Source organism: Haemaphysalis longicornis, unplaced genomic scaffold (assembly GCF_048455015.1).
Source record: "Haemaphysalis longicornis isolate Haplotype H1 unplaced genomic scaffold, Haemaphysalis longicornis Haplotype H1 scaffold_12, whole genome shotgun sequence".
Lineage (NCBI taxonomy): Eukaryota > Metazoa > Arthropoda > Arachnida > Ixodida > Ixodidae > Haemaphysalis > Haemaphysalis longicornis.
Window position 1 is genome coordinate 89882594 of NW_027526225.1, and position 60948 is coordinate 89943541.

Sequence of the window (60948 nt, forward strand, 5' to 3'; positions counted from 1 at the left end):
TCCTAAGAATATTTTGGGGAATGCGTTGTCAACGAACGTCGGGTAGGGATGAAGTGAGGGAGCGAAAAGCCAAAAGAAACGAAGGTGCCGACACTGTGTACATTCTCTTGTCCGCATAAATGAGCAGCTATAGCTTGGACTAGAAAGAAAACCCGCACTCAGTAGTTTATTCCTGGTTTAGCTGAAACAAGCACACCATGGCTGCAATTGGAACCATCTGCATGTATGTGATGGTTCTATCCTACATGTCATTTGTGTGTTTATGGCAGATAGCCCATATGTACCCAATCATCCCGTATTTATTAGACTATAAGGTGGTCACGATTATAAAGCGAAGGTGCAGTGCAGAGAAAAAAATCGCCACATATATATATATATATATATATATATATATATATATATATATATATATATATATATATATATATATATATATATATATATATATATATATATATATATACAGAAAGAAATGCCGGCAGTCTACAACGCCAAAGAACGCATAGGGGAATGATTAGACTCTTTTTTACCGTTAGTGACGTTACATTATTAGAAAGAAAGAAAAACACGCGCCCAGACTGGGGACGGAACCCACGCCTTTCGATTAGATCTTGAATGCCTTGCAGCCTTGATGCCAAGATAGCATAAGAGGGCTTCCTGCCAGTTACCCGCTTCTGACAGGCTGTAGACGTTCGCGTCACGCCCCGGGGGTTGAATAGAAGGTCACCTTCTCCCCGTGTAGTCTGAGTGGCGCTGGCTACCACCCTCAAGCATCAGATACAGTTGTAGTAAATATGAAGGAGAAAGTGAAGAAAGTGAAGGAGAACACAGTCGCCCAGATAGCCGAATTGGTAAGGCATTCGAGATCTAATCGAAAGGCGTGGGTTCGGTCCCCACTCTGGGTGCGTGATTTTCTTTCTTTCTAATAATGTAACGTCACTAACGGTAAAAAAGAGTCTAACCATTCCCCTATGCCTTCTTTGGCGTTGTAGACTGCCGGCATTTCTTTCTGTATTTCTTAACGAGCCCCCCATTTCCAAACCCTATATATATATATATATATATATATATATATATATATATATATATATATATATATATATATATATATATATATATATCTGTGTGTGTGTGTGTGACGTCCCGTAGATGGATGGTGCAGGAGAGTTGGCCGGAAATGGGAGATCAGCCACCAAGAGACGGTGCGGTGCGATAGCGGTGGACGAGGAAGAAGTTGCCAATAAAGGTGTTTGTTCGACGGACGCCATGTCTCCTGCGTTACACTAGCCGACAGGATTTACCGTGCAACCCCGCATCACTACAACATCCAAGAAAGCCATCATCATCCCCAAGTACTCGGGAGCAAGCGACGATGTTCCCTTGACAAGTGGCTCCGACTCTTCGAGGTGAAGACTGCGGCCGCTGCATGGACCGAGCGAGACAAGTTGTGCCATTTCTCCGATTACTTTGAAGGTGAGACCTTCCGCTGGTACCTTACCGAGGTGTTTGACACTGGCGCAGCTTGGGACGACCTCGTTCCATGCATGATCCAACGGTTCGCAAGCGCCATCGCGGATCTATTCCGTCAGTTCATTCATTGCCGCCTGAAATCAGGCCAGCGCCTCAAAGAGTATTATGATGAAAAAAATGTGTCTGGGACGCCTTGCTGACCTAAAGGACGCGCACCTTATATCAGGGCTCATCGACAGCCCCCCTGCTGAAATGAAAATGGCTCTTGGTGGGCTTACTTCATCCATCCCAGCAGCGTGGCTTTCAGCTGCGCTTAGAGTAGAGGCTTCTATGAACCGAGCTAAGCTGCACCGCGTTCCACCAGGTCGACACGCACAGATCGATGCACTAAGCGGAAATTCCTAACAGCGTCCGCCTAATACGCCGATACGAGCACCCATGTCCGAATGCAGGCATTGCGCCATGGCCGGCTTGCCACGACAGATGCATTCGCACAATGAATGCCCACGACGTGCAAGCATTTCCGCCCTCGCTACCAACCAGGGAAACGAGAAGGGCGACCCAAAGCTATGTTAATTCACTTGGATGCACTCATTAACGGGCACCCAGTCAGCGCTATTCTTGATACCGGAGCCACAATTACCTGTATCAGCGAAGCAGTGCTGACAACCCTTCGCCTGCAAATAAGGAGAGATTCATACATCACTGTAAAACAAGTAACATCATCTACGAAAACTATGGGTCGCGTCAATCTAAAGATAGAAATCGGAAAAATCACCAAGGAAATTCAAGTGCATGTTCTACAAGGAATGCAGAGCAATCTACTTCTTGGGTTGGACAGTGCCTGCCTATTAAACTTGTTTCTAGACCTCGACACCCTGACCCTACGCCAAGGAAATGATGACCTCCACTCTCAACGCCCACAAGTTCGTTACGCGGCTGAAAAAACGCTTGTTTACAGGAACCTTAAGCTTCCGATTTGGGCAACCTAAATGAAACTCACAGGTCAGCCCTTAAGCAACTTCTCCACAAGTATGAGAACATTTTCTCCAAATCCCAAACTGGGATTGGGTGTATCAATAGCAAGATGCATCGCATTCCCGTCACCAACGACGTCCCCATCCGCAGGGCTCCCTATCGATGCTCAGAAGCCGATAGCGTCGAAATGGACAGACAAGTCAGCGACCTTCTCACGCAAGGCGTAATACGGCTGTCTACGTCTCCGTACGCTGCCCCGGCACTTCCGGCAGAGGAAAAGGGAGACGGGCGCACGCGTTTCTGCATAGATTACCGCAAGCTGAACGTAGTGACGGTGCCTCACTACCAACCCATCCGTCGCATTGACGACGTTCTTGACTCTCTTGGGAAATCGACGTTCTTCTCAACGTTAGACATCACTTCGGGTTACTGGCACGTCAAGATGCACCCAAAAGACATCCCTAAAACAGCCTTTGTCACATGGACCGGTCACTACGAATGGCTTGTCATGCCGTTTGGTCTGCGGAACGCTCCAGCCACTTTCGAGCGGGCTGTCAAGTCCATCTGGGCAAAACAACGATTAACGCACGTCACGAACTATTTCGATGATATTGTGGTGTATTGGGACACGTTTTCTGACCATCTGAAGCATCTCGACGCTGTACTTAACGCTTTCAAAAGCGAATGCGTTAGGCTGAAGCTGAAGAAATGTCAGTTCGTCCAGACATCCATTGAATACCTGGGACACAGGGTCTCAAATGGCACAGTAAGCCCAAAACAGAGCGTCTACCGTCGGTACATCGCCCAGTTAAGGGAAATTGCTCACCCGTTGGCACGCCTTCCCAGCAAAGATGCTAGTTGGAAATGGCACCCTGACTGCGAGCTGGCCTTCACAAAGCTTAAAAAAATGTGTAACAGAAGAGCCGATTCTCGCTATTTATGATGCCTCCAGACCTTGTGTGCTCTACTGCGATGCGTCCAGCAAAGGTATCGGTGCCGTCTTGAAGCAAGTAGATGATGAAGGCCGGGAGCGCCCAGTTGCGTACCACTCACGCAAGCTGCTCAAGCTTGAAGTCAATTACGCCATCACAGAGCTTGAATGCTTGGCAATTATTGACGCTATCGACAAATGGCACTGCTATCTACATGGAAAACCTTTTACGGTGGTCACCAATCACGCTGCGCTACAGTGGCTTAAAAACATCAAGAATCCTCGAGGCCGTCTGTTTCGATGGTCCTTGAAACTCTCCATGTACGATGTAAACATCAAGCACCAAAAGGGCACTGACAACATCGACGCTGATGCACTATCGCGAAACCCGATTATTCAGCTTCTATCAGCTGACCAATTGCAAGAGCATCCCAACGACAAACCGCCTTGCAAGCACATCGTTGAGAACAGAATGGCCATAGTGACGCGCAGAGGGATTCGAAAGTCTACGTTCCTGCTGCTCTGCGATCTTCTCTTCTTCAGAAGGCTCATGACGCTTTTGGTCACGTTGGAGTCAACAAGACATTGCGAATTCTGTCTCCACAATATTATTGGCCTGACACCATCACCGGCGTCTCAAAATACATTCGCCACAGTGACACTTGCCAGCGCTGCAAGAAGACGAAGACCAAGCGTTTCGGTTCCTTGGAGTCACTACCACCACCGGAACAACCATTCGATCTGCTTGTCATGGGCACCATCGGAGGTTTTGCGAACTACGGTTCTCCAAAAAGATTCATCCACTTGGTCGTCGATCATTCCACTCGTTATGTGTGGGATGTGTGGGCTTTTGCGCACCGAAATGAGACCTGCGACGCGTACATTTCCTGCCTGAAGAGCATTTTCATCGCTGGAAAGCCTCGGAAGTTCCTCTCCGACCGCGGCACAGAATTCACCGCAGGAAAATTCAATCAGTTCCTCAAGCACAGAATTCACTAGCTTTTCACAAGTTCACAACGTCCGAAGTGTAATGGCCTAAACGAGCGCACTAATCAGTCCATAGTTACTCGCCTCCGCTGCAAAATCAACGACGAACCGCAAAACCCATGGACACGCCTCCTTCCAGAGGTTATCGATGAATGCAACAAGACACCTCATGAGGTCACAGGCTACCCACCATGTTTTCTCATGTACGGCACACCATCATACCCCTGCCTCCTCTCCAACACTGCCGAAACCCTGCAAGAAGCTCGCGCAAACGCAGTCCGCAATTCCCTGGCGTATCACGAGAAGAATAAGCTAATCTGCGACAAGAAGTTTCTTCCGTCAGAGCTCCAGGTGGGAGACTGTGTCTGATATGGGACACCCCGGCATCCCAACCGTGGCAAACTCTGTGCGATAATGGAAGGGCCGTATACTGTCCTACACAAGATCTCTGCTGTAAACTATGAGATCGACCGCAGCGTGGCTCCACTCGGTCGTCAGACTGACACTGTCCATGTGGGGAGGCTAAGACGATATTATCCACCCCTACACCGACGACCCTCGAGGGGGAAGCGTGTGATGTCCCGCAGAGGGATGGTGCAGTGGACTGTGCCGGTATGGGAGATTATCCACCAAGAGACGGTGTGGTGCGATAGTGGTGGACGAGGAAGAGGAGGTTGCCAATAAAAGGTGTTGGTTTGACGGACGCCATGTCGCCTGCGTTACATCTATCTATCTATCTATCTATCTATCTATCTATCTATCTATCTATCTATCTATATATATATATATATATATATATATATATTGTAAAGGGGAATAGCAGGCACGACGGTAGTTTATCGGGGGGGTTTATTCAAGGCGTAGCGTAAGGCAACGGGCCGAGCGCAGGTCCAGCCGGTACGAGCTCGGCGCTTCGGTATCTACTACTGTTGTGCGCGTTAACTCTTCTTGTTGCATATATATATATATATATATATATATATATATATATATATATATATATATATATATATATATATATATATATATATATATATATATATATATATATATATATATATATATATATATATATATATACAGAAAGAAATGCCAGCAGTCCACAACACCAAAGAAGGCATAGGGGAATGGTTGGACTATTTTTTACCGTTAGTGACGTTACATTATTATTATTTTTTTTTATTTATTACGTGAGAAAGAAAGAAAGAAAAACACGCGCCCAGAGTTGGGACCGAACCCACGCCTTTCGAAACGCTCTCTCTCTCTCTCGACAGTCCCAAAATTAACCATCAGCTCTAAAGCTAATGATCCCTGGTTCACACGTGATGTAAAAAGATGTTTAAACAGGAAAAAACGTGCATTCAAAAAGGCTACGCGAACAAATTCACCGGTGGACTGGCTTAGTTATAAAAATATATCAAAGCAATCCGAAACTTCCATAAAAGAGGCCAAAGACAAATATTTCAACTGCACTCTTCCCAACCTTCTTAAATCCGATCCCAAAAAATTCTGGCGTGTGGTCAATCCTAGAGAAAGTCCTACTGATTCAGCAATAGTTAACAATAAAGGCGACATCTTATCAATGGAGGAAAGCGCTGAACACTTCAATAATCATTTTTCATCAGTATTTGCGGACGAACTTCCACTAAATTTCCCGATGCCGGCCCAACCTGACATTCTCCACCCTTTTCTTGCAATTACCGTAACCGAAAATGGTGTTGCGCGTGCAATAGAACGTCTTCCTTGCAAAACAAGCCCGGGGCCTGATGGGATTAGCGCCAAACTTCTCAAATTAACCTGCCACAAATCAGCATACCTATTGACACTCATCTTTCAGCAATCGCTTGATACGGGCTGTGTACCGGAGGAGTGGAAGTATGCTCATGTAAAACCTCTATTCAAATCTGGCGAAAAGTCCTCTCCTAACAATTACCGGCCTATCTCGTTAACGTGTATTTCTTGCAAGCTACTAGAGCATATTCTTCACTCACACATTATAGCGCACGCAAACAGAAACAATTTACTCATCGAGAACCAACATGGTTTTCGCAACAAGCACTCCTGCAATACCCAACTATTTGAACTGTTAACTGACCTCCATAAATCCATGCACGACTCTGTTCCTACTGATGCAATCTTTATAGATCTTTCTAAGGCATTCGATCGCGTACAACACAAACGTTTATTAGCCAAAGTCCGCAACCTTCAACTTGACGAAAAAACGACACAATGGATTTCTGAGTTCCTATACAACCGACACCAATCAGTAAAATTAAACAATATAATTTCCAGCAAAAGCCCGATCAAATCAGGTGTTCCTCAGGGATCTGTACTTGGCCCTTTATTATTCTTGGTTTATATTAACGACATCGGATCTAACATTGCCTCTTCAATACGTCTATTCGCGGACGACTGTGTCGTATATAGGGAAATAACCGTACCAACCGACGTTTCTACCCTACAGTCAGACCTAATGAAACTCGCGGAGTGGTGCCGATTGTGGCAAATGGAAATTAACATAGGAAAAACCAAACACATCAGATTTTCTTCCGGTACAGCCAACCCTCCTCCCACATATGCAATTAATGACAGCATAGTTGAGACGGCGTCATCAATAAAATATCTTGGCATTTTTCTAAGCTATGATTTAACATGGAACACTCATCTTGAGTACATTACTAATAAATCCTTTAAAAAACTCGGTCTCCTGAAGCGTCGTCTTAAGTGCGCAAACGCAGACACTAAGCTTCAGGCATATAAAGCTTTGATCAGGCCCTCCTTGGAGTACGCGTCAACTATCTGGCACCCTCATACGGCAATATTGACTGACATGCTGGAATCAGTACAAAATAAAGCAGCCAGGTTCATCTGTTCTTGTTATTCTAGTTACGAAAGCGTCTCATTACTAAAGCATAATTTGAACCTTCCTTCTCTTGCCATGCGCAGAAAGTTGTCTCGCCTTTCCTTTTTTCACTCTTTGTATAATAGTGACACAACGTTTTCCCGAAGTTTCATTCACCCTGCTCCTTACGTATCTGCTCGAATCGACCATGCGTATAAGATTAAACCAATATTTTCGCGCACTAACAAATACCAGTTGTCACCCCTTTCTTTGTGTATAAACGAATGGAATTCCCTACCCTCAGCCATAGTCTCCCTCACTGATCCATCGCGTTTCAAATCTGCTTTATTGTCTTATTTAGAATCCGGTGAAGATATGTAGCGATTCTTTTCGTGTATTACGCGTGTTGACAATGCGCTCACTTCTTTTCAAGTTTGTTACATGCTGTTTTGACTCACCACTTTGTCCCAGTTCCCTCACCAAATGTATAGTTGACAATGTTGTACCCGGTTTTTGTATCCCCCCTTATGTAATGCCCCCTGGGCTTTTAAGGTATTTAAATAAATAAATAAATAAATAAATATATATATATATATATATATATATATATATATATATATATATATAGAGAGAGAGAGAGAGAGAGAGAGAGAGAGAGAGAGAGTAGAGAGAGAGAGAGAGAGAGAGAGAGAGAGAGAGAGAGAGAGAGAGAGAGAGAGAGAGAGCGTTGAATATAAGGCGGGGTACGAATTCGAGACTACGTATTGTGGAAAAAATCCCTGCCCTTATATTCGAATATGTACGGTATGTGTCCAACCATCCTATACTTGTGTATGGTATATAGGAACAGCTTAGCCATTGCGCCACCGTAGAAAATGCGTATGCAGCAGGTAAACAAAAGTTTATGAGTGTGATTAAAACACGCGCAGAGCCACATTTGCGGAAAATTGCGCGCAAAAAATGGGACGACTGAACGAATCCCACACGCCTAGCCAAGAACATCATACTTTTGCTTGTCGCATGTTATTTGTAACTTAACCTTTAAGTTTTGCATATTGCAGTGACGCTGTTAGTTTCACCTCGGACGGAGTCTTTCGTGACACCGTTGTCATCGCCGCCGCCAGCGCATTCAGTATGCATACACGCATACAGAATATTGAAGTTCGTTTCACTTGTGCACTGGAACTACTAGCGACGATGTTAAAGAGCGGGTGATTGCGTCTCCTTCGCTTAAGAAAGAGAGTGCGACTCCTCTCCTCGACGGAAGACAAGAACTAGCGGTAGAAACTTTCCCATTGAAGTTTCGTGGTTCTGCGATCAAATTACGATGAGATTTGCTGGACCTTCGATCTCATCACGCACACTTGAAGAATACTCTTGTAATAACGACATGTTCTACTTTTCTTTCTTCGCCACGCCATTAGAGATTGGAATTTATTAGATTACACCATTACTGAACAAACAACAGTAGACAAATTCACTGTTCTTGCTGAAACTGCTGTGCTTTCTTGAAAACAGGGTTGCCATGTTACGCTATTTATGAGCGTTGATGTGTGTGATTTGGGTACCTTTCTGGGCAAGAGCTATCTTTTCTTCGCCGTTTATCGTTTTGTAGCGTGAGCTACACTGGCCGAGGTTCAGCAGTTTCGCGTGGCTCCTGGAGAGCAGTGCTACTATTCCGCTACGAGCAGTGACGTCACACGGCGCACAGAACGTTGCTCGCTGCCCGGTGTCTCTCACACACCCCACGCGCCCAGCGTCGTCGCCGACCTACGTTTCGCACGTGGCGGCCCGGTCCACTTGATGATCATGCGAGAGGCGGCCGGGTGTGGAACCGAGGGCTCGTGCGTCGCAGCAACACAGGCGTGCGCCTGTGGAACCAGCTTAGCTCTGGGATGATCGGTGACGCTGCGCCGGAGCCGCTTGATAAATACACATGTGTCACATAATGCGTATACCGTGTATGTGTCATTGAAGCAGCAGTAAGCCTGATAACCAAGCTAATCCTAGACAACCAGGAAAGCTAAGAATAACCAGTTGAACCTTAGCTCACGCTACGTATATCCTGGCATAGCCGAGCTAAGCCATCGCTAATTTTTTTTTGCCCTTTATTTATTGTATAATTTCTATGTTGCTGCAAACTCTGTATTTCGTGTCAACCTTCGTTATATGCTTCGTTAACTATTGTGAAAAAAAATGTTTGGCTTGTGTTCTTTGACGGTGCCTGCTCCTGTAAAAATCCCAGTAGGGATGGGCAGTATGCAAAAATATGGTTTTTGGGCTACCTGTACTCCGTGCTATCTGACACAAACGCTCTACCCTGGATCTGTTCTCGGAACCAGAATTTCTTGCGCGAGATTCGTGCACAAATTACAGAAGCCACCACATGGCCCTCTGAGCTGCAAGCTCTCATCACCCGCTTTTGGAAAGAGTAAATAGGACATTGAGAAGACAGTAAAGCTAAATGAGTTTTTTTAACAATCTTTTATTACGATAGGCTTGTTGCTCGAAATTTCTGTAGTACCACTTGGGGGACACAGGTGGAACGATGGCTCAACCGTGTCGCTGGAACAAAAAAGAAAAATTGTCTTCTTTGAGTTTCTTTGCAATGCTACGTCTGCAACTAGAACAATCCGAGGGACAGCCACACAGGATTGCTGCGTATTTCACAGTTGCAGTCTTCAAAAAAAGTCTTACTAACAAAACACTAACCAATACCTGTCACAGTATACACTAGGTACTTAGTGCTTTTGATTGATTGACTGTGGGGTTTAACGCGCCGACGCAACGCAGGCGATGAGGCGCGCCGTAGTGGAGGGCTCTGGATTAATATTGACCACCTGGGGATCTTTATCGTGCGCCGAAATCTCGTTCACACGGGCGTTTTTGCTTTTCGCCTCCATCAGAAAAGCGGCCGCCGCGGCCGGGAATCGAACCCGCGACCTCGTGCTCAGCAGCGCAACGCCTTAGCCACTGAGCCACCACGGCGGGTTACTTAGTACTTTTCCTAACTGACCATGCATAACGTAGTAAAAAAATTTACGCGCGACAGTGTGGATCCGCTGAGCGCGCAGTTCGACATACACACATTCAATACGAACTTATCACATCTAGACAACCAACAAATAAATTGAGCAAGAAAACCAACAGAATGTACGAGGACGGCGAGTATAACTTAGTAACCTCAGAAATACATCTGCTCTTTTCGCTTTTATAGCAAGCAGCGGAAAATCCTCTCATGGAGTCAGTGGGCTTATAGCAAGAATCAAATATTTTAGCGATAATTTTAAAATCGTGCATTTCAATGTGAGCGACAACTCAGCATGTGGATTTGCAGAAAACTTTTAATCGTGATTTGGAGTGGAAAAGGGGCTGTAGTTATGGTGTTCAATAAATTCATAGAATTTCGTTACCATCAGTGAATGTTAGTATCAAACAAGCAGCATCGACCAAGCGCACGGTCTATACTGGTAACGATAGTATTTAGGTTTTATACTTAGTGGAAGGATCTGTTCTGAAGTTCGTAAGGAGTTGGTAAATACAGCCCGTTACTAGCTTTTTACTAGCATTTTTGTTAGGAGTGCAGACGCAGCTTTTATTGGTTTAAAATATTGGCTGATGGTTGAGGGAGTCAAGTAATCGATTCAGGGAGTCAAGTAATTCATCGACTCCAATAAAAGAGGGGTAGCTAAATCTCGTACGGTGTCCATGTCATTCGTCCATGGCAGTCCCGCATCTAGCACTGTTTTGTTTGTTTCAGATGGACAAACGACTAACATTTTGCAAAGTCAGCGGACTTATTTTTCTTCTGTCCACGAAGCTTAGGATCCTTAAAAATAATTCCGCATTTTATGTAAAACTTTCCCAATCGTATAAGACCCATTGAAATTTTATTAGCCTTCCAAGAAAACATGACACGAGGCAGCAGGACAAGACGAACCATGGTTGACGGTGAATTCACCTGTTTTCTAGGCGGCCACGACAGACAGAGCAAGTCTACGTGCACCGCAATGCTTCGTCTTCGTCTGCGGGGTCGATGCACAGCATGGTCCGATTCGTCGTTTACGCCCGTTCTACATGGGGCGAATTTCGCTTGCGAATTCGCAGCTGCGGCGGCGCTCGTGAACCAAAACGATCTATTCTCGTTGCTGTGGCGAATTTCCAAGGGTTTGGAAGAGTCGAACTTCTCTTGTGAACGCCGCTGAGCATTTGGCAATATGTCGCAGCAGTGAAAACAGGAAAATACATAGTTTTGCCGCACGGGCGGCGCCGCAACTGCGAATTCGCAGGCGGAATTCGCCCCATGTAGAACGGGCTTTGCGATACGCACGAAGCAGCGCGCCGCTGTTCCTTCCCTTAACGTACAAAATAAACCAAAAATAGTGCAATGACCACCCTTACATATTTTGAAGCGTCGATGTAATTAAAGCTTCCCCAGTACTGCGAAGGACGACGTGATGAAGGCTTGTCAGAAGAGAGTGGTCGAGACAGAGAGAGAGGGGGAGCTCTTTGTTAAAAGGATTGATTGATTGTAGGGTTTAACACGCCGACGCAACGCAGACGCCGTACTGGAGGGCTCCGGATTAATTTTGACCACCTGGGGATCTTTAACGTGTACCGAAATCTCGTACAGACGGGCGGTTTTGCTTTTCGCCTCCATCAGAAGAGCGGCCGCAGCGGCCGGAAATCGAACCCGCGACCTCGTGCTCAGCAGCGCAACACCTTAGCCACTGAGCCACCGCGGCGGGTCATTGTTAAAAGGAGAAAGCCGAGATGTTTGTGGGAATTTCGACAACGACATGTTTTTGTTTTTACTCCTGTATAAGGGTGCAGATTTGTTTTATAAATACATTAGGGGACACGGACACCGTCAAGCTGCTTCTGTTGGTTTTTTTTTTTTTTTGTCTGAGCTGCTGACATCTGTATTATGGTCCCTATAAATATCTGTATTTTGATGTCGAGTAAACTTGACTTGACCTGACTTGACTTGACCTGACCTGACATGCTACTCGGCGGGGAAAGGGGGAAGGGCGGAAAGAAAATGCCCGCACGATAACAGGTCAGAAGAAAGGGGACGAAATTTTTAAATGAAATGCTAAAAAATCAGGACGTTCAGTTTGTGTCAGTATGTTGATGAAGCAGTCTGAAGACTCCGCTATTCCAAATTCGAAATAATTTCGGTGACGCCATTCTTGTAAACAATAATCAAACCAGGCCGCCAGTGCTCTGCGTTGCCAGGCACGGTGATGCTTTGGAAAGGACCAGAGACGGTTCCGTTAAAGCAAAAGCCTTCGTTATAGTTGTGGCATCGTGCCTGATAAAGGAAATCTTCCTCCAATTACACAGTTTCAGGCTCCTGCTATACTCGGTTACAACTCAAGAACGGCACCACCTCATGTAGTGTATCACTCCGCCAAAGCGCCGGACCTGTGACGTCAGTGCGCGCGCGTTTTGAAAGGGGTTTGCTATGAATGCGTGATATCGTCTGCCTTGTCTCACGCAGTTTGTTTGTCGTCACTGGAGTCGTTTATAAGCATATTAAGTCCAAAAAATCACGGGAACGGCTCACGCCATGTTCAAAATATTCCCCGGCTACGGTGATAAGGCACAGCGGCAACTTCCGATGCCGTTCTTAAGTTGTCACCGAGTATAGCAGCTTAATTCACCTTCCGTCTCGTTTCCAGCAGCACCTCAGTGGCCAGAAAGCCACTGAAGCAATATTTGGTGTCCGCTGTCATTGGCGAAGCGGTGCAGGCATGTGACTTTACAAGAGGTATGTTCGTGAATTGTGAAGCAGTCGTTGCGTTACGACCTTTTGTAGCGTAAGGCCGAGGTTGAGCGGTTTCGCGTGTGCCGTGAAGGGCCGTTCTGCGCAAGCGCGAGAAGCATTGGATTGATTTAGATCGGATCGGATCGAATTGGCTTGGCTTGGATTGGATTGGCTTACTTTGCATTTGATTTGATTTCGATTGGATTGGATTAAATTGGATTGTGTTGGATTGAAATCCAGTCCAATTGGAGTACGGGTGCTGAACCTTAGCTTACGTTACGTATATATCCTGGCATAGCCGAGCTAAGCCACTGCTAATTTTTTTACAACTGCCTTCGAGTCTGTGAAGATGGTTCATTGGTTCGGTGGATGGCATAGAATATAGCGGAAAGCTTCCTTGGTGGCGTGATGCTCAATTGTCATAGAACCCGCCGCGGTGGCTTAGTGGCTAAGGCGTTGTGCTGCTGAGCACGACGACGCGGGTTCGGTTCCCGGCCGCGGCGACCGCTGATGGAGGCGAATAGCGAAAACGCCAGTGTGTTCGAGATTTCGGCGCACGTTAAAGATCCCCAGGTGGTCGAAATTAATCCGGAGCCTTCTATACTACGGCGCGCCTCATCGCCTGTGTTGCGTCTGCGCGTTAAACCCTACAATCAATCAATCAATCGATCAAAATCAAGTGTCATAGATGGTGCACTGCTATTTCCTTTTGAAGGCACTCGCAGTCTGCAGAACGGGCTTTAACGGTGGACTGTTCGTGGAACATAACTTGCACAAGCGTAGATTGATCAGCAAACAGGCCAGTTTATATTATGGTGTAATTTGGAGAAATCTCAGATTGCTTAATCATTAACAGCCACAGCGAAATTTGTGTGCGTTACGGCTGGCGCGAAGACCGGCATTTTCATGTCGCTGTTATCACCAATTTATCTGCCAGTTATCGCACGTCCTCAGTTCCGCCGGTTGCGCCTGTGACAGCATCCACTGCGCAAGGTTTTCCGCTCTTTGAGGCGAAAGCCACAGACGTCTTTCAAAAGCGAAAAGTGGCTGTCGTCAGTGCCAACACGAACGGTACCGAAATTGGCGCCGCAGTAAAGAGAAAATAAATAAATAAAAACATCATTCGGTTCGACCTCCGTGGGCTCGACTATTTTTCGAACCCGTGTCGCCCGAGCAAGAAGGAGCCAAGTGCCTCACCACTGATCTAAACCGGTACTTTTTAGGGGCGAGGCCCCGTGGGAACTGGGGCATTTGGCGGCTCCTGCAGTCATCGTCGTGGTCGTCGTCTCATGTAGTCACGGTAGTAAAACACCGAAAAACTCGTGTACACCTCGCGCTGGAACGTAACGCGTGCTAAAAAACCACCCTGACCCTCGTTTACGCCTCGCGCATGAGCGCTTCGTAACGCGTACTAAAAAAAAACACCCGGACACTCGTTTACGCCTGGCGCTGGAGAGCTTTGTGCTTCAAAGACAAGAGACTTTCACAGAAAATCTGTATACCTCTACCACCCAACGGTTTCATCTCCGTCGGCAAAAACACCAAGGCGCCAAGAATACACTTATACACTGCATGCTTCGCCCCTCCCCAGGTTTCACGGTAGTGGAGATGACCCGGGATTTTTGTTTACAGCGTTCTTTAACATAAAACATTTCCTCTGCATGGACATTTTGCATTTTCCTTTCTTCAGAACAGACCTGAACTGAGTGGCAGCAATAACTTTAGAGAAACCCCCCCCCCCCCCCAAAAAAAAAAAAACAATGTTAGAAGCGGATATTTTTTTCCGAACAAACAAAATGTCTCCTGGGAAATTTTCTTGTTGGCTTACAATAAATTATATCGCAAATGCATGCTGTAACAATCCTCAGCGGCCTAGAATTTCGGATTTATTACCTGTTTCTGACATTGCAGTCAACATCACGTGACCAAAGAGTATCTACAGATGAAACACGCTAGTATGCCACCAACATAACTAAACGGTATTTACATGTGAAACAAGTTAACGTGCTGTAAGCCCATAAACGGTATTTACATGTGAAACAAGTTAACGTGCTGTAAGCCCATTAGTGGGTCGGCTTTGTCGTTAAAATTCTTTAAAGGAGCCATGAAGACAAAATACAAGTTGGGTTTATTAGAAAGACTGCTTAGTCCCGATAACAATGATACCAATATCATCGCATTCTTCGAACAAATAACGGAGATATTAAAGAAAACGTGTGAATCAGTCGCGACCCCCTAGCCAATTTCCCGCAACTTTTCTATGACGTCACGGAACCTTGTTTGTGCGATTGGCGGCCGCCTAACTGACCTGTCGCGACGACACATGACTGGACGTATGTAATGGGGCCTCTAGTTCCATTTGAGCGCATCACTTGAATGCTAACGTGCAGTTAACGCACTAAAAATTATGTTTTATTGTTGGCCCGTATGACGTCATTTTTACTCATAACACGTCACTGTGGCGCGAAATTTGAAAATTTTAAATACTTCTTGCTTTTTTTTTCATTAAAAAAACATCTTTTGTGGCTATAATGGAGCTGAGTGAGATACTGAATCCTAGTTATTTCAAACTAAACGATGTTGTATTTCCTCTTCATGGCTCCTTTAAGCGTGGTCAGGCGTTCAACCCTCGCGAGCCACTCAGGAATGGGGTCCTCTACTCTCCGCGCTTAGACAAATTTAGATCTATTCGCTCTCTTGGGAGCCCTGCCACGTCGGCCTCGCGTCCGCATCGCTGTGGAGCCAGGCCTTGCGCGAACTCCAAATACTGATCATACTCTGGAGGCCAATCAACTTCACCACATCGAAAGGTACATTTTCCCATATGGCATACGGTTTTGAACACGAAAGTGTTATTCCGGGATTCGCCAAGATTTCACTGACGTCCTATCCATCGCGTAAATGACGACAGGACTACGAACCCAGGAGAAACGCCAGAAAAAGTTTCATTGACGCGGAGGGTGCTGCCGTCCACGAGAGGTAAATCGAAGTAGTGCATCATGACGCTAGCGAGCGCCGACAGTTGGCGTAAGCTGCGTCGTAGCGACGCCGACGGGCGAATTTCGCGAACTTGAGTGATTTGGTGCGAAGAGAAGCGTCAGCGGGAAGCAGAACGCGTTCGAGCATACACGGTTCAAGCTAAGAAGTCTACCTCTCGCGTTCCACAGGCTGAGCTCGTCGCAACGCAACCGTCTGCCGTATACACGCGACGGAGCAGGACCGAAGTGTTCGCACCTTTGCTGAAGCGACCGGCTAGCAGGACGTCGCTTGCCAAGAACACCCACAAGACAGCCGCTGACCTTCAAATCATGCTCCTTTCGCTGCAGATTTCGCTGCACATTTCACTTTCGTTTTCTATCGATTTTTATGACAGAGGAATCAGCCACAGTCTTTTTGTCTGTCGTAAATGCGGCAACCCGGCACCCTGCGGGTGAGGAACTGCACTCACCTCGCTAATTCATATATATGATCACGGTGTTCCTCATCCGTCACTCAAGGACTTACCTCATCGGTCGAACGGAGACCCGCACCAAGGGAAATCCGACAACGGAAAATATTTGGCTACTCCTGTACTCGAACTGCACCTCGTTGCTCCTATTCAGCCTCGCAGTGGCTGTCTTCACCAGGAACGTGTAATTTTTCTCCGGCTTGAACTCCATGCTCCTGCGCGGAGACGATGGCGTCGGACGAGCAGTCAGTCAGTGAAAACTTTATTACACACCAGTCAAAAAGGGAGCGTTAGGTGCTCCCGCCCCCCCATCAGTCGGCCGGTATCCCTTGGGACTTGGCGGCTTTTAGGGCGAGACCGATGTGTGTCGGACGAGAAATTTTACTTTAGGCCGTGTCTAGAGTGCCGTCCGACGGTATTATAAGCACTCCACTATATCGACGTCCACCGGCGTTTTGTAACAAAATTGCCGCGTCTGGCACTACATCGCTCTAGATAACGTAAGGCTAGGGAACCTAACCTAAACATAACATGATCTAACGCACACAAAGAAATCGTTTAAAACACCAAAAACTAACCTAAGCCGTGAAATTATCGTTCAATTTAAATATGAAAAAGAAAACCCGAGGCAGAAGCCGGGCTCGAACCACCGTCCTTAGGATCAAGACACTTACCGATCCTCTACACTGCAACGACACACTTTTTTCTTTATTACATGGGAGAATACGGGACAGTACGGGGACTACATAGTCAAGCAAACAAAAGAATACGCTGAAGTTAGGAAAAGCACATATACATCAAAATTCAGGCAAACACACACAAGCGTTCAAACTAGGGAACCAGTCAGATGGTTGGTCAAGCGAACTATACACACAATGTACAAATGCCACAGTTTCTCGGAAATATGACTTTGTTGATCTTGGTGGCTCAGCATGCCTATCACATAAGCGACATCGCCACAGTCTGTACAAACCAATCAACACAAACATGTCATAAGGTGGCTCACCAGGATAGGCGAATGGCAAAAATCGGATTGAGAAAGGTGTAATATCCACGTCTTTTCTGACCGTTCGCTGTAAGACCGCGGGGTATACTCAAAGAAGTGGTTCTTTCGCTTCTTACAGGCTCGGTTTAGCCTTGAGTACATATTTAATGCTTCGCGCGAGTCTATTTCCGATGCCCTGGTTTCTGGGCTTTTTCCCAGATCGTGTTCCGTACCTCCAGTGTCCGAGCCACGATGTCCTCAATAGAGTGTGCAAAATGTGAGTTCCGCCAGGTGTTAAAACATTTCTCTTTAAATTACGCACTGGCACGCTCCCTGTTAAAACTTTGATGAAAGACCGGGTTCTGTTTAGAGCTTGGTCGACAGACTGTCGGCTCCGTTCTCAGCCAGACACAATTGATCACTGTTTTGTAGATTGCAGAGATGCTGTCTTTTTCTGGGACAACGACACACGATTTGGCCGGTGCTAGCCTATAGTCTGAAATATTCGAATTTCGTTGGACGGCACTATAACTATGTCTGTAGCGATCAGCTAGAGTGCCGTCACTCTAGACACTGCGTTTATTTTAAGCTTCCGGTAAATTTAGACAAATACTTTAGCAATTTCCCCAACATTGACCATACTCGTCAACTCATAACAGCTGTAATGAAAGCACAGTGCTCCCGCATGCCGGCAGCTTGAGCGTATTTTCTTACGTCCATGAGCGAAATAGAAACGTGAAAGAATGGCGCAATACAAAGTCAGGTATCGAAGCGCACACGCCTGCTGTTTTTGTTAAAATTAAGCTTATTTCAGGAATGTATGGGAAGTGCAACCTGGGCAACGCGCACCTTGAATGCGCAACCTGCAATGCGCAACTTTAAGGGTACCTGAATAGTGTTCTTTACAAAATATACTGGAGAGGAATGTAACTATACGTCTACGCGATTCACTTTGATACCCGCCTTGCCATTATGGGCATTATAGGAAGAGTATTATAGGAAGAGTATGGGAAGAGTATAGGAAGAGTATGATTATAGGAAGAGTAAGATTATAGGAAGAGTATGATTTGCAAAAGTTACTGATTGGCTTTCCATTTGGACGTTTCGCTGGCTGTTCAAACTTTGTACGAAGCAGAGACACCGATAATATTGGTAGGAAAGCAAAAACTCTTTTTATAGATGTTGGGAGATTAAATAATGCGCGTTTTATTACATTTTCTCTTCTTTCGAGCAGGTGAAGTTTGTCTCAGCTTCCGTCGGCCAAGTTGGCCGTTACTAAGCACCGTTTTTACTTTCACGCAAGCCCCCATATCCATTTTTAACCGTTTTATTGTTATGTTTAGGTTGAACCCCTTTAAAGAGACACGTACCGGGGACCAGTTTCTGTCTCTTATATGAGATGTCTCTTATAAGCAGGGAACCGTGTTTTCACTTACCAATCAGACCCAAGTTCAATGTGGGCACCGTATGACTAAAATAAGCTCAAAAGAATGCTACAGCATGTTGCAAAAGGCTCATTCTAATTTATGTTTGGCCCCCAGAATTTATGAAACAGTTCTGAATCTTTGTTTGCTTCATGACTGTATTTACACTGTTTTTTACAACCGATTCTTCAAGCTTTCTCTCTTTTCACTGTTTGCGGAAGATGAATAGTATATGTTGAGTTCACAAGCCTGATGAATAGCTTCTTCCGCTGTGTGCTTCTTCCGCTGTGCGCTCAGGCTATTCATTATGCCTGCAGGACTCAACATCTGCGATGCTTCTTGATTGGGAGCTACGCGAGTGGGAGAGCCCGCACGTGCGGTCGCGCTCCAATGGATGGCAGTAAGCTACAACCACTTCTGTAAGTTGCATTTCCATTGGCAGGGCTTCTCATCGCCGTTTCATAGCTGACTGAACCACTGTGTGTTTGCTGAAGTTATGATAACTAGCGACTGCAGGCGTCTGTCGTCCACCTGTGTTTCCACAGTGGAAGCAACTGCAATTAGTGGCTGGTGGCACTGCATCTGAAGTTAAAATGTCTGTTACAAGCGAGATTATTGATTAAAGTTCAAGAATGACTTGTCCCTTATAACCAATCTTCTACATCCGATGTCTGTTATAAAAGAGGTCAATTTAATGGGAAAGATAGGGCAGCTAACCATGTGGGTGAATAGTGTCTCTTATACCCATTTGTCTCTTACATCCATGTCTCTTATAACGAGGTTCAACTGTATTGAGGTATAACTGCCCCTTCGACGGCAGTATCAGATAAACTGTCCGCAATTGACCTGGGTAGACCGTGAATAGCAATATTTTCACGCGCATGCTTGCACAAATTTCAAAAACAATTCCGATTATTTATTATTTTAAAATATTAAAATTTTAATATTTTAAAATACTGCTGTAATTCTTAAAACGTAGCATCTGGGTTTCCACGATGCTTAGGTCGGCTCGACCCGGTTGAATTGCAGATGAATTAGCCGACATAAATTTGCACGCAGTGCGCTTGCTTAAAAAAAAGAATAGGCATTATGTATTTTTTTAATTTCTCTTATTTATACGGCGTAGTTTTATTACCTACGAATGTGAACAAACGCACGCTTCTATCGGGGTGTTGCTGCCCTTGCCGTATTTTCACAGCCACTAAAACGTCTTAAGCCAAGCAAACCCCTAGTTCGGCTGACATCGCCACTTACAATAAAGATCGTTCTCTCTCTCTCTCTCTCTCTCTCTCTCTCTCTCTCTCTCCAAACAAACCACAAAGCTGACTATTGCCGCAATTGCAACTTTACTATTGCCGCAATTGCAATCCTGGCACGCTATTGCAGCGCCAACTTATCTAGTTTTCTAAGAAATTATACAAATTCCAGGCCTTTTTCCGGCGATTTCTCCTCACAGATGCAATTCAAAGTGGCGGAAAAATAGAAACAATAAAAATGAAGAAAGCTCATACTAACGCAGACTTGAAGGTAGCGAAGCTGTACGCAACTTTGAAGACGTTCACGCAGGTTTAGGTCCACAATTGCAGCCGATTTTTGCTTCTTCACTGCCGAAACGACCTTTACTCCATCATTGACGCTATAAATGCGAGATTCTTTCATCTCTACGGAAGTGATAATGATTGTACATGCGCTTGGAGGGGCGTACGCTATGACGTGTCTTTCTCGCTCCGGGTAAGTGTTGTCACGATTACGGGGAACGCTGGCGTTTTTTTTTTCTTTTCAATCTCGGCCAATCTCCCACAGTGAGTATACTTGGCTTGACAAGCGTGCGCAGGGGACGCTGGGCGGTCGCCGCGAGGGACGCACACACGAGCGCTTGGCATGTTCTTGGTTTTGTTAACCGCAGTGTCTAGAGTGCCGTCCGACGACGTTCAAATACTTAAGACTAGGCTATCGCAGGCCGAGGCGTTCGTCGTTGTAGTGTAGAGGATACGTCTTATCTTCTTGATCCCAAGGACGGTAGTTCGAGACCTACATTTGCCCCGGGGTTTTTTTTTTTTCGTCTTTAAATTGAACTATAATTTTTATGGCTTAGGTTCTTTTTGGTGTTTTAAGTGATTTCTTTGTGTGCGTTAGGTCATGTTATGTTATGTTTAGGTAAGGTTGCCTAGCTTTGCGTTATCTAGAGCGATGTAGTACCAGACGCGGCAATTTTGTTACAAAACGGCGCACGTTAAAGATCCCCAGGTGGTCAAAATTAATCCGGAGCCCTCCACTACGGCGCGCCTCATCGCCTGCGTTGCGTCGGCGCGTTAAACCCTACAATCGATCGAATTTTGTTACAAAACTTCGGTGGACGTCGATATAGTGGAGTGCTTACAATACCGTCGGGCGGCACTCTAGACACGGCCTTTGTTAACTTCCGGGAGGTTACCGCGAGGCCCACGCTCACGTGCGCACGCTCGGCAATTTCTTGGTAGTATTTTTAACTGCGCACATGAAAAATTACGATTTGCTAAACAGCTTCGCTGTTAAAACGCATCATTCAACACCCAAACACAGCGATGCAATACCGCGGTGCAGGTGATACGCGTTAATAATATATACTGAACACTGTGGTAACTACCTGCCCAAAACGCACGAGAAACAGCAAGGTATGCAGTGAATTTATGCGAAGTCTTGAGGATGGCTTGAGTTCAAGGACCGGAACTTAGAGATTCGAAATATAGCAACGAAGAAAATAACTCGTAGCACACTTCGACGTTCGTTTGTTATTTGTTTGTTTTTTGTCTTTTTAATGATCATATTTTTGTCGTGCAACTGCTTCCTTTCTCTCTATTTCTTAATCTGGAAGAAGAAATAGAAGCCATGCCTTTTGTTGATGTTCACTTGTTTCTTGAGGCTCGCATCCCGGAGATAAAGGAACCCCTCGGCGTTCCCTCGTTTTTGCCTTTTGCCCGTGGTTACAGTGACCAAGTACTGGTGCGCTAAAAGAGAACAGAAGAAACGATTCAGGTATATCAAAACACGGGCACTGAAAGCCAGCATGCTTCAAGAAGCAAGTAAGCATAATATATGTACGTGCGCGCGCGTGCGTCCGTGCAACTGATCTGCACAAAAGAAAAGTTTGGAGCTCTTTTTTTGGCGATGGACTCGCTGTAGAGAAAGCCTTCTGCCTTCTTATTGTAATCGTCAGAAAAGGAGCAAGGAGATTATGCTTTGACGTTGTGTGAAGTCAAAAAATTCAACTTATGGGGTTTAACGCACCGCAGGTATATATACATCATGCGGCTATGGGGCGCGCCGAAGTGGAGGGCTCCGGATTATATTTACCTCCTAGGGAACTTCTTCAACGTGTGCCGAAATCTCGACACACGGGGATCTATCTTCGATTTTCGCCTTTATCAGAAAAGCAGCCACCACGGCCAGTATCGAACCAGCGTCCTTGGGCTCAGAAGCACAGTGCCTAAAGCGAGGGCCGCATGAAGCGAAGTTGCGGCAAGGAGGCGGAATAAACGTTTATATAATAAATTTAGTGCAGATGGGTGGCCGCATCAGTTTAGGTAGCCGCGTGCTTTGGTGCTAGGGTGACCCGCTGGATGAGGTTTTGCTCGTCCTGCAGGTCCGAGATGGTCAGCGAGCATTCCCACTGCTCGGGACTAGGTGACGGGAGTGGGGATCCGGGTGGTGTGGGCAGAAGAATACGAAGTGGGGGGTTGTGTCTGGGGTGTGGCAGTCAGGGCAGCTGTAGGTGAAACGGCTGGGGGAGATGTGAGACAGCATGGTGCCGTTGTAGTATGTATTTATTTGGGGACGTCGCCAGACGCGGGATTCTTCGTTTGTGAGGTGCAGGGTGGAGGGTATTCTCGGCGGGTGTGGTGATAGTGCGCAAAGATATCCAAGTAGGTGGCTGGTAGTGGGTGTAGCGTGTCTGTCAGGGTGTCCAAGTCGCCCGGCCTCGTCGGGAGTGCCCGGTAGTGGAGTTCGCGGGCCGCAGCGCGGGCTGCTTCGTTCCTGGGGAGGGAGGCGTGACCTGGGGTGAGGTCCATACGATGGTTACGTTAGGAGGTGATACTACGGCTTGTCGAAGCTTGAGGGCAGGTAGAGGAATTCTTCCAAGGAGGCATCTTCGACAGGCTTGCTGCGAGTCGGTGATAATCGTGAGGTAGTCGCACGTTGCTGTATGCATTGCTAGGGCTATTGCCGTTGCTTCCGCTGCAGATCAAGGTAGGTAGTGGTATGTGGCTGCAGTGTAGTGCCGTTGGTGCCGGTGACCGCTAGCGTCGTGGTCGATGACGGGTATCGTTGTCGATGACGAGTGTCGTTGTCGATGACGGGTGTAGCGGGTGTCGTTGTCCGATGAGTATTTCTTGTGTATAGCGAACGCGAGCGTTGCGACGTCCTTCTGTTGTACTATGGAATGCGTGTCTTGGGATCGGGGTTACTTAGATAGTGGGCTGGCCCGTATTTATGAGGTGTTATTGTATGCAATGCTTCATGAGGTTCAGGTATAGGACGGCCTAAATTATGGAGGACTGTGCGGCCTGTAGGGGTGAGCGTAATGCGAGAGAGTTGGCTGGTTCTTTGAGCTTCTGTGAGTTCGGAGAGTGAATTATGTAAGCCAACTTGGATGAGCTTAGCGGTGGGTGTGAAAGCTGTGAAAGCCGGTAGTCCCAGGGCTATCTTGTAGACCAGAAGGATGAGAGCATCCAATTTGGAATGCTCTCAGGGTCGGAGTTGGACATAGGAAGTGTCATACGTAAGCCTGCTGAGCAGTAATGCTTGCACGAGTTGACACATGTCTTGTTTTTTAGGACTGTGTTTGTGCATGCATATACGACGGATGAGGTGGGCGAGTTGTGACATAGTGGAGTGTAGTTGGGGTCGGAGTGCTGTTCCAGATCCATCTGCACAGAAGCTTACTCCCAGGATTCGTAATGTCTTCATTTGCGGGACGGGTTCCTGGACCTGAGGGTCTGGTGCCAGGTCTGAGGGTATTCAATGGGTATGTGCACGAAGGACGAGAAGGGCAGATTTTGAGTGGTGACAGGTGAGACCGCGTGGTGCGAGTTAGTTGATGATGGTGTCAACCGCTTGTTGTAAAGCGGATGGTTGGGTGCCGGATGAGCCTGTGGTGATCCAGAAGGTAAGATCATCCGCGTAGAGAGCATAATTAAGGCTAGTGATTTCTTAAAGCTGCTTAGGCAGATTTAAAAGGGTAATATTGAACAATAGGAGGGAGATAACGGAATCTTGTGGAGTTCCCTGGGAAGGTGTAGAGAATGTCGGGCAGGTCAGTGATCCGGGTCGGACTGCAGCATTTCGGTCGGCTAGGAATGCCCGTACATAGTCAAAAGTGCGTTGACCGCAGTGTTTGGTGTTCAAGCCATTGAGAATGACTTCATGGGTGACCTTGTCGAAGGCGCCACGAACATCTAAAGCTAGGGCTGCGCTGGGACAAATTTTGCTAAGGCTGTCTGTGACCTGTTCTTCTAGCTGAAGGAGGGCGTCTTGCGTGGAAAGGTGATTACGGAATCCAAACATGTGTGCGAGCAAAGGTCATTTTCCAGATGGCAGTGAGTCTTGCGTTGACCATTAGTTCCAACAGCTTGCCGAGACATTACGTGAGGGAAATAGAACGGATTTTAATGGGTGCGATCGGCTTATTGGGTTTAGGAATGAGATTAATGTCGGCTTGGCGTCATTGAGGACGGAGGGTGTTCGCTTGCTGGTGGTGGTCAAAGAGAGCTAGTAGAGATTCTTGAGCCTCATCGTCGAGATTTCGAAGGAACTTGCTGGTGATGCGGTCCCGGCCAGGAGTCGTATTTCTGGTAAGCTTGCTGAGGGCCTGGTGTGGTTCCTCGGAAGTGAAGGGTGTGCCCAGTGTGGCGTTAGGAGGACCTGAATATAGGACAGAAGTGGACGTGGTGTGGGTTGTCGGGTGCCTCCGTAGATAGTCACGGAGACAGTGGAGGAGTTTTCGGACGGTTAGATCGCTGTTTCGAATGAGGATATTGATTTGTTGAGTGGTGGTGGTGCGTATAGGCCTGTCACCGATAAGCGGATATTCCAGGTCTGCTTCGCGCTGAGGATGCCTTTTAATTTATTGCAGGAGTGCCAATTTTGTAGTTTGAGCGTGTGTACATACTGCACAGCTTGAAGGGTAATGCTGGTGATATATGTCATATGCTGGTGATATATGTCTGGAGGGTTCGGTTGTGTTTTTGTGTCTGCCACTGTTTCAACAGGCCCCCGCGGGCTGCCTTATATGCAGCAGACGGCTGTCAGCCTCCGGGTGTTTAGCAGTAAGTTGCACCATTTTTGTGTGTTCTTGGACTATGGCTCCTTGGGCTGTTGTCCAATCTTCAAGGTTATCTGTAATGGAGGGAAGTGTAGTTGGGTCCTTGCGGTATTAGGGGCAATTTGTGATTACAGCCTTCCCGAACGAGTTAGTCCGCGGGTAGCCGTTAGTAGTGATCATTGCCCAGGATTTCATGAGTTCGTTTACATTCCAGGTGGGTGACGTTGTTTGCAACGGTGAGGTCCGGGCAGGTATCACTGGAGAGGCTCGGACCCAGCCGGGTGGGGGTGGTGAGGTCGTTGTATAGAGTGAGAGCATTGTGCTGGGTAGCGTGTAGAATGGAGGCGCCTTTCTTAGAGGCTTGTGCGTAGCCCCAACTGTGACGTGCAGCATTGAAATGACCGAGTAGGATGAAGACTGCGGCAGGCTTGTTTCTTAGCGTCGTGCTGGCAACAAGGCTTCCATCGCGTGAAGTGGGGTTGGCGGAGGATTGTAAACAGGGTATATACGCTTGGTTGAGAATGTCTATAAGAAAGAACCTCTGTAAAAGTGTGTGTGAAGGGGGAGGTGAGGTGATGTTCTTGCGCGGCAAACGCCGCCAAGTGGCGTGTTTGCGCCCCTTCTTCGTCCCATACGGGCCGCGCTTTAGCCACTGAGCCCCTGCGTAGGCCAAACTAGGTGAAGTCGGCTAAGCAATACAGAAAAAGAGAATTTACCACTAAGTCTCTGCTCGGTATTGTGAGTAGCGAAAACAGTCTCTCCCGTGCCCTCGAAAGGCTCTGCGGACGGCTGTGATCTCTTGTATGTCGACCAACCATTTGTGCTACTCGCGGCTACTCCTCCCTGCCTCTTCCCCCTCTTCCCGTATTTTGGTCGCATGGCCTTCACTCAGAAATAGATGATTACAACAACAACAATAACAACAACAATCACGTGCAAATATGTTAGCTTAATTCCAAAAAGGCTCCCATCCCGGACTCACCCCACCGGCCCACGGGGAAGTTCGCGTGTACTGATAGCAAGGCGTTGCACTGGGCTAGTTGGTACATGTTTCAATGGAACAAAAAGCAGCGGTAAACACAGGACACAGAAGAACACAGGACACAGCCAGCTTGTCCCGTCGTTTTCTTCTGCGTCCTGTGTTTACCGTTGGTTTTTGTTCCATTCAAGCACCGAGAGTAGCTCACCGCAGAAGGGCCTGTGGGCGTTGGTGATGGTGTACATGCGGCGCGACTCGTTGCCCTTGAACCTGCTCCACTGCACGGCGTGCTCTCCCATGACGGCGCACCTGGAGCCGTCGGGCCCGCAGTCGGCGCACTGGCCTCGCAGGTAGGCGTCGTACGAAGGGCACTCGAAGGCCAGCGGCTGGCAGTGCTCGTTCTCGATCGAGTCCAGCATGTACTGCACGGCGCGCTGATGGTTGCAGCTCACGATGGCCCGCATGCCTGTCCGGGGACGGAAGAGAAGACGCGGGGCCGCACATACTCGTCGAAAGCAGCATCAGCGAATTTCTCTACTTCTAAAGCGAATATTCAGTGCAATAACACTGAAACGCGGGGCTAGATAGTGACAATTTATGACTAACTTGAGCGCACAAAAAAACGAGGACTGAACGAATAAGATTCCTTTCACATGTGGGCACCAGTACGTCCTTAGAGTTTCATACTAATGTACACTAGAGGGACATCTGGCGCCACTGTCTAGGGGAGCCGCGCTTCGGCGAGCGTACCCATAGAGTGTACCTGCCTGGCGTCATGTGCCTGGCAGGTACGTTCCACTTGTCCTTGGCATGGCTCAAAAAGGAGCTGAAAAGTTGGCTCTGGCTGCAAAAAGAAGCAACAATATTACTGTAGAAGGTTCGCCAAATTTGTTTTGTTATCATAAAATTGAACCTCCAAAAAAGATTAATTTGTCAGTGATTATGTACAAACTTCCTGCACGATGAACAAGAAAAAATGTTACCCTCTTTTTGTTGATTTTGGCTTCGACACAAAACAGAAGCCATGTGGCTATACTCGGTGACAACTTAAGAACGGCACCGGAAGTTGCCGCTGTGCCTTATCACCGTAGCCGGATGTTTCTCCGCGCGGCGCAAGTGGCGTTACTGGGAATATTTTGAACATGGCGTGAGCCGTTCCTGTGATTTTTTGGACTTAATATGCTTATAAACGACTCCAGTGGCGACAAACAAACTGCGTGAGACAAGGCAGACGATATCACGCATTCATAGCAAACCCCTTTCAAAACGCGCGCGCACTGACGTCACGGGTCCGGCGCTTTGGCGGAGTGATACACTACATGAGGTTGTGCCGTATTTGAGTCGTAACCGAGTATAGCTAATCCAAGTAGGCTAGGAACGTCACTAGCGGCAATGGCACCACCCAGGGCGGCCCGCGACGTCATATATTGTGAAACTCTATGAGTACGTCGGTCAGACGAGTAGATGCATAAATGTAAGGCTTAGAGAACGCATGTCCAGCCTTAAAGGTCAGCCATACACGCATCTGGCTGCGCATTGTGCGCAGTGCCCAACAAAACATTGCGAGCCGTTGTTTGACCAAACCACGACGGAGTTCCACCACCATGATAGGGCTACAAGAGAGATAGTGGAGGCCTGGCAAATGTCGAAAATAAAGGAAACCTGCATAGGTCAACCTTCAGTGGCCCTTTCCGATAAGGAAATTAAGTTGTTAGACGGCATGAGACGATGTAAGGTGCTTTTTTCTCGTGTTTGTCAGTATGACGTGATACGTGCACATTCGATCATGCGCGGGTGTTGTCGGAGAGGGTATATATGTGGTGAGCGATGAATAAAAATCCAGTTAGAAAACTGCGCTGGTCTTTGTGTCTTTTTTCGTTCAGTACTGATTTTTTGTGCGCTCAAGTTACAGTAATGAAGCTTTAGCGCTCTCACTGATGAGTCTGTAAAGTGAAGACGCCCTGTAGGAAAACCAACTTACACAATGGATTTCAGCAAAGACACATTAGGCGTCTCAAACGAAAAAAAAAATCCCGTGACCGGAATAGAACCGACGTTATCCGACCGCACTACCCCGACGTGGTCGAAGGGGTTGGGATTTTGAACATTTTCTTTGACTCAGGTTGCATGGGAGAACGTTTTAGATGTGACTGCATCTCATTCACTCGCCTTGACCTCCCATACGGCGTTGTTGTCCGTCCACACCCCTCCCCCATTCTCCTCAACGCGCGAGCTGCGCTCTCCGCCGCTCACCCCCTCTCCTCTCCGATAGCGAACGCTCTCTCGCGAGGAGCATTGGATTGGATTTGATTGGATTGGATTGGATTTGGATTGGATTAAAGTGGATTGTGTTGGATTGTGTTGCGTCATAGCCGCGCCACGTTGCGTCATAGCCGCGGTCGTTCCAACACCGGCCAAAGAAATAAAGAATACATCATACGCGTTCCTCACACGTTTCACGCAATTAGAGAATCAACCCAACGGAAACACCAAGTGAACCCCCAAGATGCGTCGCATCTCCACAGGGTTCCCCTAGCGGGAAGGTGGGGTAATTTTTTTTATCTTGAGACGGCCACTTTTTTTGAGGCACTTGATGTGCCTTGGCTTATCATCACCACAATCGTTTTGTGAAACCCACTGTGTAAAGTTGGCTTTCTAGCAATGCGTTTCAGCATTTTGACGCCATCAATGGGGCAGGGAAGGCTTCGCTTTAAAACATGCCGCGTCTGTCACTAATTCACTTTCCCTAACGTAAAGTGACCTTATCATAACCTAACATAACATAACGAACATAATGCAATCATTTAAAACACCAAAAACTAACGTGAGCCGTGAAAATTATAGCTAAAACTAGAGACGAAAAAAAATTGGCCGCGTATCTGCTCCTTTCGTTGCAAATGTCGCAGAAAGACGTTAGCCGACTGGCGCCCCTGCCAAGTATATGCCTCCCTTCTCTTTCCCGCTCACCTCGATAGCACGCTAGAGGTTTGCTTAAGTCAATTTAAATTTACCGTGGTCCACTGCTCCAGGTCGGATGCCTCGATACCAGCGCTGCCGTACGGCGGAGACGCGCGTTAATCGAGGCACCCTACTACAACGTTTATAGAACCACGTTGCCCTACTCCACGAGTGTTGTATACGAGCGGAACGTGGAGCCTATCTAGTGGAATTTCGTGTTGCTGTTGCCGTTTGATTTTTTTTAAATGCCACTAGGTAGCGCGGGCAACAGCAGGCGACGGTTTTCTGCCGTTGATGTATTATTTCATTTGCTATCGCAAAAACCAAGCATCCATTATTTTTTAAATCAAGAAACACTGCAAATATTCCTGATGTATTGATTTTCTGCCTTATATTTGCGTAATGTCCTGTTCTTGTTAAAAAATGTTGACAAGTATGGATATTCACACCGGACTTAGACGTATGGATATTGACGTCGGACTTTGATGTTTAGATTTGGCTGTGGGTATATAAGACTATTGCGCAGCTTCTGTTTCACTTGGCCGGGTGGCTGAATTGAGTCGCAGACAGACAGACAGACAGACAGACAGACAGACAGACAGACAGACAGACAGACCAAGAAAGACTATCGTCTTTAAAAAGAGGCAACAGCCAGACTAGGACTACCGCTCTTGGTATCAGGAAGGTAAGACGCAACATCTATGGCACAAAGTCAGGCGCCGTAGCATAGTTTCAAATATTCGAATGTCGTCTGACGGAACTCCTGCAGCTGTGGCTGCAGCGCTGAGCTACAGCGCCTTCGGACGGCCCTCTGGACACTGCGTTCTTGAAACGACATCACCAGGTCTGATTTTCACGTGCACGCCCCCGTAGCCCCCTGTATACATGACGCCCCCCAAGAAGACGCGCGCCAAAATCGCTCTGTGCGATCGCATATTTTCTTTATGCCTGCAGTGCGGCCTTACCGGCGTCGTAGCATTTCACACGGGGATAATATCAGTTGGAAATGCGCTTTCACGAGTACGCGTACACTCTTTTTCTCCTGTAGTGCTAGTGCCAGATCGCAAAAATGTAGTGCGAAACGTAATGTTACGCAGACTGACCCCTTTCACTGTCTTCAGTTTGCGATATTAAATGTTTGCCTTATAAGTTGGCCGTTTTATCTAAGTACATGCATATCGACTAACTGGTTGGCGGGCCATCTTCTTCGGTACACGGCAAAGTGTGCGAACGCTGTACGTAGCGGCTTGCCTCCTTTAGTGCACTTCTAACAACGGGAACAGGACCTCGGCCTAATACATTTATGTTTTGCGTGGGATCAAGCACAAGCCTACTCCGTAATTACTTTACTAGAAGAAACGTTAGTGCTAAAGTCTCTCCTCTACCAGGTGATCGTGTAACAGTATAATACTAGCAGTAGCAACAGACACAAATGATGGGGGTATACCGGCAGCAGTCGTGGTCATAGCAGTAGTAATCATACAACTTTTAACAGAAGTAACAGCAGTGATCGAGAAGAGCTCAAGTGCACAGCCTCAGCTAAGCCTTAACTGTGAGCATCAAGCCTCAACTGTAGCCTTCGGCCTCAACTTAGACTAGAGAGAGAGAGAAAAAGTAAAGGAAAGGCAGGAATGTTAACCAGGCTACGGCCTAGTATGCTATCCTGCACGGGGGAAAGGGGAACAATGAGGAAAAAGAGAAAAACAGAAAAAGAAGGGGAAAGGTACGGACAGAGCGTGGAGTGGTGTGCCCAGCGGTAGGACACTAAAGACATTGTCTAAAGTTCAGACAGCTCGTAGAGAGTAGTCTTGCGCTACAGTCTCTTGTGCAATTCCGTCGTTTTGAGGAAACACAGGAGCGCTTTTGTCGCCTTGTCCGCAGACGACGGAGAAGGCCAGTAGACTAAGCCTCAATTGTAGCCCTAGGCCTCAACTTAGGCTAAGCCTCAAGTGTAGTCTTAGGCCTCAACTTAGGCTAAGCCTTAACTGTAGCCTTAGGCCTCAACTTAGGCTAAGCCTCAGTGCAGCTTCAGGCGAGGCGCGCCTATAGCACACGTTTGTGGAACCGCATTCTACGCCCCAGGAAAATGCTACATTCTATCGCAGAGTGCTGCAGTAACATCAAGTCTTGCAGAGTATCCCACCTTGGATCAGGCCGTGTGTGAAGAATTTGAAGAAGCGATTCGCCGTGTCACATCCGGGCATGTATTCGCCGCCATTGGGGTAAAAGTCGACGTGGCCCACCGCCTCCTCCATGCCGAGGCCTTCGCTGAGCCCTGCGATGGAGGAAGACGGAATAAAAAGAATTGGCCGCGTATCTGTGAAACTATCGGCCCTGGCCTCCAAAGAAGGCACCCTGGACTAAGGGTGCTTGGAAAAATAAAGTTAATTTCCTTTCTTCCTGCAAAAGTTGTGGGAAGACGATAGCCTTCTGCCACCCGTGCCACATAGCACCCTCTCTTTCCCCCTCTCGCTCCTCCCGTGATAGACGCAATGGAGGGTTTCTCAATTCAACTCGAATTTCCCGCGCGATTATGATGGTGATTAGAGGCTTTCCTTTTGTATCAGGGCGTCTGTTGTCAACAGCAGACTTGTCTGTTTGGTTCAAATTACTTGTCCTGCCAGTAACAACCTTTATCAGTTTGCTTCCTCCCTATCCTCTCCCTCCACGCCCAACGGCTCTATGAACTTTTCTATTTTTCTATTCTATTCTATATTTCTATTTTTCTATTTCTATCTCTATTTTTCTCCCGCCACCCCACTCCAGCCGCCTCTTTGGCACCTCTATGGCTCTGACGTTGAGGCTCCTCCATGCCCCAAATCCCAAAGCCTCCGTTTCCTCGTCGTCCCGCAGCTGTCGTATATCTGCGCAGTTCATGACAATATGTGCCCTACGGCTTCCCGGTACCGCCATTTCAACGGATGGCGACCCCACGCACGATGTATCTGTTTTACATTTTGGGACGAACGTTAAAATGACGTAGGTATACCGGATTTACTTCACCGCGGGTACTTATATACACCATGGGCTTAGTAACCTTAATTTCAATCTAGTTTTGTCAGGAAACTCCAACCATATTTTTGTGCACGAGATTCAGTCCCTTGCCTCAAGTGTTACGGCGCACAGTAGGAGAGGGTGTGAACATGAGGGCCATGGAATTTTCGTTTGTCGCTGAGTTAGGGTCTACATCTAAAGGCAATGCACGTGAGTGGTCCAGTACCGCTGATGGATCCAGAAAAGGGTGGTACCCCCCCAAGTATACAATGCGTGCAACCTTTCAGGATACCCATCATGCCTTTTTTCCGGCTTATTTCCTAACATTTTAAAAAAATTGTCGTTTTCCTTCGAAAGAGTCAAACTGCTCCCCGTTCTTCATCGACTCTTGGCTTTCCTTCCTGCATTATCAATTCTACCTGCACACACATTATAACGTAACTTTCTCCGCGTGCCTATGAAACACTAGGCGTTCCATAGAGTGAGGCGTGCGTGTGTTCGCGCGTTTGTTTTCTTGTTTTCGATACCCTTACATCGAAATTCCCCACGATTCACGTGTCTTTGAAGCGCGAGACGTTTTTTAGCGCGTGGCGTTCCACAACACGCCCTTCAAAGCAGTAGCGGAAGGAAACGAGCAGCAGCGCAATGCGTAAGAGACAGACCGAAGCCATTCGAAAGCGTAAGGCGGAAGCGGATCGCGAAGCGAATCGTGTCAAGCGGCAAAAGGACGCAACCCTTGGAGAACGCGAGGCGAAAGCAAAGCGTATTGGGTGATCGATTGGACATTCATGTCTTCGCATTCCGAACCCTTAAACGAGTACTGACACGAAATTTTTGTGTTACGTTTTAAACGCATAACATTTGTATAACTCACGATGTCACCCGTGCGTCGGCGTCCGCAGCAGCCAGCCTCCCCCTACACTATAAAAATAAATAACAGTTACCGGCGCCTGGTTTCGATCCCATGACCCTGCGGGCGGAACGCAAGGTACATGGTGCTCTACCCACTGCGCCACAAAACCGACACAGAATGAAAGGCTACGAACGCGCCTTATATCCTTGACTCATTCAAACTACGTCAAGAAGCTGCTGATACAACGCATTCACTACCTGTGGGCGGAACGCGAGGTACATAGTGCTCTTCCCACTGCGCCACAAAACCAACACAGAATCAAAGGCTACGAACGCGCCTTATATCCTTGACTCATTCAAACTACGTCGTCAGCGGCGTGCGTTGGCGACTCAGCGGCGTGCTAGCGGCGTGATAGCTGCGTGGTGTACACGTGATAGCACCAACTCCCCAAACACTAAACGTTAACGCAATACACCCACCCCCTATGCGACGCATTTACTCGAGTCCCCCTCGCGGGGAGATGGGCCCATTTTTTCACAAATCATCGAATGGCACATTAGATTGTCTAACGCAGCATAAATAATTACTTACTGCTGCGTTTATTCATGTCAGTTTCGGTTTCGGTGAAGCGAACACCAAGGCAGCCGTGACGGGAATGCGCATTCGACGTCACTGTCCTCGTCGCGCCACAACCGATGCCAGTCTGAGCGCGCGCGCGCGGGCCAGACCGCACCGACGGGCCGTAGTCACACGTGACGTCAGTCCCAAAAACTGTGACGTAATGCATAAGGCGGAGAAGCACGCGCCAATAGCACCGCGGCTGCCTTGATATGTCACGGGAGTCCTGACGTCGGCCATTTGGGTCGGAGCACAGATGACGTCATGAGCTGTATCGATGACGCGGATGAGCCTTCTCGTGCGCGCAAGGATTAAAATTGATTTAAAATACGTGCTGCTGAACAGTTAGGGTTTCAACTTCCGAGGGGGTATCTATCTCCATATGCAAAGGAAGCTTTTTACATAATTAGCTGAGCTTTGAAATTTCGTGTCAGTACTCGTTCAAGTGCTTAGGTTTTCTCGGACTGTCCTCGTACCGTGGGTTAGTTGCGGTGACACCACGTGATTCCAAAGGGAATGAGTCAGGACCGTACAGGAAGTGTGTTGCACGTTTCGGGTTGAGGACATCTGCTTGCGACGCCACACCAATCCGGCCCAACCAACCACACACCGGCGTGCGTGCGTAGAATTGACGAATGTGTATGCAATTGCGAGCACGCTCATCGGTGCATATCACAGCGACTACAAAGCCACTGTGACTGTAGTTACAAAGTTGCAGTGACGTCACAGCTCTGCTGGCCATCCACATACGCATGGCGGAATGGGTTTAAATTTTCTTTTTGCGGCTTTTACATTAACTTGGAGCATGCAGTGGCGCCGTTCAGTGGACTGAGCACAAACTGCGGTTCCAGGCTTCTGGCAAAGCAACGCGTGTAGAGGAGGGTGTTCGAAAGAGATGGGCGTGGCGTATTCTTACATAGTTTGGAAAAGGCCGGGTGCGTGTCTGTGTGTATGACGTCCACGAATTCGGCGTCCGTGCGGTCCACGCGTACCTCGGCAGGCATCTTCTCGAAGTACGGCTCGGCGGGATCCAGAGCTGGGAGAGAGGACGACATGCAGCGGGCAGTAGCGAACCTTTCCCTGCAACACTTTTTTCAACTTTTTTTGAAATCTTAAATGGTTTTAGAACGTAGTCACCCAACCCATCCAGTACTTAGATGAGGTGGTCCCAAAGTACCTCAGCCAAAAATTACTGCTCTATGCCCATCAGATAACTTGGAAACTCGCTCAAAAGATTTTTCTCTCTTTCTCGGTCTGGACGTTCTTCGACGGCTCAAATGACTAAGGCCATGTAGCGGCTGTTAGCCAGTTTTCCTACAGTTGCAGCAATGAACGCTTTTCGATAGCAACTTTAAAGCCACAAAAACAAAGCAGAAACGGGAGGCGTATGTGTTGCAACGAGCAAATCAGGCAATTGCTGCTCCGATAACTTTTGCAGTACTTCCAGACGCGAAGGAAAGAGTGAAAGCGTTTATCGATAGTGTTGCAGGGTCCCTTTAAACGGCATCCCCGGCTTCCCGGCTCGAAATTCAGGCATCTAGTAATGCCATTACAAGATAATGACATTTCGCATAGTGAAAGTAGTCAACTTGAATGTGAACATCTTCGACAAAACTCTGTCTGGCAGAGTTAAACTTGAGGAAGAGGCAAAAACTCCAACCAAGGGCGTTTATTGAAAGCGGTCCCAATGTTTCGAAACCTACTCGGTTCCTTCATCAGGGGTGACTGTGTAAGACAAGAAGCAGCAGTTTTATAAGATGTCTTCTTTTTATTTTTTGTTTTACTCGCACCTTGCCCTTGTGCCTCGGAGGCCGTGGGCGTAGATGGTGGGAAGGGATCTATTCAGGCCTTCCCGGTTCCCTTGTATGCGCCAGGACCCGAGGAGTATTTTTTCTTAGTAATCGGTTTCGGTGAATGCCCCTGGTTGGTGTATTTGCCTCTTCCTCAAGTAGTCAACTTGGGCTTTAATACCGCAGAAATAGTTCGCATTCTCGGGACAGGTTTTGTGTTACTGATTGTCAAAAGCTACGGCACATACGGGATAGTTTAAACGGCTATGAAATATGATAGACCAAGGGATAAACTTGAAACTGCGCGCAAAGCAAGCTTTCTCGATAAATATTAGCACTACTGAAATACTTTGAATAACACCAGCATAGTCACTCCTGCAGAAATTGCGATGATCCAGAAAGCAGCTCCAGCGCAGTGTCCTGCGCTTGTTTCAAACGCGACAAAATTGCTTGACCTTGATTTCTGGAATTTTCAAAACAAGCGGTCGAAACTATTTTCATGTTATAGATTCATTCCATAAGCGTACAACCTGGAACACCATCCGAATATGAGGCACTGCTACCAAAGTGAACTGCTGCTAGCGGCGCGAACTAAACTAGTAGAGCAAACCGCTCAAAGACTTCCCACGGGTTGAATTAGCTTGCCGTAGTACGCAGTTAGTGCCGCATACGGGTGCGACAAACGTCGTAATTGGCAATTTCGGTAAAAAGATGTTACAGGGTCGATAAAGCGTTGAATAAAGCCTGAATCCTTAAAAGTCACCCGTGTGCATAAAACAGGTGTACGTTGTTCCTCCGGGCAGTCTCATCGGGAGCCGCCTGAAGCATTTCTTCTACCCGAACTGGTGCAGACGGGCGCAGTGTAGTGCAGACCAGTGCACACCAGTGCTGAGCGCTACTGTAGCTCTGTTTTACTAAAGAAAAAATGAGCATATGCTGCTCTGCTTGCACCAGTGCAGCTGCAGTGTCATAAAAGAATTTTCCCCTACACCTCACCCGTTATGAGACGCATCAAACCCTACATTCCCATTTCCGCTACTCAGTTATCCTGGCTCAGTCATCCTAGTTTGATTAAACAGAATGGGCGATAGGATGGAGCCTTGAGGCGTACCACGGCGTTAATCATCCGCCAGGCTCAGACTCTCTCCCTCCCTTGTGACCTAATTCTTCACTGTATAATGACCCGAGATGGCACGCCCCACTGTCAGGTGTGTAGTGCCTATCCCGATGTTAAACATACTTACGACGTTAAACATACCTATCCCGTAGCAGCGCCTTGTGTCGTCGTTTCCTTGTCCCGTCTCTTCGCGCTGTTTCGAATTTCAGTATATTTACTGGACTTATCCTCGCGCCAGGCGATCACCCCATTTTCTTCATCCGCACCTTTTACTATCCCACCTAACATACTCATGGGAAAGCTGGGCCGCTCCTCCGCCTGATCTTCGCCTCATCTGTTGGCCTCGCCTCACCCGATATATTGCCCACGTGCGGGGCCCTGACACCTGCGGAATACCCGCCTGAACGCATTCCAGGCCCACCAGAACCCCATTATCGGCAGCACGGACATGGGCCGCTTTAAATTGTTTGATCTCTCTCTCTCTCTCTCAGTCATCCTTCATCATTTAGTCATCCTTCATGAAAGTCAGTCAGTCATCATTCAAGCAGAAGAAAGCTAAAGAAATGTGGACGAAATTTCACATACCGCAAAACGTTTGGCGACTGGAGGCGTTTTTTTTTTTTTTTTGATATCTGTTTGTTCTGGAGGTATGCGTGTCTCGCCTTCCTCGCGAGCATCTCTCTCACGCGTGCGGTTCTAAAATGAGCTCACCCGTGATTCTCCCGAGGTTCGTGGTGTTGGCCCCGGCGTAGCCAGCGACGTGGGCACCCAGGCTGTGGCCAATCACGTGCATGGTCCGTGGGTCGGCTCCGGAGGCTTCCTGAAATGGAATCATTACTCCCTGTCATCGCCTATAGGCCCATAAAGGTCCCTGGTACTCCCCGCCAGTCCCCTTATTTTCAAGCGTAAATTAAAAAGCGATGTATAAGGACAGCTTTCACCACTCCAGTGATTTCCCTACACACTGCTAGGGGGTGAGGTAAAAGGTGTACACCTCTCTCCCTTGTTTTTCTGAAGGCACACCCCAAATTTTTAATAGTTCAGCTTAGGAGTGAACGGTCGGGATGTGCAAATTAAGTATCCGTGCTTATAATGTACGCATCCAACCGATTTTGTGCCGCATTCGCAAATTCACAGCACCATAAGGTTTATTGTTAGTAGTCTGCACTGCCGAGTAATTGCTCGACACGTTATATGTAGCCCTCGTTGGTTAGTTTCATGAGTTCAGTACTTCGACTTTCATCCCTGTGTAAAGTGAAGTAAACGTGCGCAATCGTCGTCTTTAGTCTTGACGTCTAGGGCACAAATGAAAAATTAAAGATTACCGTTCCTAGCTCGTCTTCTTTGCTAAACGGGCTCATGTAATGGGACCCTTCCCGCACACAAGGTATAACGGGTAACAAAATACGTTAAAATTGTATGTTTCGATTCCAAATCGAAAACCAATATATAATATTCCCCTTCCCCCTAGACACTTCGACGTACCCCACCCCCCTTCAATTCAGTTCCTGCGAAAACCCTTTCACCACTCGCCGTTATTGTGTGGTTATGTCGGCGTGCAAGTAACACACACTGCGCGGTTCCCAACAACGCAAGAGGAGCCAACCCCGGCACAGGGGTTGCGGAGCCACGCTAGCAAGACGACCGTACCTTCAGTTTCCTAATGAAGAGGGCGATCTCGGCACCGACGATCCGAGTGTTGGCCACGGCTTGCTCGTAGCTGCCCTGGTTGCCTCGTTCCCAGATGACCAGGACCACGTTCACGTCGGCTGTCCTCAGGTACGCGTTCTTCATATCCTGCTCGCCAATTCCAGAGGAACCGGAACAAAAGGCTCAGGAATTGCATCCACGCATATGGAGATCGCTCCTTCGCTCTACACTTACTGTCCCAGCCTAGCACCCTATACTGTGTAGCATGGGCGTGCCAACGAACCCCAGATTTTCCCCCACTCTCCGTCCCCGACCCCTTCTTCGAGCAGTGGAGGGCTTCCCTGGCCAGCACAAAACCGGATACCCAGCTCAGTCTGGTGGTCGCCCGAGTGAGCGGAATCCCGGTCTAGGGTTGCCTTTCACCATTTCACGGGCAACCTCTGTTCGGCAAATAAAATCTCTCTCTCTCTCTCTCTCTCTCTCTCTCTCTCTCTCTCTCTCTCTCTCTCTCTCTCTCTCTCTCTCTCTCTCTCTCTCTCTCTCTCTCTCTCTCTCTCTCTCTCTCTCTCTCTCTCTCTCTCTCTCTCTCTCTCTCTCTCTCTCTCTCTCTCTCTCTATCTATCTATCTATCTATCTATCTATCTATCTATATATCTATCTCTGTCTGTCTGTCTGTCTGTCTGTCGATCTGTCCGTCCGTCCGTACGTCCGTCTATCCATCCATCCATCCATCCATCCATCTCTCTCTCTCTCTCTCTCTCTCTCTCTCTCTCTCTCTCTCTCTCTCTCTCTCTCTCTCTCTCTCTCTCTCTCTCTCTCTCTCTCTCTCTCTCACACACACACACACACACGCACACGCACGCACGCGCACGCTTCACTCGGGAGCGAATTACACCGTGAGCCCTGTTGCTTCGCCACGTAAAATGAATTCAAATCGGAGCGAAGGTGTGACGATCGCCAGATCGAGACAAGCCCCGTGCACTGGAGTCTTGTTGCTATAATGGGAAGTCAAAGAAAAGACGGCAAGATCCATGGTGGTACGCCTGAAAACCACTCTGTCAGTACTTACCCCATAAAAGCAAAGCGAGTAACAGAATTGGGGCAATTTACAATTGTTGCCTGGGACATTTTGACATTTTGATTAACACTGGTAAGCTCTTATCCATTTTTAAAACATCGCTAGTTCGGACAGAGAAGAGGTGGTCATCCGGTCCGAAATTCCCACCGGCTCTCCCATGTAGGCGAAAAACGTTTTTAAGTGCAGAACACTTTAGGGGCTCGCCTTGTTGGTTCGTTCGCTGTCGCAATGTATAGCGACAGCCGGAATCAGGCGGCGCAGCGAGATAGCGGCTCCAAATACAGCCCCACGGCGTTACGGCGTACCGGACGCAAACAGAGGCTTGAAAAACAAGCCGTTTCTATTTTCATAACCGCTCGAAACTCCTGAACCGCTGGCGCTTGTCATACATCTCCCCGTTGTTTAGGGCAAAGAAAACTGCAGGTACATTTGAGGCAAAGACTTTGCATATAACGGGCAGCCCCCAGCGTCCATTTAGAACGCCCGTTGGGTTGGTTTTGACGATAGTAAGCGAAAAACGTGGCTGCCAAAAATAAAAAAAGCGTTCTAAACTGCGCCGTAAGGCCCCGGCACGTTCGGGATGAAAGCACGCACAAAAAGAACAGAACTCCCGCTCGCGCTGTTCCAGGCAGAGGGCGCGCGAGCACTGCGAAGGCGGGAAATTTTGAATTGCACTGGACAAACCGTCCATTCAATTCATCAAGGGAGGAGTGAGACAGGTAGGCGAAGAGCATAATGGGTGGTAGCAGTGAGCGGATAACGGCGCCACAGCCCATTATGACGAATCACTGCTCTGCACTTTCGACAGCTTTCGCGTTGAATGGAACGGCTTTAATTTTTGTTCGTATGTTTGCGCGAAGCTTCGTATTTATGCATGCACGCCCATAATTACGTAGATAGGCTTTCGAATGGGTTAAAAAACGTTACCAGAACGGGTTTTCAGTTGACTGGAGGGGAATCGGCGGAATACGGTGGAATCGGCAGAGCTCAGAAGCACTGGCCGTGGTACCGCCCCTCGCTTTCATGCGGCGCCTCCTATAGCGGCCAAACCAGGCGCTGCTGGAATACCAGCCTTTCCGAGCACAAAGGCAATTTGGTAATCAGAGGTCTTATCTGTTCAATTAGAACTCTCATTTTTCGGCGCATATCAGTTCTTCCGCTTGCTCAGCGTGCTTCAGTGATTGCGATGCTTTGTGCGGACAATGTGAGCACGAGGTGATAGGGAAATTCCACATCTACGGGGGAGGCCCATGCATGGGTAAATCATTGACCTTGCTGTCGGAGGGGAAAATGGTGTACACGCGGGCCGTTCCCAGTGGCGCTGCCTGACCAGGGCTCTCTCTTTTTTATTTTTTTTTTGTATAACGCCGGTGATTCTTCACCCACTTTATTTCCGCAGACACGTGATGCTCTGAATAAATATTTTATTACGCAACAGAAGCCATGGCTGACAGTGAATCGCTCGAGCGGGTATTCTTAGTGCATCCTCGTCTGAGTTGCGCTGCTCTGTGTATGTGCGCTCCAAACTCTGTAAGTGGGCTCGAACACTCGTGGACATCACCTCGTTCTTTCATTATTCATTTATTCATTTATTCATTTATTTATTTATTTATTCATTCATTCATTCATTCATTCATTTATTTATTTATTTATTTATTTATTTATTTATTTATTTATTTATTTATTTATTTATTTATTCATTCATTCATTCATTCATTCATTTATTTATTTATTTATTTATTTATTTATTTATTTATTTATTTATTTATTTATTTATTTTAGTTCACAGACCCTCATGTTTTCGTTCCTTCATACGGCGTAGCATGCCAAGCGATATGGCTCGGCTAACCTCGCTTTTACCATTAAATGCTCTCTCTCTCTCTCTCTCTCTCTCTCCTCTCCTCTCTCTCTCTCTCTCTCTCTCTCTCTCTCTCTCTCTCTGTTTAATTTAAAAATCGAGACTGCCCTTAAGCAATAGTTCTCGAATGGTGGTCAGCGAGAGCCCTTCAGGTGTCCGCGAAGCCCTTCCCGCAAATCCTACCCCTTCCTTCTTCCCTTATTTCCGAACCGTGCTTGGCATGCAAAAAGTCGTACGTTTAATTTCTCAACGTGGGACACATTGTAAGGTTGGCTTTTTGCACGACATGCCAGCTATGCGGAAACGCCACACACGCAAAAGGCTGCATATAATAGGTGTATGGGTGACTTTCAGCTGCAAGAGCAAATTGTCTGACAATATGACACACACCACACTAAACGTCAGGCACAAAAGGTGGGCATTGAATAAGTATGAGGGCGACCTTAACTCAAATAGCAAATTGTTTGAGATCGGCACGAATCAACATCTTTTATCATGGGTTCCCCCAAACATTTGCCAGCCCGAAAGGGGTCCCCGGCATGGTCATGGTTGAGAACCGGTGCCTTAAAGCATAACAAGAGAACGGTGCGGTAACATTAGCGAAGGGGCTGTGAATCTGAAGCTGTTCTTGGGGGAAAAATAGGCGTAGCAGCGCCCGTGTCACACTTATAGCTAATAAGAACTACGGGGGTTCCAGCAATATCGAGAACATCAAAATTATACCCCTGTCACATGGCAGATCTAATGACATTTAGAGCAAGTGTAATTCGCTCTAAATTTCATTAATTCGGTGCTACACGAGAATACCGAATGACATTTAGCGGCTAACTGAGGTTCGGGAGCTCATTCAGCAGCCAAATGAGTAGCCTCGACAGCAGTGGCGCCCCACTAGAGAATAAAGTTTAGTAATAAATCGAAGAAGACTGTTTCTAAAATCTGTTAGTAAACGTATATTTTCCACTTCATGTTGTTGTTTTTTAGATAAAGAAAGACAACAAGTAATAACAAAAAAAGAAAATATCATTCCCAGTGCGCGCGCTACCCATACGGATGTTTTACGGACTTGTCTCGGCTTTTGGTGTCTACTGCTGTCACCAAAACTGCCGATTTTCTTATTTTTACATAAAAATCTTCTTTTGCTATCTTTTTAAAAAAATTTTACGCATGAAATCGATGTAGATGCACTTAAAATATAATCTTGGGGCTTTGCGAGCTCGCTAATCGTCACCGCTATCACTATCAAATGACATTTGTTTCGCCGTGCAGAACCGCACGGCCATACCAAATGTCATAAATAGCTAATGTCATTCACTTTGAATGACATTAGATTTGCCGTGTGACAGAAGTATTAGTCGGGACGTAATTCGGAGATTGGTTAAAATTGAGCAGATACAAAGTAAATATTTGAATTTATCCTCATCCGGCAATACAAAGAGTAGGAAACGCAGACTGCTTAGGCGCAGCCGAATGAACTTCGCAGAGCCTTATTGAGCTGATTCTTCTTTTGAATGTCCCATGGGGTGTGGTATCATCATCATCATCACCATCATCATCATCAGTCTATATACGCCCACTTCAAGGCAAAGGCCTCTCTCATTAATCTCCAATTATGCCGGTCCTGTGCTAACTTCTTCATCTCATCTGCCCATCTAACTTTCTTCCGCCCCCTGCCACGCTTGCCTTCTCTAGGGATCCACTCTGTTACCCTTAATGACCAACGGTTATCTTGCCTTCGAATTAGATGCCGTGCCCACGTCCATTTCTTCTTCTTACTTTCTTCTAATACGTCCCTAACACGCCTTTGTTCCCTGACCCACTCCGCTCTCTTCTCGTCTCTTAATGTTACACCTATCATCTTCCGTTCCGTTGCTCGCTGAGTCGCCCTCAAGTTAAGTCGAACCCTCTTAGTAAGCCCTCAAGTTTCTGCCCCGTAGGTGAGTACCGGTAACATGCAGCTGTCATACACTTTCTTCTCCAGGGACGATGGTAGGCTTCCGTTCATTATCTGAGAATGCCTGCCGAATGCCCTCCACCCCATTCTTATCCTTCTGATTATCTCTGCCTCATGGTTGGGATCCGTGGTCACAACTTGGCCTAAGTAGATATATTCGTTTACCACTTCCACTGCCTCGCCCCCTATCTCAAGTCACTGCGCTGCCCCGAGGTTATTGATCATTACTTTTAGGGGGCGAAGCAATTTAGGACCTCACTTTGCCCGTGGCTTGTCCCTTGGCATCCGTGCACACAGTGTTGCGCATGCGCTAGGAGCACTGGATTGGATTGGATTGGATTAAATTGAATTGTATCGAATTGGATTGGACTGGAATTGTATATACTGTACACACGCTTTGTCACTCATTTACATGCGTGAGTGGCCAATGCCACAGGTGATTTACGGTAAGAATGATCCCAAGTGCTTCGCCCACTCGTCGAGATTCACTTCGTGGAGATGCGTGAATTTTTAGTTTTTTGCACATTAATTTTCAGTCCCACGGTTCTACTCTGTTTGTCCAGTGAGCATGCTTTGCAATTCGTACCCCGAGTTACTTAGGAAGGCAACGTCAAGACTGACTGACCGCCAGCCAGGCCCCGAAGGCCACGGTGTCGAGATAGCCGTGGATCAGGAACTTGGTCGGCCTGGACCCGCTGAAGGCGGAGCGGCGTACGTCATCCAGCGTAGAGTTCCAGCGGAGCTTGGTTCCGTCCGGCTGGCCGTCCCGCGAGTACAGTTGGAACTCGGTGTCCACTTCCTCCCGCTTATTGGGAACATTGTTCACCTTCCGGTGAACGGGGTCGTAGAAGGCGCCGCCCATCTCCATGCAGCCCAGCTCGCCGTAGCACATCACTTCGGCTTCCGCTGCGACCGCGAGAGCTTAAGAGTTAAAAGGGGCCCCGAAACATTCTACGAAAGCTTATACAGGATGTCGCGCTGCGCAATTCGAGTATTCGGCTCCCTTGAGAAGATTGTTAATGCGGACAGTATCATCGCGTATATTAAAGGAGCGTTTGTTTCTTTTCCTCTCTCTCGTGTCGTCCGTAACGCTCTAGGAGTTACCATGCGCATCTGGGAGCAGCCGAACAGCCTGGTCTTTAACAAGCCTTCGTACAACTTCTGATTTGCGCCTTCCTTTCACAGGTGACCCACTTGAGTTTTAAGTGCGGAGCACTTTAGGGGCTGGCCTTGTCACCGTAGCTCCTCGCTGGAGCCAAGTAGAGCCGCACGGCGTTCCGTCGTAGCGGCTGTCGTCGCGGCGTTCCACAGAGGCTTCGAAAGCCAAGCGTTTTATATAGTCACGTTCGAAACTAGCGAACCGCTGGCGCTTGTCAAATTTATCCAGTTGTTTAGCGCAAAGAAAACTGCAGGTATATTTGAGGCAAAATATACGAAATAACCGGCAGCTCCCACGTTCATTTAGTTAAAAACGCTATTTGGGTTGGTTTTTGCGATAGCGAGCGAAAACAAAAGTGACAGTGCAACGCCGGCACGAGTGGGAAGAAAAGCAAGCATAACAAGAACAGAACTCCCGCTATTGGTGTTTCAGTCAGGGGGCGCGCGAGCACTGCGGAGGCGGGAAATTTGAATTGCATTGGGTGGTAGAGTGAGTGGATACGGCGCTACAGCACATTATGGTGAATCACTGCTCTGCACTTCCGGCAGCTTTGACGTTGAGTGGTACGGCTCTAATTTTTTTTTTTTTTTCTGAATGGTAGCGCCATCGGTTGGGCGCTTAACTAACTTGTAAAATTATGGATGCGCCGTTACCGCAACTGTATCGTAGGGAGGCTTCCCCGCATCGTATGCTATTCAAGCTCTTCTTTCATGAAAAAGACTGACTAATGGGGTATGCTGTGGCTGCGATAGAAAATCATGTAGTCTGAGGCTAAGATGACGGATCTGTCAATACATCATGTGACGGGAACATTTGCAGAGAGCAAATAACTTTTGAGATGGAAATATGAAAGTCGGTAAGAACGAAGTAAACATTTAGCTCCTGCCACCCCCTTCCCCTTCACTCCTCCTCCCTCTAAGAAAAGACTAATTATAGAAGCTTTGGACCAGGAAAATAAAAGAGAAACAAAGTTTGTGCGAAGTCGTGTAAAATAATTATGCTGCTCACCAATGTCAGTGTACAGACGACCATGGCATGTTATGTGGCACAGATGTGTCTAAAAAACGCCTCGAAAAAAGAAAAAGTGAATTGGAAGTTCAGCTCTAGTATCCAGCTAAGAGACTGCTTGTTGACTTGTGTATCTGTTTTTTTTTTTTTTTTTACCGAGCAAACAAATAATTCTGGGCATTCAACTGAGTAATCTAGAGAACACCTAATAGTAAAGGTAACACGCCAAAACAAAATGATATTTTCTTATGTTGCACCTTTAGTAAAAATTAAGCCTTTTTTTTTCGGCTCAAAAGGAAATCACTGTTATCATTTCAAAGGCGGTGTACTTGGAGCTTAGTACACTTCAGCGATGGCTCCGCAATAATGAACGTACATAGAAGTCAGCAGCATAAACACGTATGTACCAAGGTCGACTTCAATAGAATTTTCACATCGGCATGGGCGCCTTATGTGGTGCCCATGCCAACCTGGCCCACTTTCCCCGTAATCCCCTCTGAGGAGAGGTGGGAGGCCTCGCTTCGCAGCCCCGACCCGGACCTACAGGTCCGCCTGGTCAAGAGGGCGGAAGAGGTCGCCGGAAGGCATTAGCCAACGGCCACCACGGGACCGCCAACCTAAGACAAGGAGAAGACGTCCAGGAGGGGGCGGGACTTCATGCCACCACCATTCGGACTTCGATTCTCCTCGAGACCCTTCCTCAAAATAAAGTCTCTCTCTCTCTCTCTCTCTCTCTCTCTCTCTCTCTCTCTCTCTCTCATCAGAAAATGGGCTGTCTGGCCAATAATAGACAACCAACTCCGTCATTTTAAGACATTGGACTCCAGAGCAGGGGCGTATATCCGTGGGGTGCATGGAAGGGTACGGTGTGAGAACACTTGCCGAAATTTACTGAGCTGTGCATTCTGCCCTCTGTTCCGTCCGCATTTCGGCTTTTTTTTTTTTTTTTTTTTTTTTTTTGTCCACGCTGTTCACACTCCGCGTCGGTATATTCATGTTCAAAAACAAAATAAGAAAGCTAGATAAAATGAAAATGAAATGATGTTTGCGCAAAGGCGTATTTACTTTAAGGTTGTTTTTTTTTCTTGCCGGCGGCGTATAACACCACCAAAAAAAAAAAACGGGCCATCAAGCATGCAGTGTATTCAAAGATTGTAAGACGTCTCTCTTGTCACACGAAACGCGCTGATTGGGTGCTGGAGAAGCGCCGATGGGAGGAACAATCGCACGCTTTGGGTTGCGATTGCGTTGAACCGGATTTAAGCAATTTGCATGGCCCATCTGCCATAGTTTGGGGTAGCGGCAGGGGCCAACGCGAGCGCAGTGCAAAGAGCGCGCCTCGCCCTGGGGGCTGGTCTTCGGGAATCAACGACGCCTCGGCACCTGGGAAGTGTTCCTTTTCTGGCTTCGACTAACCACACGACCCGATCAGGCCTACCGTCGAGAGCCGGTGGGTATTTGAGTCTAACACAAATTATTCCCCGTCTACAAACAGCTTCGGCTTGTGATTGACCAAGCGGACAGGGAGCGTTCCACAAAGCTTCAAATCATGTTAGTTTATTTTTAACCGGTTTTATCCATTACACAGTTTTATTTTAGTACGCGTTGCGTTCTAGTGCGAGGCGTTGGAAAACGGGTGTTCTGGTGCTTTAGTGCCGTGACTACACGAGACGACGACAGGAAATGCCGACAGCCTGAGCCCCTAAGGTACTGCGCCCCTAAAATATTCATGGCTAGGCCATTGCTCCAGAGTGTTGTCAACGGTGCTCGGCGTACATTTCGGCACGCGCCTGCAACTGATCCAAAATATGAGTGGGCTCTGACGGGGAATGCGAGCTACTTTATACTTCAGCAACCGCTAAATGAGGATCACATAGCGCAGAATCACTGCTGATGGATCAATTAAGACCAGTGGGAAAATCCCCTGTATCTTGGGATAAAAGACGAGCAACACACTCGCATTCGCAGTTTTAAAAAATGAAGGGGCCATGCAGACAAAACACCACTTTGTTCATTCGAAAGATTGCCTCGTCAGAATCATACTGACACCACTCTTAAAGCACACTTCGCTCAAATAAGCTATATAAGTAGGAAAAAAAAGGGAATGGCCATGCGACCCACTAGCTCATTTCCCGCCACAGAACCTATGATGTCTTATGTGACAGCTCTGCGATTGGCTTAGGTTGGCAAACACAAACTCAAATTAGCAGGGCTTATAAGCTTGCCGAGCGAGCTATTTGCGCTTAAATTAAGGGAACATTATTTTTATAGCAGTAAGAATGGTGCGTTAAACAGTGGAAGCTACGAAAGTACACGTAAACATAGAAGTACCGATGCGTACTGCTGTTGGTACTGCGCGCACTATGCTTGTTTAGCTGCACAGCACTGCGGCGCTTTGGGGTTTTCTCAGACGACACTGGCCGATTGGCGGAAGCGACGGTGTCTTACGTGACTATATTTGTCGAGCGAACCCCATGTTTCACGAAACGATTATTTTCTACAGGTACAAATACGGTCAAAAGCAAAGGCAGAAGACGGCCCGCCATGGTATGGTGGCGCCATCTAGGTTGACTAACGGTAAACAAGGCTCCCCAGCACATATGACATCATTGCAGACGTTGATTGGTTGATTTTAGGGTTTAACGCGCCGGCGCAACGCAGACGATGAGGCGCGCCGTAGGGAAGGGCTCCGGATTATTTTGACCACCTGGGGATCTTTAGCGTGCGCCGAAATCTCGCACACACGGGCGTTTTCGCTCATTGCGCACGTCATGAAAACACACGATTTGGCGGGAGAATCGAAATTTTAAATTAAAAATTTGTCAGCGAATAAAGCATCGTTTGCTTCCGGACAAGCGCTGGGGAGCACCACAAGACACGAAATCTTTCGAATAAAACAAACTTGTAGTTTGTCTGCGTGACCGCTTTAAAGTGTACCAAATTAATGCGTGCATGCGAAGGTCGCCCCGAGTGGACGAATATATCAGGTCAAACAAACGTACCATTGTGCGCAAACAGCGTAGAGATCACTGCCAGGGAAACCAGCAGCATTTCCGCTCTCCGCGAAGCACTCCACTCCGGGACAATAAGATGTGGTAGCGCGGAGGGGGCTTTTAATTAGGCGGTTATCACGGGACCGCGGCCGCGACGGAGGAGGAAGTCAGGGGATCAATACATTTATCTCTCTCCTTTGTTCTCAAGTGATATAATCCTATGGCGCGCACGCAACGAGATATACGTCATGCACTGCGAAAGTGGCGTGAGCGTGGAGATATATATGAACGTAGCAAATCACGCTGTCTAAAGAGAATAAGTTAATAAAAAATGCGTACACTGAATTGATTTATTCCTGTAATTCGCCCTCGATTGTCTCTCTTTGTGAGATTACTGTGATAATTGAGATGGCCAAGATTCAGGGCCGCCGGTGGCTGCCCGGTGTCATACTATAGCCACTCACGGCACTGAAGAGCATCGGCCCAAGTATCTCATATTGGGAACGCCACCTCGTTTATTCTGCTCTCCTGCACCTGGAAGTTGGTGTTAAGTTGGTGTTTCATAATTGGCAGTAACTGAAACGTTGTACCTTTTCTACTAACCCCCCCCCCCCCCCCCCCACACACACACACACACATTTTTTTTCGTGCTCAATAATGGAATCGAATTAATCAGCAGAAACCGCAACACTCGACTGATGATTTCTATAGTTTCATATTGACTTGTTAATTAAGATTGTTGGTGCTGTTCATTCTTTTTTTGAGTGAGCTGTCCTTTCTGCAGCCTGGGTCTTCTGTAGATTTGTCGAATTTGCAGTAAATAAATGAAAGAATCTGAACAGAGTTGCAGTAACGTGTTGTGGTAACTCTATCCATGAGCCTAGATCCACTAAATAAACCTGATCTGGTGGCTCTGTGAGCATAGAGCCAATAAATAAGCTACCCTGATCTAGTGGCTCTAGATGATCCCTTGGCAAGTCGCATTCGCAGAAAACCGTTACAGGCTTCCTCACACGCTGTTTATCGGGTGCACATTGTCAAACGGGCACGCTCGCGAGAACAGCCCCTCGTATTCATATTTACGTTTGGGGTGTTTTACTACATCTGTGTAAAGCGGTGGAAAACAACTGCTTGTGAAACGTTTTCACTGGCGAAAAGCAAAAACGCCCGTGTGCGCGAGATTTCGGCGCACGTTAAAAATCCCCAGGCGGTCAAACGTAATCCGGAGTCCTCCACTACGGCGCGCCTCATCGCCTGCGTTGCGTCGGCGCGTTAAACCCTACACAGTCAATCAAATCAATCGAAGCGTTTCTAGTTCTCGCCAATGCGGTCAAGTGCCCTAAGGCCTAACCTTAGAGCCGCCATGAAAAAAAATAGAAGTTTGCTTCTTTAAAAAGGCGCTTCGTCCCCACAGCAACAATAATACCAATTTTATTGCCAAGTTCAAACGAATAGTCGAGATAAAAAAGAGAACCTATTCAACAGTGGCGACCCTCTAGCCACTCTCCTGATATTTTTCTGTGACGTCACAAAACCTTGTTTGTGCGATTGGCGGTCAACGACCGGCCAAAAACGTGACTGGGGGATTGTAGTGACGCCTCTAGTTCCATTTGATCGTATCCCTTGAATGCTAACGGGCAGTGAACACACTGATAATTTTTTTTGTAGTTCCGGTCCGTGACGCTTCGTTCCTGCGCATATTGCGTCACTATATATGGCGCGAAATTTAAATGTTGTTAAACATTTGTCGCATTTTTTTTTTTCGGTTAAAAAAACGTCTTTCGGGGCTGGAATGGAGCCGAGTGAGCCCCCAAACTCAAGTTCTTTCAAGTAGAACAAAGTTGTATTTTATCTTCGTGGCATTAAACCTCATCTGTAGCGTGAACGAGTTGTTCGCTGTCACAGTGCGATAGAAAATTAATATTGCTGCTCAGCTGTAGAAAGAGCGTTTTGCACGGAAGGCATGCACTAGAACGAGGTCGCGGGTTCGATTCCCGGCCGCGGCGGCCGCTTTTCTGATGGAGGCGAAAAGCAAAAACGCCCGTGTGTACGAGATTTCGACGCACGTTAAAGATCCCCAGGCGGTCAAAATTAATCCGGAGCCCTCCACTACGGCGCGCCTCATCACCTGCGTTGCGTCGGCGCGTTAAACCCTACAATCAATCAAGGCATGCACTAGAGCGAAAATCTAGGATCCTATAGATGGTATTCACTCAAAAGTTAAGCTGTCAATTTCTTCACTTGGCAACACTGCAAACGGCCACGGGCATGACCGAAGCGCCACGGACATGGCGCGGCTTGTACCGCAGCGCCCGCACGCCGCAGAAAAAAAAACCAACATGCGTCGTCTGCTCCGTTTCAACCCGATTCTCAACGGTGGTGTCAACAGAGATGTTATTAATCGCACTCACATTGGAGTCGAAGCATTACTTTCCGTTTGGTGGGGTAGAGTTCGGAACATCCAACGCACACCACGTGCTTAGCCGGGACAAGTACCGCCATCCCGCGGAGCCAGGCTCATTCAAGTTTTTACCACGTCTGGCGGCTTTCTCTGTATGCAAATTGCGAATCGGCACTGCTCATTGACGCCCTTTTAAACTCCAATGAGCTGCGGGGTCTTACTAAAACGTCGAGCAGTTTTCCGGCGTTGACGGAAGCTACAGGCTTATCGACTAATTATGTTGACTGTCAAACTTTTCGTCTACTAAGCTTCAAGTTTGTAGTGCATTTTGTGTGTGTTTTTTTCTGATTTTGAAAATATAGCTACTTATCAGTCGAAAAAGACGGCAAGAAAAATTTCTGCAGTTTGTCGTATTTTCGCGTGTCGTACTGTCGTCTTGTCGTATTCCTGTCGTGTCGTGATTCTGATGTTCTGCCGTGGGTCGTATTCCTGTCCTGATTTTGATGTTCCGTCGGGCCGAATTCCTGTCATGTCGTGACCCTGATGTTCCGTCAGTAGTAGCACATGGTTTGAATGTTATTGCCCATTGTGGAGAAATGGCAATTCTGTTGTGGCTACAGGAACGTTTGTCGTTGAGAAAATTGACTTTGTCGTTATGACAGAATTGTGTATGTCGTAACAACAGATGGCTTAGTCGTAACAACTGGACTTCTGTTGTCCCGACAAAGTTTTTTGTCGGACTACAGGAATTCCTGCTAGGTTTTTGCGGTATTCCTGTTGTGATTTTAGACTGGGTTTTTTGTTATTATGACCTAAGTCGTATAGCAGCTGATTGATTGATTGATTGATTGATTGATTGATTGATTGATTGATTGATTGATTGATTGATTGATTGATTGATTGATTGATTGATTGATTGATTGATTGATTGATTGATTGATTGATTGATTGATTGATTGATTGATTGATTGATTGATTGATTATGACCTAAATCTTGCTGTATCACCAAAGAGCTTCGGATTTTAATTTAAGCTCAATAAAGATTGAAAACTATAAGAAATGCTGAGGTAGGGGGAACATATCAACGAGAAGTGATGGGACCGCTTATGTTATTGCTCACAAATAGATTCCGAGAAACAGTGTCCCGCTGGGTAAGTGTCTGAAGCGTCGGATTGGTCGATAAAAGTCGTACGAGGCACGCAATATTCCAAGAATATTATCATCCACCCACCCTGCAGTTTCGTTATTTCATCTGTAACTTTAATTTACCTGACAGATATAACGAGCTCACCATCCTTATATCTCCGTTTCTCCGAAATACGCTCTGATGAAATGTACGCCGCCCAGCATTTGTCTCGAGCACATTATTTTAATGCAACAGCGCTCATCTTCTATCTTCCGCGTTCTTTTATTTTATTTGCGATAATGTGCCCATTGGAATAAAAATAGTAAAGCTATTCCACTCACTGTGAAAGATGTCGGACGTGCAGAGCAGTGATTCCGCATAATGGGCGGTGGCGCCGTTATCCGCTCACTGCTACCACCCATCACGTTCTTCGCCGCCCTGTTTCACTCCTCTCCGGATGAATTCAACGGAGGTTTGTGCAACTCCATTTCAAAATTTCTCGCGCGCCCCCTGTTTGAAACTGCGCCTGCGGGAGTTCTGTTCTTTTCGTGCTTACTTTTCCTCCCGCACGTTCTGGCGTTGTACTGCCACTTTTTCCGCTTACTATCGTAAAAACCAACCCGACGAGCGTTCCTAACTAAATGAACGCGGGCGCTGCCGGTTAATTACGTATATTTTGACTCAAATGCCCCTGCAGTTTTCTTGGCGCTAAACAACGGGGAGATGTATGACAAGCGCCAGCGTTCCACGAGTTTCGAACGCTTATGACTGCGTAAACCACGTGGTCTTCGAAGCCTCTGTGGGACGCCACGATGACAGCAACGCCATGTGGCTCTACTTGGGTCCAGTGAGCGAGCTACGAGGACAAGGCAAGCCCCTAAAATGTTCTGCTCTTAATAACATACGTGCAGATACAGATAGGCACCCGTCTATTTTCCTTTTTTATTCCTGTGCGCCTGGCCTCGCTCCAAGTCAGACCGCCCCACCTGCACGGCCGGCTGTCTGCCCAGCCGAGACGAGACCTCGCAAGCGACCGCCACACATATATCTGCTGCACAAAATGCGCCGTCGTACATCAGCCCCATCTCGTCATTTATAGCAGTACCCACATGGCACTAAGTGGTACTCTACATATGAATTCTATCGCAAGTCGTTCACACTGGGAGTGGCGATTCTGCCTAGGCTTTTTGTAGCGTGAGCTACACTGGCCGAGGTTGAGCAGTTTCGCGTGGCTCCTGGAGAGCCGTGCTACGCATGCGCGAGGCGCAGTGACGTCTCATGGTGCCCAGCTGGCGCGCCGGAGCCGCCGCCACCGCCGCTACTGCAGCTATAGTGAACTAGAATACTTCACTATACTGCAGCCGCCGCGATTGGATTGGGTTTGATTGGGATTGGATTGGATTGAATTGGAAATCGTTTTTGCAGCAGTATGCATGATAATCAAGCCAATCCTAGACAACCACGATACCAGCTGAACCTTAGCTCACGCAACGTATATCCTGGCATAGCCGAGCTAAGCCACTGCTAATTTTTTTCAAGCAAAGCTTGAAGTAACTAACTTGAACTTGCGTTGTGTATGCTAAACGACATTACGTTTAGCATACGGTAAAGCCCCTCTGAAGGAGATCTGATGGTCTTGATGACCTGAATCCACGTTCGCAGGTCTATGGATGGGCCACGAGTGATTCGTTCGGCCGAAGAGCAGGCGGTTGTGCGGGCACGCGCTCGTGAGCGTAATCGGGAGCGTCGTTGCACAGCCTCAGTAGTCATTGCGCATTGCGTGTTTACCATCAAGTTTTGTACCTTTTCGTTTAGGAAAGGGACGTTCGATTTTATTAATATTTTCCTGTTTCAAAACAGCTTCGTATGGTTTACGCAAGCTGGTGAAATCAGTGGCCGTGGTGTTTTTTGTTTTTTTTGTTTTTTGGGGGGGGGAGGGGGAGGGGAGAAAAACTTCGCCGCGTATCGTCTTGCTTCGCTTCAAATGTCGCCCAAAGACGATAGTCGTCTGCAGTCTCTGCCACGTAATTCCCTCTCTTCTCTTCCCGTTCTACCCTCCTTTCCCTCCCTTCTCCATCCTGCCACGGTGAATGCGATGAAGGTTTGTTCAATCCAACTGTCCCGCATTGTCACTGCCCGCACGATTTTTTTTTTTCTGCTTGTAGCAGCTCTAGGCGGCATGTAATGTTTTAGTATGGATGGGATACTTCGCCTCCCTTCGACACCGTTTTACCGACTTTCTTGTTTTTTTGTGTGTGGGTTTGAAAAACCAGTCCAACCTGACTTCTTAATTAAAACAAAACTGGTGCCCTCAGCTATACACTTATATTTCACCTCAATGATGTCGCAGATTTCTTTTTTTCTTGCGCTGAATTATGTGGGCACTTAGGAGCCACGGAAGCGGTGTTAGTAGTACCGAACGGTCTTACAGGTAGTATCGAACGGTCTTGCTTACAGATACTTCGTTTTCGAACATTCTTTGAACTGCCTTTTAAAGGCGATAGTCTGTCTGTCTGTCTGTCTGTCTGTCTGCCTGTCTGTCTGTCTGTCTGTCTGTCTGTCCCTCGATTCAGCCACCCGGTCAAAAGATTTGTGGTTTCTGAAACGAGAAATTTACACAGGCGAAAAATTTCCAAAAAACAAAATCTGGTACAATACTTCCTACCTGTCAATATTGTTGAGCAAAAAGAAAATATAAGACATATTTGAGGCAAAATATCGATACATGAATGGTACTAGGTAGCGTTATTTTAATTGAAAATAGAGGTTCGCGTGGTGATTCCAATGGTAAATAAAAAATACGAATCGAAAAGAGTATTTTGACCCAGAAATACAAAAAAGCTCACGCCCAAGCATACACCTTATGGCAGCATCCAAGTCCAACAGTAACGAAAGATTTCAATATATGGCGATGATGATGATGATGATTGCTATTGGTTTCTCCTTTGTAGCGGGGTGATGACGTGTCATCTAACCAACAAGGACTAATATACCCATCTTTCATACTCTTGGTTTAATACTAGCGCAGCTTAGAGCAGGCACAAAAAACTTATTAGGCACAAGATACTTCTTTTTCCTGTTACAGGTGGTAACTGTCCTAGGCAACTGTCTGTCCTAGGTAACTATCCTAGGTGGTAACTGGCTTCAGCAAGCCTCCACAGTGTTTATCATGGAAGAGAGGCATTTACGTGGCAGGTCTTTTGACGTCATTTGCAGCTAAGTGAGCAGATACGCGGCCAACCTTTTTTTGACGTGCGGTCGAATCGGGTGACAGACAGACCGACAGGCAGACGGACCAAAATTTTCGCTTTCAAGTAGCCCAGAAGTCCATCAGCTAAAAATGCGACTACATCGAATCGTACAGTTAAACCTGGATGTAACGAACCACTATGTGTAACGAACTCCTGGATTTAACGAAATTTTTCAATTCCCCATTGCCAGCCCCATTGAAGCCCGTGTGTTTGCGACCTCTATCTAACGAAGCAGTTGCGACGGTTAACCATGATGTGACGAATTTGCTAGGCTGATGAGGCTTTTTTTTTCTTTTTTTGAAAAATCGGATGGAGAAATGCACTAATTTAGCGAACTTCGTGCGCACCGCAAACTACCGTGCGTTACTTTCCAGTCTCAGTGCGGTGTCGGTTAGGTGCTAGGCCTGCCTGTCGGCGTGTAGTCGCGAGTCTCCACTGCTATCTGTGGTGTCGATTCGTCGGTGACAAGTTCTGCTGTCAGAAAACAAAAAGTTTTGCCCCTTAACTCGCAATTTCAAATGCCGCCATTGCCGGCGAGAAAGAAGAACGTCACCGCCCGGTATACAGTATCCCAGCTACACTCGGTGACAACTTAAGAACGGCACCGGAAGTTGGCGCTGTGCCTTATCACCGTAGCCGGATGTTTCTCCGCGCCGCGCAAGTAGGGCGTTACTGGGAATATTTTGAACATAGCGTGAGCCGTTCCCGTGATTTTTTTGGACTTAATATGCTTAGAAACGACTCCAGAGACGACAAAAAAACTGCGTGAGACAAGGCAGACGATATCACGCATTCATAGCAAACCCCTTTCAAAACGCGCGCGCACTGACGTCACGGGTCCGGCGCTTTGGCGGGGTGATACACTACATGAGGTGGTGCCGTTCTTGAGTTGTAACAGAGTATAGCACACTCTCAACAATTTTGAGTGCGGAAAAGAGGATCAAGTTCGCGAAAAGGCTCCCTTTCAGCAAAAGTTTGGTCCTTCAAACAGGTTAAGGCACAGAAAAGTGTCAAAAGGCACAAGTGATACTGAAGCTAACTTTGTGAATGCGGGGTTAAGTGACCTCGCTTCTTTGGGAGTGACGTGTATTGACAAAGTTTGTGGGAAAGCAGCAGGCACAAATCACGCAGTTTCTCACTGTGATATAAATTCTTAAGGGTGAGTTCAGCATCACTGATGCCTAGCATTATGGTTTCGTTTCTGCATCATTCACGCGAGCCGTAACTAAAAAAACTGCATATAACGAAAACCTGGATGTAACAAAAAATGAAGAATTTTCGTCAACATCGTTATATCCAGGTTTGATTGTAATTGCGTTATAAGTTGAGTTTCCTGGTAACCTGTGCGCTTCACTTCTTCGTCTTTTTTGTTTCGAAACTTTTTCACAATAATTAATTATTCGGCAGACTCTTACAGTTTACTTTTTCAGTGAATACCCATGCATATGTGGCCAACGACGGAGACAGCTTAGTTGCCGCTTTATCTTCGTGGAATATCGAGCCAAATGCACACAAGATATATCGGGAGATTTTTACACAAACTTGAAAATGAACAGTGCACGCTATAGGTTTGCGTCGCACGTAAGGAAAACACGACGTCATTATACTACCGGAAAGAGGCCGGGCTGGGGCAGTTATTGTTTAAAGCGGTATAGGGCTCCTTCGCTGGACTTTTGGTGACATGCAGCGCCCCCTCGTGCATGTCCAACGTCTCTGGGTAGTACAAAAGCAGACGACCCTCGCCCCGCTGCATGTGTTTTCAATCACAAGCCACAGCGAAAGTTGGCTGTAGTTAGTTTAATCGCATTGTGGTGCGTTTGAATGACTTCATACTGAAAAAAAAACCCCTTAAAGTAGTAGCAGAGGCTAAATAAAATAATATTGGCTACAACAAGCCGACTTATCGGCTTTCTTATGAGCAAGCTGTCGCGATCGTCGCGACGTGGGACAGTATCGCCCGGTCGGGTGGTCTAACTTCCACAAGGTAATTATCGTTCTTTCTTCTTGCTTACGGTAGACAAAGGAACAGTTCGCAAGTAGCATAAACACAGAATGTTGCCCTCCTTAGCCTGAGGTAGCTGCAAAAGGTTGCTTTAGCGAAAGCATGCAAGCGGACGCGAGAATTGCGCTGCCGACTCAGCTCGCCCTGCTGGCCTGGCACCGCCTTGAAAACGAGTGGAAATTTTGTTTTGTATTTTCGCAAACTAAATGATTGTTGCTTAACATTTTACGCCGCACGATTTGCGAACGGCAGGGTACATGTATACTAGAGAGTAGGTGGGGTAATGGTGTCAAATAAATAAATTAAGCGCATTTAAAGGGCGCTGAACAAGCACCAAATCGCACGGGGCACCTTGAGTATTCATGGTGATGGTGAGCAGCGATATCGCGGACCCCGAGGTCCCATGCGTAAGCTGTGTCCAACCATGGCGAAGTGTTGAAAGGTGAAGGGTAGAAGCCGTAAATGGTGGTCAAGCACCGGCCGATGGGCTCCCTGTATGTCCACCAGGCAGGGAGCTCCCGGACCTCGTTCACTACCAGGGTAAGTCCAATGAAGAAAGAACACCCATCCCCTGCATTATACTATGGCGCATGGTATTCTCAAAACCCCTCTCTTCAAATGATCGGGCCCCAAATAGGGCCCGCACCGAAGCAATTTTCAAGCCCATTTCAAACCTCCTCTTCACCAATCCCGACAGCTTTCCATGCTTCCTAATAATGCAGGCAGCTGCGCCCATTACGAGCAGGTCTGTGTTTTTAGTAGCAAAGATTATTGAAAGTCTGGGAGGCAAAAACTACCAAGCGAAAAAACTAACCTCTCGAGACCTGCTGATCGAAGCGAACGACAAGGACCAGTCGAACACCCTTCTGAAGCAAACCAAGTTAGCCGACTTCGAAATCACTGTAACTCCCCACCACACCCTCAATAGTTAGCAAGCTGTTATTTCCAAAGCAGAACTAATAAACGAAGTTGACTCGGATCTGCTTGAAGGTTTGCGCGAGCTGTTCGACGCATCATAATAAGACGTGAAGGAAACTAAATAAATACAAAGCACATCATATGAACATTTGATCGTTGCACTTTGCCAGAGTCTCTCAACGGAGGCTTTATCCTCTGTGAGACCCAACCCAACTGTACACACACAACCCACGCCGTTGCTTTAAGTGTAAATGGTATGGGCATGGGAGAAATCGGTGCCGAGGGAAACAAACGTGTGTTAAGTTCGCCGGGCACGACCATCGACTGACGACTGCAAAACGACACAATTCAAGTGCAGCAACTATGATGGACCCCACGCAACATATTCTCCCTCTTGCCAGAAATTCAAACATGAAAAAGATCATTAACCTAGAAGTGACACAAAATCTGTCATTCCCAGAAGCCCGTAAACGGCATGCACTGCTCCCTTCAGGTGGCTACGCTGACGCAGCCCCCCCCCCCCCCCCCCCGAGGGGTGGGGCGGCGTCTGGTTCCCGCGAGTACTCAGGTCAGCGAAGCTGACAACGAAGCCCCCGCCCCCGAGGTGCTGCATGTGGCAGACCAAACAACTGTTGCATCTCCTTATGCGGTCGCAGGTATTGTACAAGAACAGAAAAACATTGGAACTGCCGTTTCTGTCGCCACTTCACACTTGCCGGCCGCCGAAACCTCCGGTGGCGATAGATGTGGAAGCGGGAGGCCCCTCTTCCGTAGCCATGTCCAGCATATCAAAAAAAGGTGGTGGCGGTTTTTGCCCATCTAACTTTCTGCCACCCCCTGCAACGCTTGCCTTCTCAAGGAATCCACTCTGTTACCCTTAATGACCAACGGTTATCTTGCCTTCGCATTACATGGCCTGCCCACGTCCATTTCTTCTTCTTAATCTCTACTAATATGTCCTCAACACGCGTTTGTTCCCTGACCCACTCCGCTCTCTTCTTGTCCCTTAAGGTTACACTATACCATCTTCCGTTCCGTCGCTCGCTGAGTCGTCCTCAATTTAAGTTGAACCCTCTTAGTGAGCCTCCTGTCCCGTAGGTGAGTACCGGTAAGATGCAGCTGTCATGCACTTTCTTCTTCAGGGAAAATGCTAGGCTGCCATTCATTATCTAAGAATGCCTGCCGAATGCACTCCACCCCATTCTTATCCTTCTAATTATATCTGCCTCATGGTTGGGATCCGTGGTCACAACTTCGCCTAAGTAGATATATTCGCTTACCACTTCCACTGCCTCGCCACCTATCTCAAACCACTGTGCTGTCCCGAGGCTATTGATCATTACTTTAGTTTTCTGCATATTAATGTTCAGGCCCACAATACTGCTCTGCTTGTCCATGCGGTAATCATGCTTTGCAATTCGTTCCCCGAGTTACTTAGCAAGGCAACATCGTCAGCAAATTTGAGGTTACTGAGGTGTTCTCCATTAACCCTTGCCACCACCTGATCCCAATTTGATGTTCTGAATACTTCTTGTAAACATGCTGTGAATAACTTTGGAGAGATTGTGTCTCATTGTCTCACGCCCTTCCTTATAAGTATTTTACTGCTCTCCTTATGGAGGATGATGGTAGCTGTGGAACTATTGTAAATATCATCTAGTATTCTTACATAATGCTCGTCTACACCCTGGTTCCCTAATGCCTGAATGACTACTGAGGTTTCGACCGAGTCAAATGCACACAACAAATTACACACAATTAAACCATAGATAGGTAAATACCTAAGTGAGAAACAAGATAGATTCAGAGAGGTATCCATTTGTAGACTGCGAATAGGCCACACTCACGCCGCGCACGCATATCTTTTGAATGGCACACTCCCACCAGTTTGCGAACGGTGTGGAAAACGGCTCTCCGTTCACCACGTTTTAACTGAGTGTACGTCCTTGAATGATGCCAGAAAACGACACTTCCCTAAAATCTACACATAAAACATTCCACTACAACCTTCACTATTCTTAGGAGGTGAACCAACGTTCACTTACAAATGTCTTTTAACTTATCTTGCAGGTGTCATTTTTTCAAATTCATTTCGTACAGGGCGTGACCTTAGATAGCACACCCTCTCATATTTCAGGGAGGTTCTGAAGACTTTTGTGCGCACAGGAAGCCTCGTTGCGCAGCATGGTCTCAGGCTCCTGGCACCGTCATGTGTCAACTATATTCCCTTTCATCCGCCATGATAAGCATTTTTATGCTTTATTCAACGGGCCCTCTACACCCATATATACAGTTTTTTTTAGGCAGCACCATACCCATGCTCATCTCATACACATGTTATGCGCAAACCTGACGTCGAAGGACCCCCTAGCAGTTTTAGCGCTCTTTGGTCGCAGACACCTTTGCGCCATTAAACACAAGCATACTACTAGTAAAACAAGCATCAAATCGCACGTCCGCTCCCTGCAGAGATGTGTACTTCTATATTTACATAACATAACACAGTCGCATACACGGTGAGCGGCCCGAAAATTTACATACGATCGTCATGGACTGTGTTGGTTACCTTCTAATGCAGGGGTCAGCACCCTAACTCCCGCGGGCCGAATGTGGCCAGCGGGGCTGTATAGGGCTCCTGCGCTGCAGTTTGGCAACATGCAGCGATCCTCGCAGCCCTTCATGTGTTTTCAGTTAAAAGCCAGAGCGAAAGTTGGTTGTAATTATTTTAATTACCCTGCGGCGCGTTTAAATGACTGCATACTGAATGGAATGGAATAGGCCTTACAGTAGTTGCAGAGGCTAAGCATAATAATATCCGCTACAACGATCCAATTTATTGGCAAGCTTTTTTTTTTTTTTTTTTTTTTTTTTTTTTTTTTTTTAGAGCGAGCTGTCGTGATCGTCGCGGCGTGGGGCAGTATCGCCAGGTCGGGTGGTCTAACTTCCTGACGATAATTATCGTTCGTTCTTCTTGCGCGCGGGCGACAAAGGAAAAGGAAAGTTCACAAGTAGCGTAAACAGAACGTTGCTGAGCCTGAGGTCACTGTAAATGGTTGCTTCAGCGGGAGCTAAAGTTGCTTCCGCGGGAGCATGCTGCAGCGGACGCGA

General features: G+C 47.2%; 1 protein-coding gene across 1 annotated transcript; it reads right to left on the reverse strand.

The window, feature by feature from the left end:
• Positions 1 to 9673: 9673 nt before the first annotated feature.
• LOC144162978 (pancreatic lipase-related protein 2-like) lies at positions 9674 to 48309 on the reverse strand. The gene is made up of 10 exons (XM_077693736.1): positions 48152 to 48309; positions 43608 to 43888; positions 38096 to 38242; positions 37157 to 37265; positions 34455 to 34574; positions 31217 to 31348; positions 26324 to 26581; positions 21708 to 21822; positions 16483 to 16641; positions 9674 to 9773 (listed from the first exon to the last, which is right to left on the reverse strand). Exons 1-10 carry the CDS (start codon positions 48198 to 48200, stop codon positions 9683 to 9685), a joined length of 1461 nt encoding a protein of 486 aa, XP_077549862.1. The 5' UTR covers positions 48201 to 48309; the 3' UTR covers positions 9674 to 9682.
• Positions 48310 to 60948: the final 12639 nt, after the last annotated feature.

Coding starts and splice junctions, on each gene's coding strand:
- LOC144162978 (XM_077693736.1), bottom strand. CDS start 48,200: ATGCTGCTGGTTTCCCTGGCAGTGATCTCTACGCTGTTTGCGCACAAT. Junction 31,349..34,454: donor CCCGGCCTTTTCCAAACTAT/GTAAGAATACGC, acceptor CCTCCATCGCAG/GGCTCAGCGAAGGCCTCGGC. Junction 9,774..16,482: donor GTCTCCGTTCGACCGATGAG/GTAAGTCCTTGA, acceptor TTTTTGTTCCAG/CGACACGGTTGAGCCATCGT.